At 35.5% G+C, this 72089-nt stretch overlaps 1 protein-coding gene, 1 non-coding gene and 1 pseudogene across 2 annotated transcripts; 1 reads left to right on the top strand and 2 right to left on the bottom strand.

The window, feature by feature from the left end:
* The first annotated feature begins 38349 nt into the window (after positions 1–38349).
* On the top strand, positions 38350–40278 carry LOC131171219 (uncharacterized). Its single transcript, XM_058130689.1, has 4 exons — positions 38350–38365; positions 38772–39021; positions 39393–39541; positions 39776–40278. Exons 1-4 carry the CDS (start codon positions 38350–38352, stop codon positions 40276–40278), a joined length of 918 nt encoding a protein of 305 aa, XP_057986672.1.
* Positions 40279–61645: 21367 nt separating this feature from the next.
* LOC131171674 (small nucleolar RNA snoR114) lies at positions 61646–61736 on the bottom strand. Its single transcript, XR_009142332.1, has one exon. It is a non-coding gene; the product is annotated as a small nucleolar RNA snoR114 (small nucleolar RNA).
* Positions 61737–63036: 1300 nt separating this feature from the next.
* LOC131171436 (uncharacterized) lies at positions 63037–69279 on the bottom strand (annotated as a pseudogene).
* Positions 69280–72089: the final 2810 nt, after the last annotated feature.

Genomic DNA, 72089 nt, shown 5'->3' with positions numbered 1-72089 from the left:
TAAAAAAATAGAGCTAATGGCTAATGAGTAACTGATATGATACCCATCAGCTGCAGTTTATATTAGCTCTACTTTTAGAGCTGTTTCTAATAGCTTATTAGATTTTACTTTTTATTTTGACCATATTATTCTTTTCATTTAACTCAAAAATTAATATTATTAATACTTTTATCTTTTTATTTCTAATTTTAATATCTTAATTAGCGCATTACAACTTTGTTATAATATTTTTTATTAATAACATAAAATATTTATTTATTATAAAAAAAATACATTTTTTACATCTAAAAACTTAAAATTAATTATAAGTTTTTTCTTTATCAACAACAATAATTATTTTATTATTTTATAACTATATTTTTTAAAGTTATATAATTAATTTTTTTAAAAAATTAATTATTTTCTTATTTTAATAATAAAATAAATGATATAATATAATAAATCATTAATCATATATTTATTTTAATAATCTAACAAATTATATAATATATTAAATTAATAATTATATATTTAATTTAATAACAAAATAAATAATATAATATAGTAAATTTATAATTTTTTATTTATTTTAATAATAAAATAAATTATATAATATATACCTTTATTAGTTATTTTATATATCAACAGCAATAGTTAAATATAGTTTTACCAAACACTTAATATAAATCAGCTATCATCAGCTACTAGCTATCAGCTAACAGTTATCAGCTATATCTAATAGTTAAACTAAACAGGCCCTAAATTGAAAATTAGTAACCCATATTTTTAAATTTCCTTTAAGAAATAAAAAAGAAAATTTAAAAAAAATCAAATTGTGAGTGAGGCGTTAAAAAGACACTTAGATCTAAATGTTGTTAACATCATTAGCATTAATCTTATTGTTTCTCCACAATACTCTCATACACTTTGCTTTTGTGTTTACAGTTCTATTGTTTAGAGAATTGAAGTCGTGTTTTATTAGTTTGCTGGATGTGTATGAGGACATATCTAACAAACATGCTGTTTGTGGATATGAATTTATTAACAGGATTTGGCAAGTCGATATCATGTAGGTATTTTTGAGGACACAAATTTTTTTCTTTTTGGGGTTCTCTTTTAGGAGTGCTTGTATAGAAGCACATTGTGTCAATAAGATGCCCAAAGATCTATCCCCAAGAAGTAGTGAAGGTCCCCTAAATCTTTCACTTTGAAGTTGTCTTGTAAAGATTTGATTAGAGAAGTAAGGAAAGATAACTAATTCCCCATAAGCAGTATGTCATCGACATAATCCACGCACAGTGCCTAAATACCATCTTTGTTATAATGAAAGATGGAGGTGTTTGCCTTAGAATATTATAAACCATGTTGTAAAAGAACTTGTATAAGTCTTTTATGCCATTGGTACAGTGCTTGGCGAAGCCATAGAGGGACCTTTTGAGACGATAGACATGAATAGGCTTGTCATAATTTACATACCCTGTTGGTTGTTCCATGAAAACCACATCATCAAGATCTCCATTGAGGAAGTCATTAGATACAACAAGTTGATTGATGTCTAAGTTATTTGGGAAAACTAAGGATAGGACTATTTTGCTAGTTGTGGGCTTTACCACTGGTGAGAATTTCTCAAAGAAATATATTTTAGGCCTTTAATGAAAAACCTTTGAAATTAGTTGGGGCTTTATGCCTATCAATGGTTATGTCAGCCTTCTACCTTATTCAAAATATCCATTTACAACCAATCACATTGGTGGGGGACAAGCACCCACGTACCATTTTGAATAAGAGCATTAAACTCTTCTGTTATAACATCTCTCCACTGCTTATCAACTACCACTTTAGAGTAGTAGGTGGATGTGGAAGGGGAAGCTGTAATGGCATTATAAGTCTTTGGTTTTAGACTTTTAGTTTAGGAATAAGTTATCATTGGGTGTGTTTTGGTGGAACGAGTAGGCGGTGCTAATTAAGGTAGGTTAGAGTTTTTAAGGAGAGAGAGGTATGATGGGTTAGTAAGATGACAGATCAATAATAATGCATATACCTTATTGGTTTGGATTAGGATGATAATGGGTAAGCAAGTAATGGATACTATGAATATTGGGGCCAGATGGGATTTGGTTATTAAAAGGGATTAAGATAAGGTGTATGTGGATTGGATATAGAAGTGAAGTGTTGTATAAGACTGGTTGGGGAAGGTACACATGGTGGTGCACCAAGTGTACCTGCTTAGGTCAATGATATTGATGTGGGAAAGATAGGTTACATGGGAATTACAAGTGGTGCTAGAGTATTGGTTATTGATTAGACAGTTAGTGGTGCAATCAAATTATTGCCTTGCCAAACAAATCGAAGTTCTTGCTTATAAAAAAAAAAATTGGACAAATAGAATATTAGTTGGCATGAGGTAACAGTGTGTGACTTACTACTGTAATGTGTCGATGCTTGTGCTCAGTGCAACCATTCTATTCAAGGATATGGGGACAAGACACCCTTTGGGTAATGCCATTGTCTCATAAATAATTTGTGAGGGCCTGAAAAATTCACCATCCCAATCTGCTTGGAAATTTTTAATTAATAGATCAAATTATTCCATTATAAGATGGCAAAATTTAATAAAGATATTAAGCACTTATGATTTTTTCTTAAGAAAGAAAGTCCATATATATTTGCTAAAATGATCCAAAAATAACACATTGAAAGAAAAACCATCAACTGAGGGGACTGGAGAGGGTCCCCAGACATCTGAACAAATAAGTTCCAAAGGTTAGTGAACTCTACAATGAGATTCGGGAAAATGTAACTTATGCATTTTTCCTAAATGACAAGCATGACATGGAAATTTAGAAACAAAACTACATGATAAATTATCTACCAATTATTTTTCCAACTACACGATGATTGTTGTGGCTAAGCCTGGTATGCCATATTTGGATAGATATATTGTTTGCTTTAAGAGAAACACTCTTAGAGAGTTGAAGAAGAAGATGATACAGTCCACCATTACTTAGGCCTTGAAATAAGAGTTGCCTCATTGGAATATACTTTGCAAGGAAAGAGCTAGAGAAAAATTCCATAGATACATTATTAGGATTAGTAAAGGCATGAACTAAAAGAAGATCATAATGAACATAATGAGATCACAAAATATCTTTCAAATGAAAAGAAAAATTATTAACCTGAATAAAAGATGAGCTAATATGAGTGATGGGAACTAAAGGAAATATTGATCCATCCATGAGTGTGCTCATGAGTCAAGCCCGCAAGTACTTAATTCCTCCAGCCCATATCTTGATGAGGAGCCAATTGCACCATTACCACACTAAGGTCCAATTACAAGGTCCATGGCAAAAAGCTTCAAGACATGGTGTCCAAACACATTAACAAGCTCAACATGATGAAAGAATTCAATTTAGAAGAGGGAGCACTCAAGAACACCAATTTCATGGTGGTTGGTATGCTAACTAAATCATTGGTGCACCACAGTTCAACCACTTGAGACCAAGGTCTAGGCTACCCATTCATACATCATTTCATACTCCATATACTCCAAATGTGTGTCTTAATATGCCCCAAAGTTGTCCCATTGCTGCCCAATTGCTAGAGAAGAGTTTATCCGTCTACATGCCAAATAAGGAAAAATTATTAACTCCATTTTTGGGATACACCAACAACCGAAACCTGACACCTATTTTGTACACTTTTTAAGGCTGAATTACATCAATCAAGGCCTTTTCAATCTGATTATATATGATTGTGCCCATACTATTTATGTTTGAACTTATTTTCCATTTTTGCTTAAGAAAAGTGTAATATCCAAGCATGGGAAAACACATTGGTTATTATCATGCTTGCTAGACTACTTATTTTAAAGGAGATTTCTCCTTCATTTTGAGTAGATTTGGAAGATCAAAAATAAAATTTTCTGTCATTGGAGAACTTTGCAAATATTCTTGCAATCTTAGTTCTTCTTAGAACTTAATCCAACTCTTGGTAAATTCAGCCTAGTTTATTAAGTTGCATTGCATGTTCAAGGTTGTCCTTGCATCTTGGAATTTCAATCTTGTTCTTGGTTGTTCCCCTTGCTTGCTTTTAGTTTTTCTTAGCCTCCATTAAAGGGTTGAAGCTAGTTGGGTTTGGTTTCTTATTTTAGAGACGGTTGGGACAAACCTCCTCTTGGTGTGTCTTGGTTTATCCTAGAGGAATCACAACATTTGGTATTAGAGCTTTGGTGCTCTCCAAAATATGTCTATTGTGTCTCTTGTAGTGTGTCTTTTGTGTTTAAAATTTCTGTTCTACTTGCTTCGTCTTTCGGCTTGAAGATCCTTCTTCAAAGCTTGTGTTTGTCCTTGTGTTGTTATTGAATCTATCTTGTATTGTTTTTGTGCTTCCATTTTGCATTTTCCTTCTTTCAAACATGTGTCTTTTCCTTTAGAAAACCTTGTTTGTGAAGTGTTGTGGTTGTTGTGTGGTTCATTCTGTTTTGGTACAAGTTGTTATTCTTGTGAAAAAGAAAAGTTTGTGTTCGGTGTTGAGATAAAAAAAAAAAAAAAAAAAAAAAAGAGCATATTCAGAAGTAAAAGAAAAAAAAAAGAATCAAAAAGGAAAGAAAAAGAAAGAAAAGAAGTAAAGGAATTTGCTTGAACATTGTTGAATTTAAACTTCTTGTTTTAAAGGCTGTACTAAAACACCTAGCACTAAAGCTAACCAGAAAATTCTCAAATTTTAGAGAGACGTTTTGCATACCAAATTAGGCCTAGATATCAAGTTTGGTACCCAAATTCCACTGTTTGCTTAGTGAACCCAGTTTTGCATCTATTAGGCTAATTTGGAGTCCAAAACTCCAAACTGATCTCTGGAGCTTCTAAACCCATATTTCTTTATTAAAATGGTGTTATTTGGTTGCCTTTAACACAATTTTAGAGATTTCCTTCATTTGCATGTACTTGCCTCTTATTTGGTGTCTTCCAATTTTTGGCCTCTAAAGTCACATACACCTTTATTAATACTCATTTTGCTCTTATTTTGTGCTTGAACATGTGTTAAAACTTGATTAAACTTGCTACCTTTGTGAAGAGTTAACCCAGTTCTAACAAAAACTTTGAGGGCAAGAATTGAGTGGAAAAAGGCTAGAGTGATAAGCACATTAACAGGGCAAAAGCCATTGATTGAGTGAAATGCTTTGAGTGGTCTTAAAATTAAGTGTCAAGTGAGAAAATTGGTGAGGAGAATTCTATTTTATACTAACCTTTTGTGCAAATATTAAATATGTCTCAAGAAGTAGAAGGTGAGAGGAGTGAAAGAGGGGTTGAGAATCCTTTTTGCTAATAAGCTTTGGGTTAGCATTTAGGAAGGGTTTCAATGACTTTAGCCTTATTAGCAAACAAAATTGAGAGGCTTGAATAGAATAGTAGGAATGGAGGAGTTAGAAGAGTGAATGGGAATGAAAGTCATAGGCCAAATGTGGTTAGATCGAATAGGGGTCCTAGAGTAGCACCTACACCCCCTATGGAGGACTGGGATGATGATCATAAGGAAGACCAAGATGTTGATGATGAGCAGCAATCTATGCCTATGATGACACATATAGGCCGAAGGGTATGAGAGGTGGAGGAAGTAGAGGAGTTAGATGAGTTAGGAGAGATATGATGGAGGATGCAAGAGGGAGAGCTAGGATAGATAATAATGTCAGTGGCATTAAAATGAAAATTCCTCCATTTTAAGGGAAGGTTGATCTGGATGCTTACTTGGAGTAGGAGAGAAAAGTAGAGCTGGTGTTTGATTGCCACAATTATAGTGAGGAGAAGAAGGTGAAGTTAGCTATTGTGAAATTTGCAAATTATGCCATTACTTGGTGGGATCAACTAATAGTCAAGTGGAGAAGAAATGGCATAAGGGGAGTAGAAAATTGGGAGGAAATGAAACAAATGATGAAGGACAAATTTATACCTCAACACTACTATAGGGAATTGTATCAAATATTGCAAGGGTTGGTGCAAGGAAATAAGAGTATGGAAGAGTACTTTAAAGAGATGGAAATGGCTATGTTGAGAGTCAATGTTGAGAAGGATAGGGAAGCCACTATGGCTCGATTCTTGTAGGGATTGAATGTGGATATTGCTGACATAATGGAGTTGCAACACTATGTTGAGTTAGATGACATGCTAAACATGGCTATAAAGATTGAGAAACAATTGACGAAAAAGAAAGCAATGAAGTTTAGAGTGGGGATGAATGCAGCAACCACTTCTCCACGAAAGTCAAATTGGAGTAAGGGAGTTACCAAGGATGAGAAGGTGGTTTCTAAGGAAAAAAAGTGGAGACTAAGGTGAGTGAGAAGCCACAAGTTGTTGATAGGGGTAAAGGGCCTAGCACTTCTAGTGGGAGAACTAGAGACATTAGGTGCTTTAGGTGTTCAGGAAATGGTCATTATGAATCATAATGCCCTAACAAAAGGGTCATGATAATGAGGCTAAATGGGGACATTGAGTTCAAAGATGATGATGTAAGTGATGATGATGTGAGTGAGAGTATGCCACATTTGGAGGAGGATAGTGTTGTAGAGCATGCCATGGGTGGCAATGTACTTTTGGTGAGGTGTGCTTTGAATGCTCAAGTGAAAGAGGATGGCGGTGATGAACTCTAAAGAGAGAAAAACTTTCATATTAGGTGCTTGGTGAACGAGAAAGCATGTAGTGTGATCATAGATAGTGGAAGTTCTGTGAATGTGGTAAGCACCTTGGTTGTGGAAAAGCTCAGATTGCCTACTACAAGGTATCCTAAGTCATACAATGTAACACCCTCCCGGTAGCAATTCCGTACATTCTACTGTTCCGGTGACCAGTGTCAATCCGGACAGCTAGAATGTCCGGAAAAATATTTAAAATTAAGTGAGGGACCATAATCAATTCAAATATTAATAAGAAAAATTTAATAAAAATTTTAGAAATAAAATACAACCAAATTAAACGAGCCGGTGCCCTAGCGAGAGGTAACCAGAGGGAAGTTGCGGTTCTCGCAACGAGGAGCTCTAGACCCGGGGGAAAAATTATAAAATAATTTTTGGGACTCCAGAGAAGGGTCATTGAGGTTCCTATGGCATTAGAATGCCAAGAAAATATTTAGGAAAATTTTTCAATCGGTACAGACAATTTTGACCTGTTAAGCCAAACGAAGGGCATTTTGGTCATTTCGCCTTCAGAGGAGATTTTTGGCCGACTTGTCCAGTTAAATAAACAATTATTATGACATAAAATATGAATTAATATTGATAAAAAATTAATTGAAAGTGAGTAGAGAAGAAGAGAAAAGAAAATACAATAAAATGCCAATTATGACATATTATGAGGTCATTTAAAATTGTCCACCAATCACAATTAAGTAACCATCAAATTAACTAATAAAAAGAGTCAAAAGAGATCAAAGAATTAAAAAGCAAACAGCAGCCCTTCTTCTCCTTCAAAAACGTTTTTCACCTCCTCCCTCACTCCTCCATTAACAAACTTTCTAAAGCTTCAATTTCCATGCTTTCCTCATCCCAAAACCATAAGTCCCTTCACTAAAAACTTGTCTCTACCTCTTGGGAAGTGTTTGGCAGCCTAGAAAGGGAAAGAAAGTGAAGATTAACTTGGGAAAATTCTGCCCTATTCAAGGTTAGTGCATTAGATACTTAAAACTCTTTATTTTTTTTGATTTGTAACTTGAATTGAGTAAGAATTGTAACTAAAATAAACAAGAATTATGTGTATACATACTATGAATTTTCGGTAGCCCTTGTGAAGGAATTATTTTGATTGTTTTCATGGACTTAGAGTGAACTAGAGCTTATGTTTAAAGTGTATACATATACATATACAAAGAATGAAAGAGTTGAATAAGGAATTTGTGAAAACTCATATGGGAATTAGGGTTTTGAGAAGTGAAAAATTGACTTGGCTTAGGAAATTGTTAGAGAACATTTTACTGGTCAATTAGTGACCATTTTAGGTAAGTTGACCACAATTTGGACTGAAAAATAGTATGGCAAAGTGAATGTGTAGGCTGCCCTAGGACAGCAGCAGGGTGACTGAAATTTCAGTCCACTTGGATTGCCATAACTTGGGCTGTGTTGGTCCAATTGGTGTTTGGCCAATTGGACATGAAACTAGGCTTATAATGGCACATTTTTGCTGAAGAAACCATGCCCAAAAGACCAAAGCAAGAGGACCAAAAGTTGGCCCCAATCCGAACACCCTGCAACTGATTCTGCAGAATGACCAAATGAATAGTAACTGTTCATTTGGCCATAACTCACTGTAGATTTGGTCAATTGACCTGAAATTTTTACAGAAACAAGTTAAGACATAGACAAACAACTTTCATGAAGAAACCTACCCCAAATTATGGCCAGAACCAATTCAAAAATGCAATCATAGTCACTATTCATGTTACTGTAGATATGGTCAATTCTGCAGATTGGCAATCCGGCCAGCTGTGGTTTTTGAGCCATATCTGGAGCTACAAAACTCCAAATGGAGTGATTCAAAAACGGAAATTCAACTAGACAAAATAAGGAACAACTTTCATGTTTTTCATTTCTTCAAATTCCCACTGCAACAGTGCTTAATGGAACAACAAACTTATGCTACAAAAACTGAAATTTTCTGCCCTCTTGGGTTTAAGTTAGAAATAGTAATGGTGACCAATTCTAACAAGTTTTAAACATGAAATGTGGTATGTTGGGAGTGCCAAAGTCAATGTACATATTTTCTATCCAAAAGTCAACATTTTTGTTGACCAATGAGGTGAATAGTAACACCAAAACATGAAATTCACAAATTGCAGAATTTAAAAGTTTCAAATGCCCTAGTATACCTAACAAGATTGGTTTGGATAGTTTGGCATGCCAATAGGGTTCGATTAGCAAGATCGCACATGGCAATATGCCATTCCGTGATTTTATGGCTTTTAGCCATTCGACCTTGCATTGAGACTTAGCCTTGTGCTCGATATTGTTTACACTTGTTAGTCGCTCATGCACACCGAGAGATGCATATGTGACCGATGGTGTGACGGCCCGAGGTACTTGATACCCAAAGGCGCTTACTGTTATCCATCCGCTTGTCTAGTGTAGGTTACTTTGGGCAACCAAAAGAATAAAAGTGGACAAAGTAAATGATATAAAAATAACAAACAAAAATAACATATACATTCATTACAAATTTATTTCTTGCTATTTCCTTTATTTTATTATTGCACCACTAAGCATTATTGCTTAGCGCTGCTTTTGCCACGCGCAGTTCCGAGATACAGATCGTGAGCCCGTGAGACCGCTGACCGGGTGAGTCCATCCCGCAGCTTCGCATGTCCGTGTCACCTCAACTTCGCAGTTGCATTGGTAGGACACTAGGCGTCATTTTGATATTTTGTAGCTAATTTTTACTTCCTCATATGTATTTGAACTTATGTAATGTATTTTGATGTTCATGTAAATAACGAAAGTTATGGTTATGAATGCAAAATTTGAGCATTTATTTATTGTTGTATATGAGCATTATGAGAAATGGATGTTTGAGAAATGAAAAGGTTGTTGAGAACCGAAATTGAAAATTGTTGAGATTTTGGATATTGGAGTTTGAGATGATTGAATACAAATATTGGAAGTGTTTTTAACAGTTCAAGAACTGCTTTCTCCATTTTTAGCCAAGATCACCGGATTTTCTTTAAAATTTTCGGAACCTCAAATAAATGAAAATTTCGATAAATGGCTTAAATAAATTATATTTCACAAATTATATTCAAAAGCATGATAAAAATTAAATAAGGCATATTAGAGTGTGCCGGTACACCGTGTGACATTGCTTACTCGAGTATACTGTACACGGGTAAGGGGTGTCACATTTAGTGGTATCAGAGCACGGTTTAGGCGTTTCTGGGCCTAGATTGAGTCCATACCATGCATTGCATTTGTAAGAGTCGAGGTGACACTAATGCAGATCTGTTTGTCTTTCTTATTTTGAATAGGATATGGACCCTTCATCTCAAAGAGCAGTGAAGAGGAAGTGGAGAGTCATGCTCCACCTGCAGCAGCTGAGACTGGGGGCATGGGAGAACCTGCTCCGCCAGCTCAAGCCGAGCCTGCTCAGCCTCCACAGGCCATGTTCCAACAAATGGCCGACTTCTTTAGACAAATGGCGGGAGTAATGCCAGCACCACCACCACCACCAGCTCCACAGCAGAAATCACACCTGGAAAGGATAAGAAAGTTTGGAGCAGTGGACTTTTTCAAATGCTAAGTAAGAGAGAAGATGACTCTGTTGCAGCCGAGAATTGGTTGAACAGAACGGGCAGAGTCTTAAAACAACTCCACTGCACCTCAGAGCAAAATCTAGAAGCTGCAGTATCCTTGTTGCAAGACGATGCCTACGAATGGTGGGACACTGTGTCCAATGAAGTGCAGCCAGAAGCTGTAACTTGGGACTTCTTTCTCTCCGAGTTCAAGAAGAAATATGAGGGTACTGTATACCTGGAAGAGAGAAGAAGAGAGTTCATTAACCTGAGGCAGAGACAGCTATCAGTGGCCGAGTATGAGAAGGAATTTGTCCGATTAAGCCGCTATGGAAGGGAGATAGTCCCTAATGAAGTTGAAAGGTGTAAGAGATTTGAAGAGGGACTAAATGATAACATCAAGATCCAGCTCACTGCCTTGGGAATCACAGAATTTAGCAAGTTAGTGGAAGCTACAATAAGGGTTGAAAAAGTGAGAATCGGAGCGCACTGAAGGGATGACAGCAGAAGAGGGGCCTGTGTCGCCTAGTTCGCCCCGTGATCCGGGAAGAGGTTCAAAGGTCCACCGCACGCAGTTCAGGTCACCCACATGGTCGTGGTCGCCTCAGGGGCCCAGTTACGCTTCACCCCTAGGAGAGGTCACCCACACCATCAGTGGGCAGCTCTCCAGGGATGGGGTTCAGGGGACCAGCCCCAACATCTTCTGCATGTCCACACTGTCTGAAATGGCACAAGGGGGAATGTTGGAGAGTAACTGGTGCCTGCTTAAGATGTGGGTCGACAGAGCATCAGCTGAGGAACTGCCCACGTAGAACTACTACAGCTGCTCCAACACAAGCGCATGCACCGCCCCGCACTACGCAGAGGTAGAAAACTGGTAAGTCCGACGCAGTGGGACCATCACGCAGGCTCAGATCCGAGCCAGAGAGGCCGATAATAGACCACCGCTGTAAATTATGCCCCGAGAGCTCGGGAGGAGCAAGATGCCCTGACGTCATCAGGGGTACGTTCTCCCTCTACAATACTCCTGTGCATGCATTGGTGGATCCAGGATCCACTCATTCCTACATTTGCATCAACTTACCCGTAGAAAGGGGGATACTAATAGGGGAGAGTGACCAAGACATTCTGGTCACTAATCCATTGGGTCACAGTGTAGTGGTGAACAAAGTATACAAGGGTTGCCCGTTAAGGATTCAGGGGTATGAATTCTTGGCAGACCTGATTGAGTTGCCCTTCCACGAGTTTGACGTGATTTTGGGAATGGAATGGTTGTCACGTCATCAGGCAATAGTTGATTGCAAATTGAAGAGAATTTCTCTGAAAACTCCTGAGGGTAATGAGATTACAATTGTAGGTGAAAGGACAGATTTCTTGTCCAATGTCATCTCAGCCACAGTTGCAAGAAGAATGATGAGAAAAGGCTGTGAAGCCTACCTAGCACATGTGGTGGATACTAGGCAGGCTAAGCCAAACCTGAATAATATACCCACAGTGAGAGACTTCCCAGAGGTATTTCTTGAAAAATTGCCTGGTTTGCCACCAGAAAGGGAAGTTGAATTTGCTATTGAGACACTGCCGGGTACAGCACCTATTTCCATTGCTCCTTATAGGATGGCACCCACTGAATTGAGGGAGTTGAAAACTCAGTTGCAAGAGTTGCTTGATAAGGGGTTCATACGCCCCAGTGTGTCACCATGGGGAGCTCTAGTGCTGTTTGTGAAAAAGAAGGATGGGACTTTGAGGCTATGCATTGATTACCGGCAGTTGAATAAAGTGACAGTGAAGAACAAATATCTGTTGCCTAGAATTGATGATCTGTTTGATCAGCTAAAGGGAGCAGGAGTATTTTCTAAGATTGATCTCAGATCAGGGTATCATCAGTTGAGGGTGAAGGATGTAGATGTGCCCAAGACTGCATTCAGGAACGACATGGGCATTATGAGTTTCTAGTGATGCCCTTTGGCTTAACAAATGCACCAGCGGCATTCATGGACCTTATGAACCGTATCTTTCATCCATACCTAGATCGGTTCGTAGTGGTCTTTATTGATGATATTCTGGTGTATTCCAAGACCAGGGAAGAACATGATGAGCATTTGAGGATTGTTCTGCAAACCCTGAGAGAAAAGGAACTGTATGCTAAGTTGTCCAAGTGTGACTTCTGGTTAAATGAGATTGCATTTCTTGGACACATAGTGTCAGCCGATGGGATTAGGGTGGATCCCAAGAAAATAGAAGCAGTGATGGAATGGAAGCCTCCCAGAATACAAGCGAGGTTAGAAGCTTCTTGGGGCTAGCTGGTATTACGTAAGATTTGTGAAGGATTTTCTTTAATAGCTGCTCCAATGACCAAGTTGTTACACAAGAATGTCGATAATCTGGAATGACAAGTGTCGACCAGCTTTGAGAAGTTGAAGGCTATGTTGACAGAGGCACCAGCAGCACACAACAAGTGTCGTGAAAGGACTTCGTGGTCTATAGTGATGCTTCTCATAATGGGTTAGGGTGTGTTTTGATGCAAGAGGGGAAGGTGGTCGCTATGCTTCCGCATACCTAAGGCCACATGAACGTAACTACCCTACCCATGATCTAGAGCTTGCAAAGAATTATCTTCGTGACCGAGGATATGGAGGCATTACTTGTATGGTGAAAAGTGCTACATTTACACGCACACAAAAGCCTAAAATACTTGCAACCCGTATGAGCTCAACCTTAGACAGAGGCGATGGATTGAGTTCTGAAGGACTATGACTGTAATTGACTACCATCCGGGGAAGGCAAATGTAGTTGCTGATGCTTTGAGCAGAAAATCCATGACAGCCTTGAGATCATTGAATGCCCGTCTATCTTTGATTCGAGATGGAGCTATTTTGGCTGAGTTGCAAGTGAGGCCAAACCTGCTACAACAGATTTTAGATGGGCAAAAGGCAGATGAAAAGTTAATGGCTATTATGAGCAAGATCTCAGAGGGAAAAGCAACTGATTATGGGGTGAAAGCAGATGGGTGCCTGTACTACAAAGGAAGACTGTGTGTACCAGATGATGGGGAATTGAAGACCAGTATTCTAAAAGAGGCACACACCAGTGTATATGCTATGCACCCAGGAAGTACAAAGATGTATCATGATCTGAAGCTTCAGTATTGGTGGCCTGGTATGAAGAGGGACATAGCTGACTATGTGACTAAATGCTTGACATGTCAGCAAGTCAAGGCAGAACATCAAGTTCCATCAGGTTTGCTACAGCCTATACGCATACCTGAATGGAAATGGGATCGGGTCACCATGGATTTTGTAAGTGGTCTACCTCTCACCCAGAAGAAACATGATGCAGCATGGGTGATAGTTGATAGATTGACAAAGTCAGCACACTTTCTGCCAGTTAGGACTGACTACTCACTAGAGAGGTTAGCAGAATTATATATCAGTGAGATAGTTAGACTGCATGGAATTCCACTTTCCATCATATCTGATCGAGACCCAAGGTTTACATCGAGATTCTAGAAGAAGTTGCATGAGTCCTTGGGTACACAACTCCATTTCAGCACAGCTTTCCATCCTCAGACGGATGGGCAATCAGAAAGAGTAATCCAGGTAAACAATTGAAACCAATGAAATTGATACAAATATTGAATTAAAATGATAACAATAACGTGAAATATATGTCAGGTCCTTGAGGATATGCTGAGGAGTTGTGTCATTGAGTTTGAGGGAAGTTGGGACAGATACCTCCCACTGGCAGAATTTGCATATAACAATAGCTACCAGGCTAGCATTCAAATGGCCCCATATGAAGCACTGTATGGAAGAAAATGTAGAACTCCAGTGTGCTGGACTGAATTGGGCGAAGATAACCGGTAGGGCTGCACTGTGAAACAGACTGAGGACAAAGTAAAATTGATCAAAGCTAATCTGAAGGTTGCCTCGGACAGACAGAAATCCTATGCCGACTTGAAGAGAAAAGAAATAGAATACACAGTTGGCGACAAAGTGTTCCTCAAGGTGTCACCGTGGAAGAAAGTATTGAGATTTGGAAGGAAAGGTAAGTTAAGCCCTAGGTTCATTGGCCCATATGAAGTCATTGAACGTGTGGGTCCAGTGGCCTATAGGCTACCTTTACCACCAGAGCTGGACAAGATCCACAATGTATTCCACGTGTCTATGCTTAGAAGATACCGCTCAGATCCTTCACATGTCATCTCCAGGGAAGAAATTGAAATACAACCGGATTTGACATATGAAGAAGAACCTCTACGGATCCTAGCTCGGGAAGTGAAAGAGTTGAGGAACAAGCAGATTCAACTGGTGAAAGTGCTTTGGAGGCACCACAACACCGAGGAGGCAACTTGGGAAAGTGAAGAGACGATGAGGCAACAGTTCCCTCAACTGTTTGATCAGGTAAATTTCGAGGATGAAATTTAAATTAGAGGGGAAGAGTTGTAACACCCTCCCAGTAGCAATTCCGTACATTCTACTATTCCGGTGACCAGTGTCAATCCGGACAGCTAGAATGTCCGGAAAAATATTTAAACTTAAGTGAGGGACCATAATCAATTCAAATATTAATAAGAAAATTTTAATAAAAATTTTAGAAATAAAATACAACCAAATTAAACGAGCCAGTGCCCTAGCGAGGGGTAACCAGAGGGAAGTTGCGGTTCTCGCAACGAGGAGCCCTAGACCCGGGGAAAAAATTATAAAATAATTTTTGGGACTCCAGAGAAGGGTCATTGAGGTTCCTATGGCATTAGAATGCCAAGAAAATATTTAGGAAAATTTTTCAATCGGTACAGACAATTTTGACCCGTTAAGCCAAACGAAGGGCATTTTGGTCATTTCGCCTTCAGAGGTGATTTTTGGCCGACTTGTCCAGTTAAGTAAATAATTATTATGACATAAAATATGAATTAATATTGATAAAAAATTAATTGAAAGTGAGTAGAGAAGAAGAGAAAAGAAAATACAATAAAATGCCAATTATGAAATATTATGAGGTCATTTAAAATTGTCCACCAATCACAATTAAGTAACCATCAAATTAACTAATAAAAAGAGTCAAAAGAGACCAAAGAATTAAAAAGCAAACAGCAGCCCTTCTTCTCCTTCAAAAACATTTTTCACCTCCTCTGTCACACCTTACCCCTCTGTAAGGCATAACATGATCCCGTAGAATACCTAATAAACTACCGAACTTCACCTACCGATAACTCATTAAGTACCCTACATGGGATTTTAAAACAATTTTCTTATCTTTGACAAGTGTGAGCATTTCTAATAAGTATTTAAAACATTTAGTTGAAATTAAAACTAATTAATATTTTTGGCCATTTTAGTTTTCCGCAAATCTTATAAAAATTTTGACAGAGTTTCCTCTGTATTTTGAGAAAACCGTTCTTCGAATACCTGTAAAAAGCACTTCTAAAAGTTTTTCTCAACTAATACTTCGGTTTCAAAATCAAACTTAATCAATTTCTCAAAATTCACAAGTTCAATAGTTCTCAAAATACTGTCAATCAATATCATTCATATTTCATTAAAAATAAAATAATTTATACACAACCTTACAAATTTATATCAAAAGAAACACAAACTAAACCTTATTACAAACTTCATACAAATTTGTGTACAAGCTGCTCAAGACCCATTTTTACATGTCCATACATTTATGTGCAATATATACATCAAAAGAAATATTTACAGTTAGGGTATAAATTATACCCGAAGGCTTCAAGCTGATGACTTCACACACCTCAAGCCACGATCTGCTCCTCTAGTCTCTCAGATTGCGACAAAGAATAAAAGCTATCGCTGAGTACTAGGACTCAGTGGTGCACAATATACTAAAATAATCTTTATGCAAAACTTAAAGCACATTCATTCAAAAATTTGGCTAAACATGAAAATTAAATACAATCATGCATTGTAAGATTTTACATGTAAACCAAGTTCATTTCAAAGTATCAAAACACATTTCATAAAACCCACAGCTAGATCATGCCATTCGAAACAAATAGAATCTCAATAGCCAGAGGCTAAAGAGAAATCACATGAATCTCAATAGCCAGAGGCTAAAGAGAAATCATATCACAAGGCTAGCTAGCTCAAATATATGGATATCCATTCACATCCTCTTCTACTGTCACACCTCAACACTTCTCCAGAGAAGGAATCAAAATTCAAAACTAATTACCCCCACTAGTCGTGCTAGTGAGGTGTTTAAATATGTGGTCATGACACTGTGGTTTCAAAACTTATCTTAACAATTTGCTAAACATTGTCTTTTCAAATATACATAATAACTTTCAACAATTTAGATCAAACATCATAAAATGCCATAATCCAATATTTCATATTATTCAAAACGATATGCAAAAGATGATTATAAAAGTATATGTTGTGCACAAACCTCAAACGAGTCGCCTGTTGGCCTTGACTCGACTCCTCGGGTTCTGTCCCGGTATTCTTTTCCACTGAAACACGAAATTTTCCAATGTTTCAGTACTAAAACTTAAAATAAATCCAAAATAAACTTAACTTCACATTTACCTAGCTCTAACGTGTTAAATTTGACGTTCTCGAAATTTTGTGTTTCGGGTTACTATTCACTGCACTATTCAAGTCAAATTATTGACTTTCTAAGGCTTAATGGGTATGGGAACTCCAACTTCACCCACATACCACATTTTGGTCACCAAACTTGTTGGTTTTGGTCATTTGTTTAAAGCTTAGGTCATTTTGGCAAAATTGCCAATTTTCGGTTTTGGTTCTCCGAAGTTGCATTATTCCATTGGTCAATCTACTGTTGGAATTTGACAAAACTTTCTTCATAGAAAATGTTCCTTATTGTCTTAAGTGTATTCTTATTTTTTGATCACCTCAATCAGAGTTTTGTAGCTCAAGTTATGGCCAAAATAAGTTTACTGTTCACGTGTACTGTTCATACTCGCTGACAGATTTTTGGTCCAATTTTGGTCAATAATTTGATCAAGTTAAGTTCATAATTTAGTCTCACTTTCTTCATATGAAATGTTGTACTATGTCTTAGGTTTCCATCGGTTCAAGAATCGCCTAAATCCGAGTTTTCTAGAGGGAGTTATAGCCATCCAAACATTGCTGCTCAATGAAAATTCTGCAGAGTCGCAGGTTTGGTAGCCTAACTTTGCTCAATAATCTGAATGGGTTAATGGAATAATTTGGGGTGATGTTCTTCATGAAAGTTTTAGATCTATATGCCCTCTAACCCCTGGCCAAATTTCAGGTCAATTTGACCTGTCTAACTCGAGTTATGACCAAATGAACAGTTACTGTTCATTTGGTCAGTTTAGTGCAGTGGCAGCCTGCTATCAACTCACTTTGGTCAATTGTTTCACCAAGTTTTGGTCAGTTTTTGGCCATGGTTCCTTGATGAAAATTGTGCTCTTTTATGTCTATTTTCATCTCCAAATGGTGGCATATCAATTGGACTTGTAAAATTTGAGTTTTGGTCCTTCAAAGTGGCAGCATGACCATTGACCTACGAATTTGGTTTAATTTCCTACCATTCCCACACAACTTATTTGGTCATTATTGACCATTTTTCAGTCCACAATTGGTCAAAGATATCATTTATCCATTTCTCCAAAATTTTGCCCCAAAACCCTAACATTCAAACCCTAGCTCTTCCATCTCATGCATTAAATCACAACTAGTGCACTTAACCTTAACCATTCACTAATCAAAGCTTTTAAACTTATTCTAATGCATCAAATTCATGTAAATCATACTCCTCTCAAGCTGCCCAAATTTCAGTTTGGTCCTTCTCCCATGTTTTTATTTCATTTCATAACTTCTAAGCTCATGTCAACCATTGCATATGCATTTAAAGAAGTAATATAATGAGTTAACACACTAACCTTTCTTAAATCTTCAAAACCCTAACTTTTGTTCTTCTTTCTTTCTTTCTTTCTTGCTCAATCCTCTTCTCAAGTTGCCTAAATAAGCTTTAACTATGGTGGCTAATTTTTATATGGTGAAATTTTATGATATACAAGCTCAAAATTGAGCTTTAATGGAGTTTGTGGAGATGGAGAGTTAAGAAAAAGAGAGAGATGAGAGAGGAGATGAAGGTTGACGGAAATGAAGAAGAAAAAAAAACCAATTTCTTTTCTTTTTATTTTGCTTATGGAAGACCACAAAGTCCAAATTTAATAATTCATTTAATTAATTCTTTTATGACATCACCTTTGACTTTTCTAACTTCTTTCTTTTCTTTTCTTTTTTTTTCTATTTATTTTTTTCTATTAGTTCTTTAATTTAATTCTTGATTCTGAAATTTTCTTTTCTCCGATTTTATTTGACAGTTAGGTCAGGAGTCAGCTCTCGGGGTCAATTGACTCTCGGTTCGTTTAACCTCTTATGTTCTGTTTTTCTTATTTATAGTTAACTAATTAAACATTACTAATTATTTGTGTTTATGGTTTCTCAAATTGTCTTAAGTGTGGCCTTAATCCCATTAATTGTCCAGACCGACACCGGAACAGTGAAATATACCAGGCTATACCAATAGGGGTGTTACAATTCTCCCCCCCTTAAATAAATTTCGTCTCAAATTTTACAGTATCAATCTCAACAGCATTGTGGATGTTGTCTCCTCATGTCCTCCTCTCTCCCAAGTAGCTTCTTGGCCCGAATGATGGTTCCACAAAGACTTTTACCAACGGTATTCCGCTTATTCCGTAGCTGCTTCACCTCATAAGCCAGAATCTTTATGGGTTCTTCTTCATATGTGAGGTCTGGATTCACTTCAATTTCTTCTACTGGTAGTACATGAGATGGGTCTGATCGATACCTCCTTAACATAGACACATGGAAGACATTATGTATCTTCTCCAACTCTGGAGGTAGTGCCAACCGATATGTCAAAGGACCCACTCTTTCCAGAACCTCATATGGCCCGATAAAACGAGGACTTAGTTTCCCCTTTCGGCCGAATCTCATAATCCTCTTCCAAGGAGAAACCTTGAGGAAAACTTTCTCACCCACTGCATACTCAATATCCCTTCTTTTCAGATCAATGTAGGACTTCTGACGGTCTCATGCAGTCTTAAGTCGATCTCGGATCACCCTGATTTTCTCTTCAGTCTGTTGAACAATTTCGGGTCCAATCATTTTTCTTTCACCCACGTCATCCCAACACAACGGGGTTCTACATTTCCTACCATACAAAGCTTCATATGGAGGCATCCCAATGCTTGATTGGTAGCTGTTGTTGTAAGCAAACTCAATCAAAGGCAAGTGTGTATCCCAACTACCCTCGAACTCAATCACACAAGCCCGTAGCATGTCCTCCAAGATCTGAATTACCCTCTGCATCGCCATGCATGCGTGGGTGGAATGCGATCGAAGTTCAATCTAGTTCCTAGGGCTCTCTGAAGACTACCCCAGAATCTAGAAGTGAACCTAGGATCTCTGTCTGACACGATGGATACTGGCACTCCATGTAGTCTCTCAATCTCATCGATGTATAACTTGTCCAATCTTTCTAAACTGTAGTCCATCCGAACTGGCAGAAAATGAGCAGATTTAGTCACCACAACAATGACCCAAATCGCATCATGACTCTTACGTGTCCTCGGAAGTCCCATCACAAAATCCATCGTTATTCTTTCCCATTTCCATTCGCATCGGTAGTGGATGTAACAACCCAGTGGGTACTTGATGCTCTGCCTTTACTTGCTGACAAGTTAGGCATTTAGATACAAACTCTGCCACGTTTCTCTTCATACCCATCCACCAGTAATGCTCCTTTGGCCCTCTATACATTTTTGTGCCACCAGGGTGTATGGCAAAAGGAGATTCATGTGCTTCCTTCAAAATGATCTTCCTCAATTCAACATCATTAGGAACACACATTCTGCCCTGGTGTAGCAATAAACCATCATCTCTGATTGAGAATTCTGGTTTCTTGCCCTGCCAGACTTCTTCCAACGACCGATACTTCGATCATTACGAGCGACCATTCTAATCTGATCAATCAACACTGGCTGTACATGCCATGCAACTGCTGTCTGCCCATCATCACTAATCTCTAAGCTTGCATGCAATGATCTTAACTCATGTACCAAAGACAAAGGAGTAACCCGTAGACTTGCCATAGTCTTGCGACTTAAGGCATCAGCCACAACATTAGCTTTCCCTGGCTGATAGTCTATCAGACAATCATAGTCTTTTATCAACTCTAACCATCTCCTCTGTCTCAAATTCAGCTCTTTCTGGGTGCCCAAATACTTTAAACTCTTATGATCTGTGTAGATGTAGCACTTCTCCCCATACAAATAATGTCTCCAGATCTTAAGAGCAAACACAATGGCTGCAAGCTCCAAATCATGTGTCGGATAATTCCTCTCATGCGGTTTTAGCTGGCGTGATGCATAGGCAATGACATTTTGATCTTGCATCAACACACAACCTAACCCGTTGTGAGAAGCATCGCTGTAAACTGTATATTCTTTACCCGGTGTGGGTAAAGTTAGGACTGGAGCTTCAGTCAAACATCTCTTCAATTCATCAAAACTCTGCTGGCATTTATCCGTCCACTGAAATTTTACATCTTTTCTAAGCAGCTTGGTCAATGGAGATGCCAACATGGAAAATCCCTTCACAAATCTACGGTAGTATCGGCTAAACCTAAAGCTGCGAATCTGCGTGACATTTCTGGGTGGCCTCCAATTAAGGACAGCTTCAATCTTACTTGGATCTACCTTGATGCCCTCTTCTGATACTACATGCCTCAAGAAAGATATTTCCTTCAGCCAAAATTCACACTTTGACAATTTGGCATATAGCTGTTTCTCCCTCAAAGTCTGCAGTACAATCCGCAGATATCTATCATGCTCTTCTACATTCCTCGAATAGACCAATATATCATCTATGAATACCACAACAAACTGGTCGAGGTATGGTCTGAAAATAGTGTTCATCAGATCCATAAAAGCAGCCGAAGCATTAGTTAACCCAAATGGCATAACTAGGAACTCATAATGGCCATAGCGGGTTCTGAAGGCAGTTTTAGGAACACTTTGCTCTTGTACCTTCAGCTGATAATAACTTGATCTCAGGTCAATTTTGGAGAACACAGCTGCACCCCTCAACTGATCAAACAAGTCATCAATGCGGGGTAATGGATATCTCTTCTTTATTGTCACCTTATTCAACTGCCGATAATCAATACACAAGCGGAGAGTGCCATCTTTCTACTTTACAAACAACACTGGCGCTCCCCAAGGTGACACACTAGGGCGGATAAAGCCCTTGTCAAGCAGTTCTTGCAACTGCACTTTCAACTCTTTTAATTCTGCAGGTGCCATTCTATATGGCGTTATGGAGATTGGGTCCACACCAGGCATAACATCAATCTCAAACTGCACCTCTCTTTCTGGAGGTAATCCTGGCAATTCATCAGGAAATACATCCGGAAAATCACATACAGTAGGGATGTCCTTTAGTGCTGGACTCCCCACTCGGGTGTCTATCACATGTGCCAAGTATGTTTCACACCCCTTTCTGATCATTCTTCTGGCTAGTGCAGCCGAAATGATGTTTGATGGCAGTAAATGCCTCTCCCTGTGTATTACCACATCACCGTACAGAGGGAGACCAAAAGTGACTGTCTTCAGTCTACAGTCAATCATAGCATGATGCCTGGCTAACCAATCCATGCCCAAGATAATATCATACTCTCTGAAGGGCATCTCAATCAAGTCTGACAGGAAAACATGTCCTTGGATAACCAAAGGACATTCTCTATAAATTCTATTAACCCGGACCTCTTGTCCTAAAGGACTAGTTACTAGCACTTCAAAACCCATTTGCACACATGGAACAGCAAGTGAACTGACTATGCTAGCACTAACATATGAATGGGTTGAACCCGGATCAAACAATACAAATACATCTTGACCAGAGATAGAGAATGTACCAGCTACCACATCAGAAGTCTCAGCCTCTTCACGCTGTCTCATTGCGTAGATTCTGGTTGAAGCACTTCCTTGTCCTGACTGACCAATTGTGCCCTGACTGCCTGAAGCAGTGCCTCTACCTCTGCCTCTTCCTCTACCAACAGACTGTGAACCTCTGGGAGCAGGACTCTGAATAGATCCCTCGGCAGTAGTAGGAGTTGGACCATATCTCGGAGCACTAGTACAGTCTCTTGCTAAATGACCCTTGCCTCCGCAGTTAAAACAGGCTCCAGTGGCCCAATAACACTCCCCCCCCATGAATCTTGCCACAAGTCTCACAGGGGCGGGCAGACTGTGAACCCCTGCTTGACTGCTGGCCAGACCTAGGGGGTCTCTGTCCGGAAAATCTGCCTCTACTAAATCTTCCACCCCGACCCCTGCTGGGTCCACTAAACTTCTTTCTCTTTCCAGAGGTAGCACCAGAACTCTGTTCAACTGATTTTTCCCCCTTGTCTTTTTCTGATTTCTCTTGTGAACCCTTCCTCACTGCCCCTTCTGATTCTATCCTTTCTAATTCCAAGGCTTGTGAGATCAATTCAAGAAAATTGATGTCTCAAACCCACAACTTGCATTCTCGGACTCGCCTTAGCCGGACTCAAACCTCTTGCATCTATCTCTGGGTTGGAGACTAAGCTTCCAAAGATAGTGGCTTAGCCTTGAGAAATCTCTCTCATACTGCTACTGATTCGGTTCCCTTGTTTCAAACTCAAAAATTCTTGCAGCTTCGATCAACATATGCATCCAGGATGTATTTCTCTGAACTCGTGATGAAATCATCCTGTGTCAAGATCGTGGTTCACCAAGCCGTGGGGATGGCCTTCCACCAATCATACGCATCCCCTTGTAGTAGCGAAACAGAATATTCAAACTTTAGTTCATCTGGGCAGTGCAATTTTTTAAACACTCTGTCCATTCTTTCAAGCCATTGCTTTGCCTCTAAAGGGTCCATCAGACTTTAAATTCAGAGCCCCATACTTTAGCAATTTATCAAACTGTCTGGCCGGAGGCAATGGTTGTGCCATCGTGGTTGGGGTGGAGCTTGAGCAGCATACCTACCATTTGTTGAAACATCGCAGCCATCTGCTGTGCGAACTATGCAGGGAACTGCGGCATTTGTGGGGCTGGTGCTGCTGACCCACTAACATTCGGTAAAGCTGGGGCTTCTCCTTGTGCCTCAGCTTCAACAAACTGCTCGACTGAGCGATCCCCTTCTTCCATTTCAGTCTGAAGTTAGGGTATCTCCTGAACAAGTAACACATGGAGATTTCCCTCCGTTAGTTCATATTCATGATGTAATGCACTGTATGTAACAATTATGGACATTGAGCAGTTGTACTTAACAAGAAAGACACAAATTTATATGTTAAAACATACTTCAAAAATTTGCTCTGATACCACTAAAACATGTCACACCTTACCCCTCTGTAAGGCATAACATGATCCCATAGAATACCTAATGAACTACCGAACTTCACCTACCGATAACTCATTAAGTACCCTACAAGGGATTTTAAAACAATTTTCTTATCTTTGACAAGTGGTGAGCATTTCTAATAAGTATTTAAAACATTTAGTTGAAATTAAAACTAATTAATATTTTTGGCCATTTTAGTTTTTCGCAAATCTTATAAAAATTTTGATAGAGTTTCCTCTGTATTTTGAGAAAACCGTTCTTCGAATACCTGTAAAAAGCACTTCTAAAAGTTTTTCTCAACTAATACTTCGGTTTCACAATCAAACTCAATCAATTTCTCAAAATTCAAAAGTTCAATAGTTCTCAAAATATTGTCAATCAATATCATTCATATTTCATTAAAAACAAAATAATTTATACACAACCTTACAAATTTATATCAAAAGAAACACAAACTAAACCTTATTACAAACTTCATACAAATTTGTGTATAAGCTGCTCAAGACCCATTTTTACATGTCCATACATTTATGTGCAATATATACATCAAAAGAAATATTTACAGTTAGGGTATAAATTATACCCGAAGGCTTCAAACTGATGACTTCACACACCTCAAGAAATCTGCTGCTCCTCTAGTCTCTGTATCATGATAAAGAATAAAGCTATCACGAGTACTAGGACTCAGTGGTGCACAATATACTAAAATAATCTTTATGCAAAACTTAAAGCACATTCATTCAAAAATTTGGCTAAACATGAAAATTAAATAAAATCATGCATTGTAAGATTTTACATGTAAACCAAGTTCATTTCAAAGTATCAAAACACATTTCATAAAACCCACAGCTAGATCATGCCATTCGAAACAAATAGAATCTCAATAGCCAGAGGCTAAAGAGAAATCATATCACAAGGCTAGCTAGCTCAAATATATGGATATCCATTCACATCCTCTTCTACTAGCACACCTCAACACTTCTCCAGAGAAGGAATCAAAATTCGAAACTAATTACCCCCACTAGTCGTGCTAGTGAGGTGTTTAAATATGTGGTCATGACACTGTGGTTTCAAAACTTATCTTAACAATTTGCTAAACATTGTCTTTTCAAATATACATAATAACTTTCAACAATTTAGATCAAACATCATAAAATGCCATAATCCAATATTTCATATTATTCAAAACGATATGCAAAAGATGATTATAAAAGTATATGTTGTGCACAAACCTCAAACGAGTCGCCTGTTGGCCTTGACTCGACTCCTCGGGTTCTGTCCCGGTATTCTTTTCCACTGAAACACGAAACTTTCCAATGTTTCAGTACTAAAACTTAAAATAAATCCAAAATAAACTTAACTTCACATTTACCTAGCTCTAACGTGTTAAATTCGACGTTCTCGAAATTTTGTATTTCGGGTTACTATTCACTACACTATTCAAGTCAAATTATTGACTTTCTAAGGCTTAATGAGTATGGGAACTCCAACTTCACCCACATACCACATTTTGGTCACCAAACTTGTTGGTTTTGGTCATTTGTTTAAAGCTTAGGTCATTTTGGCAAAATTGCCAATTTTCGGTTTTGGTTCTCCGAAGTTGCACTGTTCCATTGGTCAATCTACTGTTAGAATTTGAAAAAACTTTCTTCATAGAAAATGTTTCTTATTGTCTTAAGTCTATTCTTATTTTTGGATCACCTCAATCGGAGTTTTGTAGCTCAAGTTATGGCTAAAATAAGTTTATCGCTCACGTGCATCGTTCATACCGAGATTTTGGTGTCCGATGATTTTTGGTCCAACTTTGGTCAATAATTTGATCAATTTAAGTTCATAATTTAGTCTCACTTTCTTCATATGAAATGTTGTACTATGTCTTAGGTTTTCATCGGTTCAAGAATCGCCTAAATCCGAGTTTTCTAGAGGGAGTTATAGCCATCCAAACATTGCTGCTCAATGAAAATTCTACAGAGTCGCAGGTTTGGTAGCCTAAATTTGCTCAATAATCTGAATGGGTTAATGGAATAATTTGGCGTGATGTTCTTCATGAAAGTTTTAGATCTATATGCCCTCTAACCCCTGGCCACATTTCAGGTCAATTTGACCTGTCTAACTCGAGTTATGACCAAATGAACAGTTATTGTTCATTTGGTCAGTTTAGTGCAGTGGCAGCCTGCTATCAACTCACTTTGGTCAATTGTTTCACCAAGTTTTGGTCAGTTTTTGGCCATGGTTCCTTAATGAAAATTGTGCTCTTTTATGTCTATTTTCATCTCCAATTGGTGGCATATCAATTGGACTTGTAAAATTTGAGTTTTGGTCCTTCAAAGTGGCAACATGACCATTGACCAACGAATTTGGTTTAATTTCCTACCATTCCCACACAACTTATTTGGTCATTATTGACCTTTTTCAGTCCACAATTGGTCAAAGATATCATTTATGCATTTCTCCAAAATTTTGCCTCAAAACCCTAACATTCAAACCCTAGCTCTTCCATCTCATGCATTAAATCACAACTAGTGCACTTAACCTTAACCATTCACTAATCAAAGCTTTTAAACTTATTCTAATGCATCAAATTCATGTAAATCATACTCCTCTCAAGCTGCCCAAAATTCAGTTTGGTCCTTCTCCCATGTTTTTATTTCATTTCATAACTTCTAAGCTCATGTCAACCATTGCATATGCATTTAAAGAAGTAATATAATGAGTTAACACACTAACCTTTCTTAAATCTTCAAAACCCTAACTTTTGTTCTTCTTTCTTTCTTTCTTTCTTGCTCAATCCTCTTCTCAAGTTGCCTAAATAAGCTTTAACTATGGTGGCTAATTTTTATATGGTGAAATTTTATGATATACAAGCTCAAAATTGAGCTTTAATGGAGTTTGTGGAGATGGAGAGTTAAGAAAAAGAGAGAGATGAGAGAGGAGATGAAGGTTGATGGAAATGAAGAAGAAAAAAAAACCAATTTCTTTTCTTTTTATTTTGCTTATGGAAGACCACAAAGTCCAAATTTAATAATTCATTTAATTAATTCTTTTATGACATCACCTTTGACTTTTCTAACTTCTTTCTTTTCTTTTCTTTTCTTTTTCTATTTATTTTTTTCTATTAGTTCTTTAATTTAATTCTCGATTCTGAAATTTTCTTTTCTCCGATTTTATTTGTGCTTAGGTCGAGTCAACTCTGGTCAATTGACCAAATCACCCTCACGGTTCATCCCGCTTGCAAATAATCCAATATTTCTTCCGGCTCTCTGACCTAATTATTTGACTGACTTAACAGCTCTTTTTCGTGATTTTCTCTTTTCCATTGTGTTCATAAGGGTCCTAAGGACCGCAGTGTCACTTTTTACGGTTCGAAATTTGAGTTTAAAATGACTTCGCAGTCGTTCCCGAGGAGGTCACTCATCGCTGTGACTCTCGGTTCGTTTAACCTCCTATGTTCTGTTTTTCTTATTTATAGTTAACTAATTAAACATTACTAATTATTTGTGTTTATGGTTTCTCAAATTGTCTTAAGTGTGGCCCTAATCCCATTAATTGTCCGGACCGACACCGGTCACCGAAACAGTGAAATATACCAGGCTATACCAATAGGGGTGTTACAATTCTCCCCCCCTTAAATAAATTTCGTCTCGAAATTTTACTCGTATCAATCTCTGAGCACTGTGGATGTTGTCTCCTCATGTCCTCCTCTCGCTCCCAAGTAGCTTCTTGGCCGAATGATGGTTCCACAAAGACTTTTACCAACGGTATCCGCTTATTCCGTAGCTACTTCACCTCATAAGCGTAATCTTTATGGGTTCTTCTTCATATGTGAGGTGGATTCACTTCAATTTCTTCTCGGTAGTACATGAGATGGGTGATCGATACCTCATTAACATAGACACATGGAAGACATTATGTATCTGCTCCAACTCTGGAGGTAGTGCCAACTGATATGCCAAAGGACCCACTCTTTCCAGAACCTCATATGGCCCGATAAAACGAGGACTTAGTTTCCCCTTTCGACCGAATCTCATAATCCTCTTCCAAGGATAAACCTTCAGGAAAACTTTCTCACCCATTGCATACTCAATATCCCTTCTTTTCAGATCAATGTAGGACTTCTGACGGTCTGATGCAGTCTTAAGTCGATCTCGGATCACCCTGATTTTCTCTTCAGTCTGTTGAACAATTTCGGGTCCAATCATTTTTCTTTCACCCACGTCATCCCAACACAACGGGGTTCTACATTTCCTACCATACAAAGCTTCATATGGAGGCATCCCAATGCTTGATTGGTAGCTGTTGTTGTAAGCAAACTCAATCAAAGGCAAGTGTGTATCCCAACTACCCTCGAACTCAATCACACAAGCCCGTAGCATGTCCTCCAAGATCTGAATTACCCTCTCAGACTGGCCATCTGTCTGTGGGTGGAATGCAGTACTGAAGTTCAATCTAGTTCCTAGGGCTCTCTGAAGACTACCCCAGAATCTAGAAGTGAACCTAGGATCTCTGTCTGACACGATGGATACTGGCACTCCATGTAGTCTCACAATCTCATCGATGTATAACTTGGCCAATCTTTCTAAACTGTAGTCCATCCGAACTGGCAGAAAATGAGCAGATTTAGTCAGTCTGTCAACAATGACCCAAACTGCATCATGACTCTTCTGTGTCCTCGGAAGTCCCATCACAAAATCCATCGTTATTCTTTCCCATTTCCATTCTGGTACTGGTAGTGGATGTAACAACCCAGTGGGTACTTGATGCTCTGCCTTTACTTGCTGACAAGTTAGGCATTTGGATACAAACTCTGCCACGTTTCTCTTCATACCCATCCACCAGTAATGCTCCTTTAGCCCTCTATACATTTTTGTGCCACCAGGGTGCATGGCAAAAGGAGATTCATGTGCTTCTTTCAAAATGATCTTCCTCAATTTAACATCATTAGGAACACACATTCTGCCCTGGTGTAGCAATAAACCATCATCTCTGATTGAGAATTCTGGTTTCTTGCCCTGCCGGACTTCTTCCAACAGCTTCTGATACTTCTGATCATTCTGAGCAGCCATTCTAATCTGATCAATCAACACTGGCTGTACATGCCATGCAACTGCTGTCTGCCCATCATCACTAATCTCTAAGCTGGCATGCAATGATCTTAACTCATGTACCAAAGACAAAGGAGTAACCCGTAGACTTGCCATAGTCTTGCGACTTAAGGCATCAGCCACAACATTAGCTTTACCTGGCTGATAGTCTATCAGACAATCATAGTCTTTTATCAACTCTAACCATCTCCTCTGTCTCAAATTCAGCTCTTTTTGGGTGCCCAAATACTTTAAACTCTTATGATCTGTGTAGATGTAGCACTTCTCCCCATACAAATAATGTCTCCAGATCTTAAGAGCAAACACAATGGCTGCAAGCTCCAAATCATGTGTCGGATAATTCCTCTCATGCGGTTTTAGCTGGCGTGATGCATAGGCAATGACATTTCGATCTTGCATCAACACACAACCTAACCCGTTGTGAGAAGCATCGCTGTAAACTGTATATTCTTTACCCGGTGTGGGTAAAGTTAGGACTGGAGCTTCAGTCAAACATCTCTTCAATTCATCAAAACTCTGCTGGCATTTATCCGTCCACTGAAATTTTACATCTTTTCTAAGCAGCTTGGTCAATGGAGATGCCAACATGGAAAATCCCTTCACAAATCTACGGTAGTATCCAGCTAAACCCAGAAAACTACGAATCTCTGTGACATTTCTGGGTGGCCTCCAATTAAGGACAGCTTCAATCTTACTTGGATCTACCTTGATGCCCTCTTCTGATACTACATGCCTCAAGAAAGATATTTCCTTCAGCCAAAATTCACACTTCGACAATTTGGCATATAGCTGTTTCTCCCTCAAAGTCTGCAGTACAATCCGCAGATATCTATCATGCTCTTCTGCATTCCTCGAATAGACCAATATATCATCTATGAATACCACAACAAACTGGTCGAGGTATGGTCTGAAAATAGTGTTCATCAGATCCATAAAAGCAGCCGGAGCATTAGTTAACCCAAATGGCATAACTAGGAACTCATAATGGCCATAGCGGGTTCTGAAGGCAGTTTTAGGAACACTTTGCTCTTGTACCTTCAGCTGATAATAACCTGATCTCAGGTTAATTTTGGAGAATACAGCTGCACCCCTCAACTGATCAAACAAGTCATCAATGCGGGGTAATGGATATCTATTCTTTATTATCACCTTATTCAACTGCCGATAATCAATACACAAGCGGAGAGTGCCATCTTTCTTCTTTACAAACAACACTGGCGCTCCCCAAGGTGACACACTAGGGCGGATAAAGCCCTTGTCAAGCAGTTCTTGCAACTGCACTTTCAACTCTTTTAATTCTGCAGGTGCCATTCTATATGGCGTTATGGAGATTGGGTCCACACCAGGCATAACATCAATCTCAAACTGCACCTCTCTTTCTGGAGGTAATCCTGGCAATTCATCAGGAAATACATCCGGAAAATCACATACAGTAGGGATGTCCTTTAGTGCTGGACTCCCCACTTGGGTGTCTATCACATGTGCCAAGTATGTTTCACACCCCTTTCTGATCATTCTTCTGGCTAGTGCAGCCGAAATGATGTTTGATGGCAGTAAATGCCTCTCCCCGTGTATTACCACATCACCGTACAGAGGGAGACCAAAAGTGACTGTCTTCAATCTACAGTCAATCATAGCATGATGCCTGGCTAACCAATCCATGCCCAAGATAATATCATACTCTCTGAAGGGCATCTCAATCAAGTCTGACAGGAAAACATGTCCTTGGATCACCAAAGGACAGTCTCTATAAATTCTGTTGACCCGGACCTCTTGTCCTAAAGGACTAGTTACTAGCACTTCAAAACCCATTTGCACACATGGAACAGCAAGTGAACTGACTATGCTAGCACTAACATATGAATGGGTTGAACCCGGATCAAACAATACAAATACATCTTGACCAGAGATAGAGAATGTACCAGCTACCACATCAGAAGTCTCAGCCTCTTCACGCTGTCTCATTGCGTAGATTCTGGTTGAAGCACTTCCTTGTCCTGACTGACCAATTGTGCCCTGACTGCCTGAAGCAGTGCCTCTACCTCTGCCTCTTCCTCTTCCAACAGACTGTGAACCTCTGGGAGCAGGACTCTGAATAGATCCCTCGGTAGTAGTAGGAGTTGGACCATATCTCGGAGCACTAGTACAGTCTCTTGCTAAATGACCCTTGCCTCCGCTAAAACAGCTCCAGTGGCCCAATAACACTCCCATGAATCTTGCCAAGTCTCAAGTCTCGAAAGGCATCATGTGAACCCTCGCTGATCGGCTGACCTAGGGGTCTCTGTCCGAAAATCTACCTCTAATAAATCTTTCCACCCCGACCCCTGCTGGGTCCACTAAACTTCTTTCTCTTTCCAGAGGTAACACCAGAACTCTGTTCAACCGATTTTTCCCCTTGTCTTTTCTCGATTTCTCTTGTGAACCCTTCCTCACCGCCCCTTCTAATTCTATCCTTTCTAATTCCAAGGCTTGTGAGATCAATTCAAAGAAAATTCGATGTCCAAACCCACAACTTGCATTCTCGGACTGCCTTAGCCCTGACTCAAACCTCTTGCATCTATCTCTGGGTTGGAGACTAAGCTTCCAAAGATAGTGGCTTAGCCTTGAGAAATCTCTCTCATACTGCCTCTGATTCGGTTCCCTTGTTTCAAACTCAAAAATTCTTGCGCTTCGATCAACATATGCATCCGGGATGTATTTGTCTCAACTCTCGATGAAATCATCCTGTGTCAAGATCGTGGTTCAATAAGCCGTGGGGATGGACTTCCACCAAGCAAACGCATCCCCTTGTAGTAGCGATACGTAATATTCAAACTTTAGTTCATCCGGGCAGGCAATTTTTAAACACTGGCCCATTCTTTCAAGCCATTGCTTTGCCTCTAAAGGGTCCACTGTACTTTAAATTCGCACCCCATACTTTAGCAATTTATCAAACTGTCTGGCCGAGGCAATGGTTGTGCCATCGTGGTTGGGGTGGAGCTTGAGCAGGCATACCTCACCATTTGTTGAAACATCGCAGCCATCTCAGGCGAATTGTGCAGGAAACTGCGGCATTTGTGGGGCTGGTGCTGCTGACCCACTGACATTCGGTAAAGCTGGGGCTTCTCCTTGTGCCTCAGCTTCAACAAACTGCTCGACTGAGCGATCCCCTTCTTCCATTTCAGTCTGAAGTTAGGGTATCTCCTGAACAAGTAACACATGGAGATTTCCCTCCGTTAGTTCATATTCATGATGTAATGCACTGTATGTAACAATTATGGACATTGAGCAGTTGTACTTAACAAGAAAGACACAAATTTATATGTTAAAACATACTTCAAAAATTTGCTCTGATACCACTAAAACATGTCACACCTTACCTCTCAGCAAGGCATAACATGATCCCGTAGAATACCTAATGAACTACCGAACTTCACCTACCGATAACTCATTAAGTACCCTACAAGGGATTTTAAAACAATTTTCTTATCTTTGACAAGTGGTGAGCATTTCTAATAAGTATTTAAAACATTTAGTTGAAATTAAAACTAATTAATATTTTTGGCCATTTTAGTTTTCCGCAAATCTTATAAAAATTTTGACAGAGTTTCCTCTGTATTTTGAGAAAACCGTTCTTCGAATACCTGTAAAAAGCACTTCTAAAAGTTTTTCTCAACTAATACTTCGGTTTCACAATCAAACTCAATCAATTTCTCAAAATTCACAAGTTCAATAGTTCTCAAAATACTGTCAATCAATATCATTCATATTTCATTAAAAACAAAATAATTTATACACAACCTTACAAATTTATATCAAAAGAAACACAAACTAAACCTTATTACAAACTTCATACAAATTTGTGTACAAGCTGCTCAAGACCCATTTTTACATGTCCATACATTTATGTGCAATATATACATCAAAAGAAATATTTACAGTTAGGGTATAAATTATACCCGAAGGCTTCAAGCTGATGACTTCACACACCTCAGCAGCTCAGTCTGCTGCTCCTCTAGTCTCAGATTCACACAAGAATAAAGCTATCACGAGTACTAGGACTCTGGTGCACAATATACTAAAATAATCTTTATGCAAAACTTAAAGCACATTCATTCAAAAATTTGGCTAAACATGAAAATTAAATACAATCATGCATTGTAAGATTTTACATGTAAACCAAGTTCATTTCAAAGTATCAAAACACATTTCATAAAACCCACAGCTAGATCATGCCATTCGAAACAAATAGAATCTCAATAGCCAGAGGCTAAAGAGAAATCACATGAATCTCAATAGCCAGAGGCTAAAGAGAAATCATATCACAAGGCTAGCTAGCTCAAATATATGGATATCCATTCACATCCTCTTCTACTGGCACACCTCAACACTTCTCCAGAGAAGGAATCAAAATTCGAAACTAATTACCCCCACTAGTCGTGCTAGTGAGGTGTTCAAATATGTGGTCATGACACTGTGGTTTCAAAACTTATCTTAACAATTTGCTAAACATTGTCTTTTCAAATATACATAATAACTTTCAACAATTTAGATCAAACATCATAAAATGCCATAATCCAATATTTCATATTATTCAAAACGATATGCAAAAGATGATTATAAAAGTATATGTTGTGCACAAACCTCAAACGAGTCGCCTGTTGGCCTTGACTCGACTCCTCGGGTTCTGTCCCGGTATTCTTTTCCACTGAAACACGAAATTTTCCAATGTTTCAGTACTAAAACTTAAAATAAATCCAAAATAAACTTAACTTCACATTTACCTAGCTCTAACGTGTTAAATTCGACATTCTCGAAATTTTGTGTTTCGGGTTACTATTCACTGCACTATTCAAGTCAAATTATTGACTTTCTAAGGCTTAATGGGTATGGGAACTCCAACTTCACCCACATACCACATTTTGGTCACCAAACTTGTTGGTTTTGGTCATTTGTTTAAAGCTTAGGTCATTTTGGCAAAATTGCCAATTTTCGGTTTTGGTTCTCCGAAGTTGCACTGTTCCATTGGTCGATCTACTGTTGGAATTTGACAAAACTTTCTTCATAGAAAATGTTCCTTATTGTCTTAAGTGTATTCTTATTTTTGGATCACCTCAATCGGAGTTTTGTAGCTCAAGTTATGGCCAAAATAAGTTTATCGCTCACGGTAATGCTCATACTGAGATTTTGGTGCTGACAGATTTTTGGTCCAACTTTGGTCAATAATTTGATTAAGTTAAGTTCATAATTTAGTCTCACTTTCTTCATATGAAATGTTGTACTATGTCTTAGGTTTCCATTGGTTCAAGAATCGCCTAAATCCGAGTTTTCTAGAGGGAGTTATAGCCATCCAAACATTGCTACTCAATGAAAATTCTGCAGAGTCGCAGGTTTGGTAGCCTAAATTTGCTCAATAATCTGAATTGGTTAATGGCATAATTTGGGGTGATGTTCTTCATGAAAGTTTTAGATCTATATGCCCTCTAACCCCTGGCAAAATTTCAGGTCAATTTGACCTGTCTAACTCGAGTTATGACCAAATGAACAGTTACTGTTCATTTGGTCGATTTAGTGCGTGGCACTGCTATCAACTCACTTTGGTCAATTGTTTCACCAAGTTTTGGTCAGTTTTTGGCCATGGTTCCTTAATGAAAATTGTGCTCTTTTATGTCTATTTTCATCTCCAATTGGTGGCATATCAATTGGACTTGTAAAATTTGAGTTTTGGTCCTTCAAAGTGGCAGCATGACCATTGACCTACGAATTTGGTTTAATTTCCTACCATTCCCACACAACTTATTTGGTCATTATTGACCATTTTTCAGTCCACAATTGGTCAAAGATATCATTTATGCATTTCTCCAAAATTTTGCCTCAAAACCCTAACATTCAAACCCTAGCTCTTCCATCTCATGCATTAAATCACAACTAGTGCACTTAACCTTAACCATTCACTAATCAAAGCTTTTAAACTTATTCTAATGCATCAAATTCATGTAAATCATACTCCTCTCAAGCTGCCCAAAATTCAGTTTGGTCCTTCTCCCATGTTTTTATTTCATTTCATAACTTCTAAGCTCATGTCAACCATTGCATATGCATTTAAAGAAGTAATATAATGAGTTAACACACTAACCTTTCTTAAATCTTCAAAACCCTAACTTTTGTTCTTCTTTCTTTCTTTCTTTCTTGCTCAATCCTCTTCTCAAGTTGCCTAAATAAGCTTTAAGTATGGTGGCTAATTTTTATATGGTGAAATTTTATGATATAAAAGCTCAAAATTGAGCTTTAATGGAGTTTGTGGAGATGGCGAGTTAAGAAAAAGAGAGAGATGAGAGAGGAGATGAAGGTTGACGGAAATGAAGAAGAAAAAAAAACCAATTTCTTTTCTTTTTATTTTGCTTATGGAAGACCACAAAGTCTAAATTTAATAATTCATTTAATTAATTCTTTTATGACATCACCTTTGACTTTTCTAACTTCTTTCTTTTCTTTTCTTTTTTTTTCTATTTATTTTTTTCTATTAGTTCTTTAATTTAATTCTCGATTCCGAAATTTTCTTTTCTCCGATTTTATTTGACAGTTAGGTCAGGAGTCAGCTCTCGGGGTCAATTGACCAAATCGCCTCGCTTGATTCATCCGGTTGCAAATAATCCAATATTTCTTCCGGCTCCCTGACCTAATTATTTGACTGACTTAACAGCTCTTTTTTGTGATTTTCTCTTTTCCATTATGTTCATAAGGGTCCTAAGGACCGCAGCGTCACTTTTTACGGTTCGAAATTTGAGTTTAAAATGACTTCGCAGTCGTTCCCGAGGAGGTCACTCATCGCTGTGACTCTCGGTTCGTTTAACCTCTTATGTTCTGTTTTTCTTATTTATAGTTAACTAATTAAACATTACTAATTATTTGTGTTTATGGTTTCTCAAATTGTCTTAAGTGTGGCCCTAATCCCATTAATTGTCCGGACCGACACCGGTCACCGGAACAGTGAAATATACCAGGCTATACCAATAGGGGTGTTACATCCTCCCTCACTCCTCCATTAACAAACTTTCTAAAGCTTCAATTTCCATGCTTTCCTCACCCCAAAACCCTAAGTCCCTTCACTAAAAACTTGCCTCTACCTCTTGGGAAGTGTTTGGCAACCTAGAAAGGGAAAGAAAGTGAAGATTAACTTGGGAAAATTCTGCCCTATTCAAGGTTAGTGCATTAGATACTTAAAACTCTTTATTTTTTTTGATTTGTAACTTGAATTGAGTAAGAATTGTAACTAAAATGAACAAGAATTATGTGTATACATACTATGAATTTTCGGCAGCCCTTGTGAAGGAATTATTTTGATTGTTTTGATGGACTTAGAGTGAACTAAAGCTTATGTTTAAAGTGTATACATATACATATATAACGAATGAAAGAGTTGAATAAGGAATTTGTGAAAACTCATATGGGAATTAGGGTTTTGAGAAGTGAAAAATTGACTTGGCTTAGGAAATTGTTAGAGAACATTTTAATGGTCAATTAGTGACCATTTTAGGTAAGTTGACCACAATTTGGACTGAAAAATAGTATGGCAAAGTGAATGTGTAGGCTGCCCTAGGACAAGAGCAGGTGATGAAATTTCAGTCCACTTGGACTGCCATAACTTGGGCTGTGTTGGTCCAATTGGTGTTTGGCCAATTGGACATGAAACTAGGCTTATAATGGCACATTTTTGCTGAAGAAACCATGCCCAAAAGACCAAAGCAAGAGGACCAAAAGTTGGCCCCAATCCGGACACCCTGCAACTGATTCTGCAGAATGACCAAATGAACAGTAACTGTTCATTTGGCCATAACTCACTGTAGATTTGGTCAATTGACCTGGAATGTTTACAGCAACAAGTTAAGACATAGAAAAACAACTTTCATGAAGAAACCTACCCCAAATTATGGCCAGAACCAATTCAAAAATGCAATCACAGTCACTGTTCATGTTACTGTAGATATGGTCAATTCTGCAGATTGGTAATCCGGCCAGCTGTGGTTTTTGAGCCATATCTGGAGCTACAAAACTCCAAATGGAGTGATTCAAAAAAGGAAATTCAACTAGACAAAATAAGGAACAACTTTCATGTTTGTCATTTCTTCAAATTCCCACTGCAACAGTGCTTAATGGAACAGCAAACTTATGCTACAAAAACTGAAATTTTCTGCCCTCTTGGTTTTAAGTTAGAAATAGTAATGGTGACCAATTCTAACAAGTTTTAAACATGAAATGTGGTATGTTGGGAGTGCCAAAGTCAATGTACATATTTTCTATCCAAAAGTCAACATTTTTGTTGACCAATGAGGTGAATAGTAACACCAAAACATGAAATTCACAAATTCCAGAATTTAAAAGTTTCAAATGCCCTAGTATACCTAACAAGATTGGTTTGGATAGTTTGGCATGCCAATAGGGTTCAGTTAGCAGTACTGCACATGGCAATATGCCATTCCGTGATTTTATGGCTTTTAGCCATTCTGACCTTGCATTGAGACTTGGCCTTGTGCCTGATATTGTTTACAGCTTGTTAGTCGCTCATGCACACCTACAGATGCATATGTGACCGATGGTGTGACGGCCCGAGGTACTTGATACCCAGTGCCAGTTTACCCGTTATCCAGTCCAGTCGTCTAGTGTAGGTTACTTGGGGCAACCAAATGAATAAAAGTGGACAAAGTAAATGATATACAAATACCAAACAAATATAACATATACATTCATTACATATTTATTTCTTGTTATTTCCTTTATTTTATTATTGCACCACTAAGCATTATTGCTTAGCGCGTTGCTTTTGCCACGCGTAGGTTCTGGAGATATAGATCGTGGGCCCAGTAGACCGATCGGGTGAGTCCATCCTGCAGCTCGCACAAAGTGTCCGTGTCACCTCAACTTCGCAGTTGCATTGGTAGGACACTAGGCATCATTTTGATATTTTGTAGCTAATTTTTACTTCCTCATATGTATTTGAACTTATGTAATGTATTTTGATGTTCATGTAAATAATGAAAGTTATGGTTATGAATGCAAAATTTGAGCATTTATTTATTGTTGTATATGAGCATTATGAGAAATGGATGTTTGAGAAATGAAAAGGTTGTTGAGAACCGAAATTGAAAATTGTTGAGATTTTGGATATTGGAGTTTGAGATGATTGAATACAAATATTGGAAGTGTTTTTAACAGGTTCCGAAGAACTGTTTTCTCCATTTTTAGCCGGTACTCTGCCGGATTTTCTTTAAAATTTTCGGAATCTCAAATAAATGAAAATTTCGATAAATGGCTTAAATAAATTATATTTCACAAATTATATTCGAAAGCATGATAAAAATTAAATAAGGCATATTAGAGTGTGCCAGTACACCGTGTGACATTGCTTACTCGGGTATACTGTACACGGGTAAGGGGTATCACATACAAACTTCAATGGCTGCATGAGTGTGGTGAAATCAAGGTGAATCGACAAGTTCTAATTTCTTTCTCTATTGGCAAGTATAAGGATGAGGTACTTTGTAATGTTATACCTTTGCATGTGGGTCATGTTTTGCTTAGAAAGCCATGGCAATATGATAGGAAGGTGGTACACGATGGTTTCAAGAATAGGTACTCCTTTGAGCATAAAGGCCGAAAGGTGACACTTGCATGCAAGCTTTTGAAAACTAAATGAGGATCAAACAATCCATGGATGAGAGAATTCAAAGTGAGGCCAAGCAAAAAGAAAGAGAGAGAGAAAAGAAAGAGAGGAAAAAGAAAGAGAGAAGAATGAGAGGGAAAAGGAGAGGAGAGAAAATCAAAGAGGAGTGAAAGCAAAAGGAAAGGGCTCGGAGCAAAAGGAGAGTTGTGAGAAAAGTAGAGAGAAGAAAATCAGTTTGTTAGCAAGAGAAAAAAAATGTGAGGCATGCCTATTTCTCTAGTAGACCGATTCTCATGCTAGTGTGTAAGGGAGCTTAAATTAATTTTTTTGACATTGACCCTCCCGTGCCTAATTGTGCTATGTCTTTATTATAAGAATTTGAGGATGTTTTCCCTGAAGAGCTTCCTAGTGGTCTGCCTCCCATTAGAGGCATTGAACATCAAATTGATTTTATGCCTAGAGAAGAGATCCCAAACCGACTAGCCTATAGGACTAATCCTAAAGAATCAAAGGAGCTGCAAAAGCAAGTTGAAGAGCTTCTTGCAAAGGGATACGTGAGGGAGAGCATGAGTCCATGTGTCATCCTAGTGCTTTTGGTGCCAAAGAAGGATGGGACTATGCAGATGTATGTGGATTGCAGAGTTGTATTATTGTAAATCACAGACATTCCATACCTAGATTTAATGACATGCTTGATGAATTACATGGTGCATGCATATTTTCTAAGATTGACTTGAAAAGTGGTTACCATCAAATATGCATGAAATTAGGTGATGAATGGAAATTTGCTTTTAAAACTCAATATGGATTATATGAATGGTTAGTCATGCCCTTTGGCTAATCAAATGCACCTAGTATATTTATGAGGTTGATGAATCATGTATTGCGTCCTTTTCTTAGTAAATTTATTATTGTATATTTTGATGACATCCTTATATATAGCAAAAATTTGGATAAGCATTTGATTCATTTGAGGTTTGTTTTTGATGTGCTTAGAAAGGAACAATTGTATGCCAATCTTAAGAAATGCACATTTTGCATGGATAAGGTGATCTTTCTAGGATTTGTGGTTAGTGGCAAGGGTATTGAAGTAGATGAGGATATGGTAAAAGCCATTAGAGAGTGGCCTACTCCAAAATCTGTGAGTGAGGTTAGGAGGTTCCATGGGTTGGCTAGCTTCTATAAGTAGTCTGTGAGAGAACTTAGTACCATTACCTCACCATTGAATGAGGTAGTGGAGAGGAATGTAGGTTTTAAGTGGGAAAGGGAATAAGAGCATGCATTTAACTTGCTTAAAGAAAAATTGTGTTCTACTCCTTTACTTGCTTTGCCTGATTTCTCTAAAACTTTTAAAATTGAATGTAATGCCTCTGGGATAGGTATTGGTGCTGTTTTAATGCAAGAAAGATGTCCCATAGCCTACTTTAGTGAAAAGTTGAGTGGAGCTGCTTTGAACTACTCCACCTATGACAAAGAGATGTATGCATTGGTGAGGGCTTTGGAAACATGGCAACACTACCTATGGCTGAAAGAGTTTGTTATTTATAGTGATCATGAATCATTGAAGTACTTGAAGAGCCAAAACAAACTCAGCAAGAGGCATGATAAGTGGAGCGAATTCATTGAGTCATTTCCATATGTGATTCAATACAAGCAAGGAAGAAACAATGTGGTGGCCGATGCTCTTTCTAGGAGGTATACTCTTTTTTCCATACTTGATGCTAAGTTGTTGGGTTTTGAATATGTGAAAGAATTGTATGTGGAACATGCTGATTTTGCCAAGATATATGAATTATGTGAGCATGCTGCATTTGATAGATTTTATAGGCAAGATGGTTTCTTGTTTAGAAAAATGAGTTGTGTGTATCAAATTGCTCCATAAGAGAATTCCTTGTTAGAGAATCACATGGGAGTGGTTTAATGGGTCATTTTGGGTTAGCTAAGACTTTAGACATCTTGAAAAAACATTTCTTTTAGCCACACATGAGGAGAGATATAGAAAGAATATGTTCTAGAAGCATAACTTATAAGAAGGCTAAGTCTAAAGTTTTGCCCCAAGGATTGTATATGCCTTTAAATATGCCTAGTGAACCTTGGGTAGGTATATCTATGGACTTCATTTCAAGTTTACCTAGGTCCAAGAAAGGGCATGATTTTGTTTTTGTTGTTGTTGACCATTTCTCAAAAATGGCACATTTCATACCATTTCACAAATCTGATGATGATATGTTGCAAATCCATTCTTCAAAGAAATTGTTAGATTGCATGGTATTCCTAGAACTATTATTAGTGATAGGGATAAGTGATTTTTTAGTTCTTTTTGGAAGGTGTTGTGGGGAATCTAGATACAAAATTATGTTTCTCTACTACTGGTCATCCCCAATCTGATGGGTAAACTGAAGTTGTCAATAGGATAGTAGGAACACTTTGGCGTGCCATGATTAAACAAAATTTCAAGTATTGGGAAGATTATATACCATTCAGTGAGTTTGCATACAATAGGGCCATGCATTCTTCCACTGGTTTTTCTCCTTTTGAGATTGTTTATGGCTTTAACCGACTAACTCCTTTGGACTTGCTGCCTTTGCTTACTAATGAGCTTGCTAGTTTAGATGGAAAAAAGAAAGTAGAATTGGTGAAGAAGATTCATGAGCAAGCATAGCAAAGACTTGAAAGAGTGAATGAGAAGAGAAAAACCACATTCAACAAAGGGCAAAAACATATGGACTTCCAACCTGGGGACCTTATTTAGGTGCACCTTAGGAAAGAAAGGTTTCTTACTAAAAGGAAATCCAAGATTCAACTAAGGAGTGATGGACCCTTTAAAGTGCTTAAGAGGATCAATAATAATGCATACAGAATTGATCTTCTAGGTGAGTATAATGTGAGTGCCACTTTTAATGTTACTGACCTTTCTCCTTTCTATGCAGATGATGACAATTCAAGGATGAATTCTTTCGAATAGGGAGAGGATGATGAGGAGTTGGTTGCACCATTACCGCACCAAGTCCAATTACAAAGTTCATGACAAAGAAGCTTCAAAGCATGGTGTCCAAACACGTTAGCAAGCTCAACATGATGGGAGAATTCGATTCAAAAGAGGAAGCACTCAAGAACACCAATTTCATGGTGGTTGGTATGCTAGCTGAACCATTGGTGCACCATGAAGAGGAATCGGTTCAACCACTTAGGACCGAGGTCTAGGCTGCCCATTTATACAACATTTCATACTCCACATGCTCCAAATGTGTGTCTTAATCTGCCCTAAAGCTGTGCCATTGTTGCGTAATTACTGAAGAAGAGTTTGTCAATCTACAAGCCAAATAAGGAAAAAGCATCAACTCCATTTTTGGTACACTAGCAACCCAAACCTGACACCTATTTTATACACTTTTCAAGGCTGAATTATGTCAATTAAAGCCTTTTTAACCTGATTATATTTGATTATACCCATACTATTTATGTTTGAACTTATTTTTTATTTTTTCTTAAGAAAAGTGTAATATCCAAGCATGGGAAAAACACATTGGTCATTGTCATACTTGCTGGACTACCTTTTTTAAAAGGAGATTTCTCCTTCATTTTGAGTAGATTTGGAGGATCAGAAATACAATTTTCCCTCATTGGAGAGCTTTGCAAATATTCTTACAATATTAGTTCTTCTTAAAACTTAATCCAACTCTTAGCAAATTCAGCCTAGTTTGTTAAGTTTCATTGCATGTTCATGGTTGTCCTTCCATCTTGGAATTTCGGTGTTGTTCTTGGCTATTCCCCTTTATTGCTTTTGGTTCTTCTTGGCCTCCATTAAATGGTTGAAACTGGTTGGGTTTGGTTTATTGTTTTGGAGACGGTTGGGACAAATGTCCCCTTAGTGTGTCTTGGTTTATCGCAGAGGAATCACAGCTTATATCCAAAGGCTTTATTGTACAAGCTACCATAAGAGAATTAAGTATCCTCATAAATATAGGCAACGTGAAGAAAGTGGAGAGATGGTTTCCTTCCCACCACATTGCATGCATATAATAGGAAGATTAGTGCATATCTTCCATTAGGATTTTAAGGGCAGTTGAGACGCAATTTAGTAGGGAGAAGATATCAAGTTTTCGGCTAGTCTTATTACCGAAAATGTTTGGTAGAAAAACTAAGGAAGAAGGTCCAATCTTGTTGCAAACTTGATGCAATCATGGTGCATTTCTTGTTGATTTATTTCTTAATATTTTATGTGAAAAATCTATGCAATCCAAGTACATCTAGACTGTGAAATATATATTTGATTTGTGAGTAACATCTAATTGAATAGACTAGTGATACAAGATTTGTTATGGATTTTCATATGCATGATCCAATATGATTAGTGCCGTATTGATTTTTCTTACATTGTTATAAAAGCCATGTTCTTGTTTTCCTAGTCTAAATATGTTAATTAACATGTTAAACACATGTTCGGGTGACTAGAATTAAATCTAATATCTAGTTTTGCATATTTGAATTTATTGAAATATGTTCAATATGCCTACTTTAAATTTTTTTATCTCTTTGTGTGTTTATTTTGTTATCCATGAATTTTATACCATTATAAAGTAGACATTACAAGTTTTTCATAATTATATTATTTGTATTGTTTGGATAAAAGATGAGAGAGTTATGGTTTTTCAAAATTATCAGAAAGTCACTCGAAATCTAATATCAGGAAAGATTGAAGAAAACCCATTTTAGTACGTTTTCAATCGTGGTGAGAGTGTGTATCCCAAAAGCCTTGGATAGAGCCCTTATATTTTGGAAAATGCCCAATCCAAACAAATTAGAAATATCATGAAATATTTTTTTATTTAAAAAATAGAAAAATAGATTTTTTTTTTTTTTTGCAAAAATAGTTTTCTAAGGGAAAAATTCCTACAAGGTTCTAATAATATTTTTAAAATGTTGATGATGAAAATTTTATTTTTGGGACAATTTTATTTCATTATTATTTTTGGATTTTTTTATAATTATTTTAATTTATTTCTTTAATTTTATTTTAATTATCTTAAAATCATTTTAAAAAGTCCAAAATTATTTAGATATTATTCTAAATTATTTTTTCAATCACTTGAATTATTTTTGTGATTATTTTTATTAATATTTTTTTTGGAAAAAAATAAATATTTTATTTGGATCTTAAATTCTTTCCATATGTGTACAGAAATAGTTCATCTTGTTAGAACCCTTATAGGATCTTTATTGCTCAGCAAAGGGTTAGAGTAAATGGGATGATTAGAGAGCTAATCACTCTAGAAATGGATCCTAATGATACTTTCAATAATTTGTAGTATCTTCTTAATCAAATTATTACGGTGAATGTGAAGATGCAATCATTTATTTGGGCAGAAGATCTCTTATAGGAGAGTGAAAAATATAGGGCACTAAGGATGACATTACCTGCTTCTAACCTAAAAAGAATATTAGATTCCATTTGGAAATAGGTAGATAAAAACACTATTGAATTTTATAGATATCTAGTGATGGGATTCATTAAGGAATTCCCAAAGCCGGATGGTTAGGAAGACAACATGTCTTTCACTTGATTTATTTGTATGAGATAGAAAATGACAATCCATGGCTAAGATAATGTTAAAAAAAGTCAACTGCGAGCTACAACATGAGATGTACAAAGAACTTATGGGTTTTTTACTAGTTACAAGAGTCTTCATTAGAAATTAGAGAGATATAAGGTTTCTTTAATTTCTATATTTTTTTTCTTCTACTTTACATTTAGTCTTAGTTAGTTCTATATTGAGATTTATTTATTGAACAATTTTATTTATCATTATGATAATAAATGTTGTCAATTTATTTTCATATTTTTTTGTTATTATTGTTCAATTTCCAGTTTTCCTTTTTCATCTATTTATTTTTATTTTCTATGGAAATTAAATATAGATTAAAGGAAAATATATAATTTTTTTTAGATTCTTAAATTAAGAGTAATTAAAGAATAAAAGCTTAATAAATTTATTAAAGAATAAATTTATTAGGTTCTTAAATTAAAACTAATTTAAGAATATTACCTTATATAATTAATTATGTTATTTTTATCATACATTAGGATCTTAGATGATGATTGGGAACATAGTGAACTTTCAATTCTAAACCTAATGTAGGTTAATTATTAGCATAATTAATTAGTGTTAAGATAGTTTTGTATATATGTTATTAGGCATTAATAAATGTGCATAATATGTCCATAAACAAAATTAGTGATAAGATATCATTAGCTACTAAAAATAATATGGCCAAGCTTAACATTGGAAATAAGTTCAACAGCAACAACTGTGAAATCTAGAATATAAAAATCCAGTAGGTGCTAAAGGAACAAGTGGCTATTGAAAACCTTAACCTATTCATGGAAATACCTAGAAATGGCAATGCAGGCCAACATAGGAGGGACCATGAGGTGTATGATGCTTAGAAGAAGAAGAATTCTATTGTTCACATCACGTTGCCAAGCAATATGGATTTGGATATTATATGAGAATTCAAAAAAATATGACATAGCAAAAGACATGTGGTCTATGCTTAAGGAAAAGTTTGGAGGCATTACAGTCACCAAACTTTGGGCTCTTACCATTAAGTTCGCCACTTATAAGAAGTGTCTTAATCATTGACATGCAAAAGTGTCTTAAAGTCATGAGTAATATGGTGGATGAGCTAATGGATGCTAGTCATATTTTAATTGATGAGCAACAATTCCAGGTTATAATACACTTCTTGCCAAACACCTGAAAATGCTATGCTCTACCTTAAGTTAGAGGAGAAGCGTCTCTATTTAGGCAAACTACGTACAAATGTGTACATCATTGCTTCTAGTGCTCAGGGAAGTAAGCGGCTCAAGTGCAATAACCAAGGTGGGAACTAGTAAGGAACTGGTATTCGTGAACTTACTAGAAACCAAACATTGGGAAAGGAAGAGATTCTTTTCCAAGTTTTATGATTTTGGATTTTTTCCTTAGTTTATTATTTTGAACATTATTAGCAATTCCATTACGATACGTTTTTCTTTATTTACATCTTCTAATAAGTTTATGAAAGTTGCAAATGTAAGACATACTAGACTTGGCCATGTAGGTCAACAACTTATGTATATATTGACCAAAAGGCCTTACTAGGTAGCATTAATAAGGTCAAATTTTCTACTTGTAAATATTGCCTAATAGAAAAAATATCTAGAAAACCATTTAAAAAGGGAAAAAGAGCTTAATCTTCATTTCAATCAATTCATTCTAAAATTTGTGGTTCAATGAATGTAAGGGCTAGGCATGGTTCATCACAGCCAAGGAATCCAAAACCACGTCAAAGTTTAGTGGATATATATTGCGTTTTTCACACTAACACATGTCGAGAAGCACCTTGCTACATCTATATTTAGAATAAAATTTAAAATACCTCCGTGGGTGAAATTAATTAGACAGTAATGATCACTGCATCTTTAATTATCTAATTAATTATTGTTCTTAATTATTAATCATAAAATGAAAATTCTGCTTCGCTATCTTTTTTGCAATGGCTCTCTTTTTATAAAAATAAAAAGAAGAAAATTGGTAATTATATTTTATTTTACATATTTCATTAGTATATTTTTTAAAAAATTCAAAATTTTGAAAAATAAAAAAATATATAAAACAATAATATAAAAGAAAATAGTGTAGAAATAAAGTTAAAACAAATATCAGCCCGTTTGTAATATCTTAATAACTATGTTTTATTAACTACTATTAATCGTATACATTTAATGAAATGACATCTCACAAGGGATTGAAGAGAAAAATAATTATTAAAATACTTCTAATGTCTTCCAAAATTCATACCTAAAATCTTATTTTAAAAAAAATAAATTAAATAATATTATTTTTTTATTCTATAACATTTTATTTTTTATTGAATAATAAAATATTTTAATTTATAAAATTTTAATTTGAAAATTTTAAATTTTAAAATGCGACTTTTTTTTTTCATTCCTTAAATAAATATTAAAAGGTGCAAGCATCCAAGATATTATTTTATTTAAAAGTGAAAGAGCAAAAATATTTTTATCTATTTTTTTAATCGAATTAATATAATACCATTGAAGTGCATAAAAAAATTTGTTTATTGGACATGCTAATCAATCTTTTCATTTATGAACAATATTTTTGTGATTTCTCTTTGAATGAATTTTTTTTAATGAGAAAATAAAATATTTTTCAGAAATATTTTATTAATATCCACTTTCTTTAATAATAAAATGTATAGAATATATTAAAACTTCAACACAATAAATTATTTCAAATTCAAATTTATAATTAAGATTACACAAAATTAGAAAAAAAATTAGAAATAAATTTAATTAATAATAAATAGAAACGTAAATTAATAAATAATTTTTATTATGAATTAATAATATTATAAATTAGTAAATAATAAATAATAGAAAAATATAATATAATAAAAATAATAGTAATATTTACTAATAACAACACTACAAGAAAATATCGAAACAGAAACCGAATTTAGAAACGGATTTTATGTCAGTTTGTAATTTGAAACGGCTTTTGAAACGGAATTGGGAAGAATGGGTTAAATATATCAGAAACTGATTAGAAACCAATTAGAAACCGAATTTTGAAACGGAAATATATTGGTTTCTAAATTTTGTGGCACAATTTGGGGGCAAATTTAGCATCGGTTTAGAAACCGATTATAAACCGATATCTGAAACCGAATAATTTTCCGTTTCTAATTAGTAACCGATTTGTTCAGTTTCAAAAGTTGAGGTAAGATAATTAGATTTAATGTTCATATTAGAAACCAATTTTTTCGGTGTCTAATCCCATGACTTATATCATTTTATATTAGAAACTGATTCTGTCAGTTTCTAATCCCATGATTTAGAAACCGATTATCTCGGTTTCAAATCAGTTTCAAAATTCTATATAGGATAATTAGTTTTCATGTTCGTGTTAGAAACTGATTCTTCGGTTTCTAATTCCATGATTTAGAAACTAATTAGTTCGGTTTCAAAACTTAAGAGATATAAATAAATTTCATGTTTATATTAGAAACCGATTCCGTCGGTTTCCAATCCCATAATTTAGAAACCGATTGATTCGGTTTCAAAAGTCAATGTTTTCATGATCATATTAGAAACCGATTCTGTCGGTTTCTAATCTCATTATTTAGAAACCGATTGGTCGGTTTCAAAATTCAAGGTTGGCTCATTAGATTTCAAGTACATATCTCATGATTTAGAAACCGACTTATTCAGTTTCAAAATTAAAAGTAAGATGATTATATTTCATGTTTATATTAGAAACCGAATCCGTCGGTTTCTAATCCCATGATTTAAAAACCGAAGGGTTCTGGGCCAAAATTCAAAGTAGACTAAATAGGTTTCTCCATATAAATATATAACTTAAAATTTATTAATTATTTTAATATTTATTTTTAATAATAATAAAAATAATTTATTAAAAATAATAATATTAAATAAAATTTATAATTTTCAATTTTCTATAAAAAAAAAATAACCTAGTGCCTTTTGTTTTTCGCTAAAGTTAAAATTCCCTCTCTTTTTTTTTTTTTCCCAATTATTCTTCCTCTTTCCCAATCTCGCCAATCCCTTGCTCCTCTCCCTCTTTCTTATGTCTGCCCATTACCACAGTTTGCCCCGCTTTGATTTCAATTGGGAATTTATAAGTCACCATTTAGACTACATCTTTGATTTTTACAGTTATCGTGTTCGCCGTCTTTCTCTAAAAACCCTAGCTACTCCTGCCCAATTTTATTTCCCTTGCTCTCTTTTACACAACCCTCTCGATTCTAAATCCTCCTTTCGACAACCCGCAATCAACCAGAGGTCTGTTTTCTTTATCATGTTCAATAATCTGAACTCAATGGAACAACTTTCTTTATAATTTTATCTTTGTAGCCACTGATAGTGATCAATCGATTTACAGATTATTGGACTGCAAGCTGTTGGGAGAGACAAAATGTAACACCCCTAAGTTCGGTAGTGCGTTCTACTGCTCCGGTGACCAGTGCTGTCCGGACGGCTAGGAAGCCTAGAACTACACTTCAATATGAATGAGGAGACATAAAATAATGAAATACAAGAAGAGAAAATACAAGAAAAACAAAGGAAAAATAATAGCAAAGAAATGTGACTAAGTTAAGCGAGCCGAGAACCCTAGCGATGGGTGACCGCACCGGGAAGTCATGGCGTGGACCGTTGACTAGCCCTGGACTGCGGGGAACCCTGGAAAACATTTTTGGAACATAAATAGACTCTTGTTGAAGAATAAATATCATTAGAAATATCAAAGAAAAATTAAATAATTAGTACAAAGAAAAGTGAGAAATCGAAAATGCATAAAACCCTGAATACTAAAAATCGTGAATGCCACCTAACAGTGGGCATTATGGTCATTTGACATCCCAAGTGTCTTTTGACCTAAATGTCCATTAAAAATAAATAGTATTACACTTAGAAAATAAAATGAAAAATTAAATTGGTGGTACCTAAAATAAATAGTGGAAATTATGGGTTAAATGTGGAATAAATGAATAATTACTTTATTATATGATTAAGTGACTAAGTGGACCACTAAGGGGATTAATTAAATACATAGTGGGACATGTGTACACTTAAAATGCAGCTGAATAAGTCATCTTCCTCATTTGCATTCAAATTGCCGAATTGAAGAGTGAAGGAAACTCCATAGCCATTTTTCATGCAAGCTTTCTTAAGTCTCCATTTTCAACTCCAACCTCTTAGTGTTCTTCATTAAACTTTGTCTACACATCACAAGGAAGATATTGATACTAATTTTGAGAAGTTTGATGAAGGTTTAGCAAGTTACAATTAAAGGTAAGTTTGCATTTTTGAGAATTTCTTTGTTAAAGTTTATGTTCATGTTATGGGTGTTAGTTTGGTGAAAGAAAATTTTGAGTTTGAAGGGTTATTGTTGTTTTCATTTTGGACAGCCATGAGTCACGTTTTTGATGAGATATTTGTGCATATAATTGATGAGAAATGGTGTTGATCATGATGAATTAGTAACCTAGTGAATTATTTCATGTTTATGTGGTGATTTATGCACTTGGATAGGAAATTGTAAAATGGACGGCACTTTGATGTTGAAGAATGGTTTGTGGCAGCTTGGTGACACTTGAGTAATGGTATATATTGAAGGAAATGTATGCAGAATATTAACCTAGAAGGATTGATGATATGTATGTAGATTGATCTTGTAAAGTGTGTGTAAAATTTGTAATGGTTAGGTGTGTTTGTAATAGTACTTAGAAATTGTAATTGTGAATGATATTGGTGTGTTGAGGCTGATTGGAATCTGCCCAAAATAATGTTAATGTAAAGTAGAAAGTGCTTTTGGTAATGTACCAAAACTGATTTGGTAGGGTATGGAAGTAAACTTTGCAAGGTAAATATGTGTTTTGAATGGGGTGTGAAAAGCATATTGAGGGCAGTACACATTTTAGCCTATAACCTTAAATGTGTAACCTCAATTGGTATAAGACCAATTTGAGGTGAAACTAGGCACAAAATGTGCCAACTTTCATTGAGAAACCATGCCAAAATTCTGCTTGCAAGGTGACCTAAAAAAATGACCAATTCGGATTAGGTGCAATTAGGACCTGAAAAATGACCAATTGGGCAGCAGTGAGTGTTTAGGCCATAACTCACTCAAACCAGGTCCAATTGACCTGAAATTTTAACCAAGAATAGTTAAGATCCATACCTACAAGTCTTATGAAGACACCAAAGCCCAGAAATGACCATAAGCAAGTCAAACAACTTGCACAAGTTCGGGTCCAAAACTGGCTGAACCAGAGTTGACCAAATTGACCAATTATGGAGCTAATTGGTACCATTTGACCAGCAATAGTATTATGACCATACCTTGGTCTACTTAACTCGGATTGACCTGAAATTTTTCCCCGCGTGCTATATGACCTAGATCTACAAGTTTGTAGTTTTGACCAAACCCAAAAACCGAGGAACTAGGCCGTCCGGCTAGGTCAAACCAAGATCCCTAATCCAACAATTTGCATTAAAGTGCACTAAGCAAGGAAATGACTTTGGTAAAATATACCAAACCTAAAACCCTATCTTATGTTACATATTAACGACACTAAAACCTTATTTACGTAATACGCAACGTGGGTCGGTATATTAGGTGATTAAGTGAATAATTGAGTTCAGCATTATTTACCAAACACCATCGATAGAGACAGTTTAAATTAGATCAAACACTTCAAATTGTGTTTCAGCTACTAAAGACTCAGAAAAGGGAAGGAAACACCGAGTCCAGATCAGGGGACAACATCGAGGTTTGTGCACAACAACTGCTTTCTTTTGAATTATTTTCAATGGAAATAAATATTGACTATTTGCATATCATTGTTTTAAATTGTGGAAATGTGTTTGGTGGACACTTATTGATTGAAAAACATTGTGAATGGTTTGAAATCGTGAAAATTGTTTGAATGGTATTTGATGGATACTTATTGATTGAAAAGCAATCAGAAATGGTTTTTGTGGAAATTGAAGTGAATTACTTAATTGTGTTGCCATTTTGTGAATGAAATTATAACTTTGGAAATTTATTGATTCTTACGGATCATTTGAATAAAATGTTTGGAATTGTTTTGACTCACAATTGGCATGACATCGATAATATGTTCCTCCTCCATTAATGGGGTGAGTGTGATTATTCCTCCTCTTTGACTTATTAGTCCGGGTGAGTATGATTATGTTCCTCCTCTTTGACTTCCCACCGAGGTGAGTATGGATGAGTTCTCATTATATAGCTAGCTTCCTCCTCATTGATTTCGATTATTGGGGTGAGCATGTCTTGTCGTGGTGTACAACACGGCATATATGGAAAAATTGTGTCATGGCCTAAATTGTGTTATAGATTGGCAACACCGTATTCTTCAGCTTATTTGATCGAATTGTGTTATTATGTATTGTGAGATTGTGAAATTGATTTAAACTCTTATTGACATATACCGCCTATTGAATTCAACCATGATCCGACTTATTGAAAATTATTGTGATATTAATAAATGGAGTTTAAATTCTTGTTGACATTTATTGTCTTGAATTTAACTATGGTTTTAAGTATCCACTATTGATATGATTTATGAATTGTGATTTAAAATTTGTATTTGGTTAATGTTGTGCACCATCGAGACATTGTCTCAAATGATAGCTTTATTGCCGCCGCAGTAGAGAGACAGGCAAAGCAGTTAGGTCGCTAGTATCGCCAATGAGAGATTTTTGGGTATAGTGAGTATACCACATGTGGCATTTTGTATCAGAATGTATATTCACCGTATGTATATTTTGTTCTTGGTTTTGAGCAATTTGTAAATTTAAGTTGTACAAGAAAGTTGTAAAATAATTATGAGTTATTTGGCTTGTAAAATTGTGTTATATCTTTGTATCTTAGTCTTTGAAAATCACTGGATTTGACTTGAGAAATGTGTTGTGTTGATAAAAATGTTGGAGTTGAGATTTGAAAATATATTGGAGTGCTTTTTATGTTTTCTGAAGAACTGTTTTGTCCAAAATACAAATGGCACCTTGCCAAAATTTTTACAGATATTCAAAATAAATCAAATGAGTTAGTTGTTTCACATCACTTCACCAAAGTCTTTCACAACTGTAAATACTGCTCACCACTGTAAAAGAAGTAAGAAATGTTTTTAAAATCCCTTGAAGTGTATTTAATGGATTATCGAGACTGAGTTGGTAATTCATTAGGTATACTACGGATCATGTTATGCCTTACAGAGGGGTAGGTGTGACATGTTTTAGTGGTATCGAGCAAAGTTTTTAAATTCTTTTTTCACCGCCATTTGAATATTCTTTCTTCACAAGATAACCGCCAATATCATTGTTTGATACATACAAGACATTACATTATAAATATGCACTAACGGGAGGAAATCTCCTTGTGTTATTGGTTTAGAGATCTAAAATCCTCGCATTGACTATGGAAGAGGGTGATCGCTCAATGATCAATCTATTGAGGTCGAGGTGCAAGGGGATGCCCCATGCCTACATAATGTCGTGGTTTAGTAGCACCACCGCAGCATCGCAGCTTCGCTCGCCGCCACAGACTACGCAATGTTCCAACAAATGGATGGTAATGTGCCTACTCAAGTCCCAATACGACACGGTGGTACAACCACGCCTCGCTAGACAATATGACAAATTGATGAAGTATGGGGCTACAGAGTTTAAGGGGACAGAGATCCTCTAGAAGTTTAACAATGGTTAGAGAGAATGGATAGGGTATTCAAGAAACTGCATTGCAGAGGAGCTCAGATTTGAGTACTCAAGATCTTTGCATGTGGGGATGCTTATGATTGGTGGAAAACCATTCCCCACACCGATAGAACCTGCAAGGTTAACATGGAATGACTTCCTCGTGAATTCAGCAAAAATATGTCCCCGATGCTTATGTAGACCGTGTCGCAAGAATTCCTAAGTCCAAACAGGGGGCATCGCTGGTCGAGTATGAAAGGGAATTCTCCCGCCTAAGCCATTATGCAAGAAGTCTACTTTCTACCAAATAGGAGAGATGTAAGAGGTTTGAAACCGCTTGAAGCCTAGTATCGATTACAAGTGGTCTGATTCAACATAACAACTTCTTCCGAACTTATTTCTCAAGCACTAGAATTAGAAAGAATTGAATCAAGCGGCTCTTGAGAAAAAGAAATCGAGAAGGCGTAAAAGAGGGAAAGTCACAGTAACAGAGTTCTAGTGGTCCTACCGAAAGAGGAAAACTTTGGGGATACGACAGAGATAGTAAGAAGTCCCAGAGAGATAGATCTTTTGGACGTAAAACCACCTCGATCCGATCACCAACTCAACAGAAACCCGTAAATGCGCTGGCCGATCGACTTTGTGAAACTTGTGGTAAACCACATAGTGGGGTATGTTATAGAGCCGTAGGAGCATGCTTTAATTGTGGAGAGACTGGTCATTTTGCTAAGGATTGTGTAAATCCGTGTCGCTCGATCATTTACTACACCAAAGGGATCAACCCAAGTTTCTACCCCAAAGAGTTCACCATCGCTTAGTAGAGGCAAAGGTAGAGGTAGGGGTAGTACACCTAGAAGTCGACTCATCGTGAATCACCAAAACAGGTGATGCTTCAACGAGTATACGCTATAATACGTAAAAGAGACTGAGACTTTGACATCATTATCGGTACTTTCTCAATTAGCAACCGAGATATATATATGTATTGTTTGACCTCGAATTTTCATATTTTTACATTAGTGTTAGAACTATAGGTTCTGTTGTTATTCGCTTACAGAGGAATAAATTTTGACGATTAGTGATTAACCCTTAAGATAAGGATTGTGATAATAAGTGAAATTAGTTTTGAAAGAGTTTATCTAAAAGTATTTTCTAACACACCATAAATTATAAAGCTAATTAGTGAGCCTACTTAATGTAAGGCAAGAGGACGTAAAAGTAAGATGCAAGAATGGAATTGCTCTTGATAAGGGCAAGGAGGTTATGTTAGAAATTGCTAATGGATATTGTAATCGTAATAAGATTCGAATATCGCTGAATTCAAAAAGAATAAAAGATAACAAAGTTTGATCTATTGGGATGTATCATAGTAACTATGCAATGTTCTTGATGTTTATACCGTAGTCGCAGACAAAGACTAACTTGAGATTATTGTGTAGAGCTACGACTAACCGATAGTACACCTAGATGAGAATAGTTGCCAACGATCTGCTTTGGCATAGTTATGCTGTGACGTAATTTAATTGTTAGAAATAAGTTTGAAAATCCTACTTAGGATCTAAAACTCAAAAGTTAAAATATCGAAAGGTTATAGTTCAGTACAAAAGGAAGTAAGTTATAGAACATTGACAGATAAAAAGAGTTATGGAAGTAGAGACTTGAACAGTTTGATTCCTATGTAACAAAGAAATATTACGAATGTGTGGAAGACTATGACTAGAATGGTCAGAGGACCAATGACTGATGAATGATTCTAACATGACCTCAAGGGTCATTCAAGAAGGAACGTGAACCAAATATTATACAACACAATAGTAAGAGGAGATTGGTGTTATCCAAACAAAGTAAACATTGTATTAGATTGTTAAAAGTCTTATACAAATTTGAGAAAAAGAAGATTATACGATCATATAGAAAGGAGAAATAAACGTATGACTATTGTAAGATAGCTACTGGGTAAAAATTTCATGGACGAAATTTATTTAAGGGGGGGAGAATTGTAACACCCCTAAGTTCGGTAGTGCGCTCATCGCCCGGTGACTAAGTCGTCTGGACGGCTAGGAAGCCTAGAACTACACTTCAATATGAATGAGGAGACATAAAATAATGAAATACAAGAAGAGAAAATACAAGAAAAACAAAGGAAAAATAATAGCAAAGAAATGTGACTAAGTTAAGCGAGCCGAGAACCCTAGCGATGGGTGACCGCACCGGGAAGTCATGGCGTGGACCGTTGACTAGCCCTCGGATCATGGAACCCCGAAAACATTTTTGGGACATAAATAGACCCTTGTTGAAGAATAAATATCATTAGAAATATCAAAGAAAAATTAAATAATTAGTACAAAGAAAAGTGAGAAATCGAAAACAGACAAAACCCAGAATACCGAAAAATCATGATTGCCACCCGAACAGGGGCATTATGGTCATTTGACATCACTAAGTGTCTTTTGACCTAAATGTCCATTAAAAATAAATAGTATTACACTTAGAAAATAAAATGAAAATTAAATTGGTGGTACCTAAAATAAATAGTGGAAATTATGGGTTAAATGTGGAATAAATGAATAATTACTTTATTATATGATTAAGTGACTAAGTGGACCACTAAGGGGATTAATTAAATACATAGTGGGACATGTGTACACTTAAAATGCAGCTGAATAAGTCATCTTCCTCATTTGCATTCAAATTGCCGAATTGAAGAGTGAAGGAAACTCCATAGCCATTTTTCATGCAAGCTTTCTTAAGTCTCCATTTTCAACTCCAACCTCTTAGTGTTCTTCATTAAACTTTGTCTACACATCACAAGGAAGATATTGATACTAATTTTGAGAAGTTTGATGAAGGTTTAGCAAGTTACAATTAAAGGTAAGTTTGCATTTTTGAGAATTTCTTTGTTAAAGTTTATGTTCATGTTATGGGTGTTAGTTTGGTGAAAGAAAATTTTGAGTTTGAAGGGTTATTGTTGTTTTCATTTTGGACAGCCATGAGTCACATTTTTGATGAGATATTTGTGCATATAATTGATGAGAAATGGTGTTGATCATGATGAATTAATAACCTAGTGAATTATTTCATGTTTATGTGGTGATTTATGCACTTGGATGGGAAATTGTAAAATGGACGGCACTTTGATGTTGAAGAATGGTTTGTGGCAGCTTGGGGACACTTGAGTAATGGTATATATTGAAGGAAATGTATGCAGAATATTAACCTAGAAGGATTGATGATATGTATGTAGATTGATCTTGTAAAGTGTGTGTAAAATTTGTAATGGTTAGGTGTGTTTGTAATAGTACTTAGAAATTGTAATTGTGAATGATATTGGTGTGTTGAGGCTGATTGAATCTGCCCAAAATAATGTTAATGTAAAGTAGAAAGTGCTTTTGGTAATGTACCAAAACTGATTTGGTAGGGTATGGAAGTAAACTTTGCAAGGTAAATATGTGTTTTGAATGGGGTGTGAAAAGCATATTGAGGGCAGTACACATTTTAGCCTATAACCTTAAATGTGTAACCTCAATTGGTATAAGACCAATTTGAGGTGAAACTAGGCACAAAATGTGCCAACTTTCATTGAGAAACCATGCCAAAATTCTGCTTGCAAGGTGACCTAAAAATGACCAATTCGGATTAGGTGCAATTAGGACCTGAAAATGACCAATTGGGCAGCAGTGAGTGTTTAGGCCATAACTCACTCAAACCAGGTCCAATTGACCTGAAATTTTAACCAAGAATAGTTAAGATCCATACCTACAAGTCTTATGAAGACACCAAAGCCCAGAAATGACCATAAGCAAGTCAAATAACTTGCACAAGTTCGGGTCCAAAACTGGCTGAACCAGAGGTGACCAAATTGACCAAAAATTGACCTAATTGGTACCATTTGACCAGCAATAGTATAATGACCATAACTTGGTCTACTTAACTCGGATTGACCTGAAATTTTGCCCCGCGTGCAATAAGACCTAGATCTACAAGTTTGTAGTTTTGACCGAAACCCGAAAACCGAGGGAACTAGGCCGTCCGGCTAGGTCAAACCAAAGATCCCTAATCCAACAATGTGCATTAAAGTGCACTAAGCAAGGAAATGACTTTGGTAAAACATACCAAACCTAAAACCCTATCGAATGTGACATATTAACGACACTAAAACCTAATTTACCTAAAACGCAACGAGGGTCGGTATATTAGGTGATTAAGTGAATAATTGAGTTGTGCATTATTTACCAAACACCATCGATAGAGACAGCTTTAAATTAGCATCAAACACTTCAAATTGTGTTTCGCTACCAAAGACTCGTGAAAAGGGAAGGAAACACTCGAGTCCATCAGGGGACAACATCGAGGTTTGTGCACAACAACTGCTTTCTTTTGAATTATTTTCAATGGAAATAAATATTGACTATTTGCATATCATTGTTTTAAATTGTGGAAATGTGTTTGGTGGACACTTATTGATTGAAAAACATTGTGAATGGTTTGAAATCGTGAAAAATTGTTTGAATGGTATTTGATGGATACTTATTGATTGAAAAGCATCAGAAATGGTTTTTGTGGAAATTGAAGTGAATTACTTAATTGTGTTGCCATTTTGTGAATGAAATTATAACTTTGGAAATTTATTGATTCTTACGATCATTTGAATAAAATGTTTGGAATTGTTTTGACTCACAATTGGCATGACATCGATAATATGTTCCTCCTCCATTAATGGGGTGAGTGTGATTATTCCTCCTCTTTGACTTATTAGTCCGGGGTGAGTATGATTATGTTCCTCCCTCTTTGACTTCCCACGAGGTGAGTATGGATGAGTTCTCATTATATAGCTAGCTTCCTCCTCATTGATTTCGATTATTGGGGTGAGCATGTCTTGTCGTGGTGTACAACACGGCATATATGGAAAAATTGTGTCATGGCCTAAATTGTGTTATAGATTGGCAACACAGTATTCTTCAGATATTTGATCGAATTGTGTTATTATGTATTGTGAGATTGTGAAATTGATTTAAACTCTTATTGACATATATCGTCCGCTCGTCATTGAATTCAACCATGATCTGACTTATTGAAAATTATTGTGATATTAACAAATGGCGTTTAAATTCTTGTTGACATTTATTGTCTTGAATTTAACTATGGTTTTAAGTATCCACTATTGATATGATTTATGAATTGTGATTTAAAATTTGTATTTGGTTAATGTTGTGCACCACTGAGACTTTGTCTCAAATGATAGCTTTATTATTGCCGCAGTAGAGAGACATGTGGCAAAAGAGTTAGGTCGCTAGTATCGCCAATGAGAGATTTTTGGGTATAGTGAGTATACCACATGTGGCATTTTGTATTGTAATGTATATTCACTGTATGTATATTTTGTTCTTGGTTTTGAGCAGTTGTAAATTTAAGTTGTACAGTAAAGTTGTAAAATAATTATGAGTTATTTGGCTTGTAAAAATTGTGTTATATCTTTGTATCTTAGTCTTTGAAAATCACTGTGGATTTGACTTGAGAAATGTGTTGTGTTGATAAAAATGTTGGAGTTGAGATTTGAAAATATATTTGAGTGCTTTTTATGTTTCTTCAAGAACTGCTTTGTCCAAAATACAAATGGCACCTTGCCAAAATTTTTACAGATATTCCAAATAAATCAAATGAGTTAGTTGTTTCACTTCACCACCAAAGTCTTTCACACTGTAAATAGTGCTCACCATCGTAAAAGAAGTAAGAAAAGTTTTTAAAATCCCTTGTAGTGTATTTAATGGATTATCAGTAGACGGAGTTGGTAATTCATTAGGTATACTACGGGATCATGTTATGCCTTACAGAGGGGTAGGGTGTGACACAAAAAGAGGGCGAGAGTTGTAGGGTTCGATGGCCGGTGGCTCTGATGCGGCGGAAGCAACTACCTTATCCTGTGCTCAATGCAGAAGCCCAGTGCATCTTCAAGATGTAATTTGTCGTGTTCATCTATTTAATTTGGATTATTTGTTCTGAATATATTTCAATAAACGTAATTTTAACTTATGGCCATGGTGGTGCTTTGATATTGAAATCGAACTGGTATAACTCAACCATAATAGTAACTTTTATGCAATTGACATACATATTTTAATTTCGTGTTTCCTTCATCGAGATTGAGATTTTGTGCTTGGTTCTAATTGACTCATACTTTTTCAATTGATTTGAAACTTCATTGAGTGAACTTGTATGCTTCCAATTCTCTTATCCTCGATTTCCCATTCTTTACAACATTTTATTATTTGCAGTGCCCAAAGTGCATGGAATTAAAGCTTCCTCAAGAAGGTGCCGCTTTAGGTATGTAATTAATGCACATCCAAAGTCTTAATATTTGGGTGAATAACAATATTTGGGGACCATTGTTATCTATTTCCTTTTTTTTTTTCGCTTTTATAATTTTTATTATGGTTTTTGTGTAACTGATCGTAATTTGGTCTAATGCTTCTTAATAACAAAGAAAGTGAGTTTGGACTTTCTTCCTATCCATTGGTTTGAGAATGTATAGATCTTTGGTTTGACGTAAGTCCTGCCTTTAGTTATTGGTTCGTAATTCTTTATCTAAAATAATTGAAAAAGAATTGAGGTTTTGATTCTTGTTTTTTCAGATCCGCTCTTGTGCATTGAGAAAAGAAATTCAGGAGACATTGGCAAAGATTGATCTAGGAAGTGTCTCTCAATAATTGATAATATGTTGCCTTTCTTTTGTGTTAGTTCATGTCATACGCAAAGAAGTTTAAGGTGTTTGATCAAAGCTCCAATGTTGTATTTGTACAGTTCCCTTCAATATTAGAGAGAGAGATCATTTATGATTAAGAGGAGTATTTGTCTTTCACGCTATTGGTATTGGTCTAAGATTTGAGTAGTTTGATGATATAATTTGGCTTTTTGTTGTTCTTTTATGAAGATCTTATTTTCCGCTGAGCTGCAGCTTAAATTCGCCCAATGTTGTATATGTCCATGTCCCGGTAGTTTAAATTCGCCCAATGTTGTATATGTCCATGTCCGTATCTTTTGTTATGATCGAGGAGTTTGTGATGTCCTTTGGTATTTCTCGCAATTGTTGGTCCGAGATTCAATTGCCGAACTTTATTTTTATTTTTGTGTTTAGTTGGTTCATAGTATGAAACATTGTTCTTTACAAATGGTAAGGGTTATTTTCCATCCGGTATTGAGTATATGGTTGACCAAGGGATTCTTGGATCTTAATTTGTAACTTGTGATTTTATGCATCATTGATAGATGTAGATTCAGTAATCGGTCACAAATTTTCGTGATTCTGCTTGACTGGTCTCAAATTTTGAGGATTTTGTCAAGAAGGGAGTGTTAGGGAGACATCAAAGAAAGAGTGATTTGGAGCCCCTTTTTTTTTAGTCTTCTTCTTCTTCTTCCTCCTTTTTTTTGTGTATATAGTTAGCTAGCGTAAATCTCTATTTTTAAGGCAAATGGAATTGAATCTAAGTTGGTATGTGCATTTGTTTTGTGTGGTCAAGTGTTTTAATGTGAGCAGATTGTGGACTAAGAGTCCGGGAGATACTAAGATCTTGGTGTTCCTTTTCTTTTTGGCTTCAATGTTTTTGAGTAATTAAACTTGTGGAGGGAATGTGATAAAATTTATGATTTTGCTCTAAAAATATATGCAAGTGTTAAAAATAACGAGAAATCGAATATGAATTTAACTGTGTTTTTCTGGTCTTATCCTTGTTTGAGAAATATTTGGTGAAAAAAATTCTTCTTTATTTTATGTTTTAGTTTTTTTCCCCTTCTACCTTATTTTAGTGTAAGACAACAAGATGTGATAACAAATGACTATGGAGTGTTCATGTTCTTCCAATGACTTATTGTTTCAAGAATGTGACAGATTTGATCAATAACTTTTGCTTTAATTTTTGGTTCAAAATGGTCAATTAACTTTATTTGTACTCACTTTACCCTATGGAAGGATTGATTGGGCTAAGATAGTCTATATAAAAATTGTGTGTTAGTTTATGCCTATGGAGCTATTTAGATTGTGATAACTGGTTGCAATAATCTATAATTTTGTCAATCTTCAAGATTTATGTGCACTATTATGCATAAGGGGAGTGATTATTTGCTTCGCATAAATCGCTTTACAATTTTGTGTTTTGTATTAGTGGAACCTTAGAAAAATTCCTACATTAGCTTTTACTGTGGTTGTAGGATTGTTTCTCGTTAGATTCCTAGATTTTAGTTTTTCGGTTTTCTCAATTTGATTGTTTTTGCCTTCCCGATTTTTTGTTTCTTTAAATCAAAGTTGTTTATAGTAGTCGCAATATCTGTTCCTAGATGGATCTTGTGTTTACAGTTGCCTTTGGACATGAAGACACTGCAAGTTCATGCCACAGAGAGAATGACGAATATAGTGCATAATTATCTACTTGTGAGGATTATTCAATTTTTTCCCTTCGGTTTTGGTGGCTTCCTGATTTAAATCTTTAGTCTGTTTTAATTGGTTACTAACATGATACAGATTTAGAAACCGAAGTTATTCGGTATCTAATTTTAGAACTAAAATATCCGCTTTCAAATTGGTTTAATTAGAAACTGACGCCATATTCGGTTTTTAATTTATTTAGAAACCTACGAATTGTAAACCAACTATTTCGGTTTCAAATAGGTTTCTAATTGAAATTAAAAACCGATTTTCAATGTTTTGAAGCCGAATTTTCTGTTGCTAATTTTCTTTTTTCTTGTATTATATAATGGAGACAAGTCAGAATATCTCAGATAAAATTCATTATGTAGAATTAGTTTAGTTCATCAAGGATTTTTTTTATATATAAAATAAGAAATGAAATTAAAATAGGAAGCAAATTTTAATATTATAAAATTTAAAATTATATAATTTTATTTTTCAAAAAGTGAGAACAAAACGTTTCATTCTTATAATGTAAAAGTTGAGCTCAGATGCGCTTTGAGATCGTCCGGTGAATCAGTCGACAAGTGAGGGACCCACCCTTCACCCCGATGCACAACTTTCATCATGGCTCAAAGCATGCCCCAGCCGGGAATCGAACCCGGTCTGTCCCAGGGTACTATTCTACCACTCGACCACGCGCGTTTAGTTACTTATGCATTAATCCATGGTTATTTTATTAAATTCTCTCTTTTTTAATTTTTTTTTGCATAATTTAATTTTTAAACAAAAGAAAAAAAAAAAAAAAATATATATATATATATATATATATATATATATATATATATATATATATATATATATTTTATTAGATGGCAATAAAACATATTTTAAAGTAAAGAAAACGTATTTTTTATGAAAAGAAAAAAAAAATTAACTCGTAATTTTCACCACTTTCTACCATAATAGTTAAGGCATTCATAATGGAGGATGCACAGAGGACGGGACACATCTTTTAACAAAACCGCATTTAAAATGCGCATTTAATGGAACCCATACTCTTATCTACACTAACACCACTTTAATCACTTCTCCAGTGACTGTAGAAATTGCTATGCATATATAGCTTTATCTCTATCAAATACAAAAAAAATATTTATATAATTTTTTAAGTAAAATAAAGGATGATTTTACCGAATACTAGTATTTTTTTTTAAAAAAAATTAAAATTATTTAATCATTTTCTTAATTTTTATGTAAAATATAAATACAATAAATAAAAATGAACGAAAATAATATTTTCTTTCTAGTTAATTTGATATTTGTATACCTCTAAAATGTTTCTCCATAACTCTAATTTTTTAGCAATCCAAAATTGTATATTCGCTATTAAAAATATAGTACATTCTTGTTTGGTTCAACTTTTTAAACTACGCAAACTAATTTACAAAAGTTAGCAGTTGAAAACCTAACAAAAAATACAATTTTCTTTTTCTTTTTTTTTTTTAAAGAGCTAAAGGTGTTAAAACTGTATAAAGTCAGAAATTCTAACTTTTTGGACCCATCACAAATGCAAATGTGCATGGCCGCTACGGCCTACGATCCACACATACCAAAAACCATATAAATCTATGCATGATAAGCCAATCACAATGTTCATAAAGTCTTGACATTTTTCAGGCATTTTACTACCAGGCACATCTGTAAAAACAAGAATTCTTATCCAAACCTAGTTCATTTTAAACCCAAGATACCACATGTATCGTGGAAACCATATGTAAAATAAGTACGTCTTTTAGTTTATGATAGATCAGGTTTAGGTAAATTTATATCCTATAAAAACTGCACAAGACAAAGGACCGTATGATGAACAGTATGGTACACTAAAGGGTAGCAAATAGCAATGCAAGATGGGAAATTCCGAGACAACTCTATTGGAGGTGAAGAGTAGCATTCAAATTTCTACAATGCGGTATTTGTATTTACTGCACAAATTCTTCTATTTGACAAGTTGAACATCCTAAAAACATTCAGATGGAAAAGCAAGAAACAACCAGTGCATTTATGTTAAAAAAAAAAACACTTCAAGCAAAAGGAGAAGAAAATAAAATATAAGTCTACCAAGATCTATGAAGATGTTAGCATCTAAAACTTGCGCACATTTCCTGTGGTACTACTACATCCCTACTGCTCTCCCTTGGAAAAGAGGAGGAAAATCAACTTCATCCTTCAGACGATATGAATTCTGTGCAATCCTAAAATCCAAAATAATAGGTTAGTCAGGCAGATTCCAAAATGAGAAAGTAATTGCAACATTAAAATGGAAAACTGTTTCCTTCATTAAATATGAAACATTCCAGATGCTAGTACAGTCTATTACCTTTCTTGCTCATTTTCTAAAACTGGTTCAGACCCTCTGCTTCCGTTTCTACTGGGATTGAAGCAGAGCCCCATGTACATGAAATGCCAGAATAAAGGGGGTGATCCTTTCTGGCATGGACTCTTCATGCCGTTGAAGGCCCTCAGACCCAGAATCAATTCTTTCAGATAGGCGAGAGAAGCCATTGGCATTGAAAGAACCCCACACGGATGACTGAGATATCCGAATCTCTGATGGTACAGGCTTTCCATTCCCAGATATGGGTATTCTGCCTCTGAAAGCTCATGGCCAGATTTAGAAGAATTTCTCTCTTGTGAAGTTGCAGCTAACCCATTATCATGAGTGTGCTTATGCAGCTCACCATTTCCTCCTGCAGTCTGGTTCTTCCTCTTCCTGAAGGCAGCCTATCCCAATTTGAATGATAACTCTGCAAAAATTTTAGAAAAGTATGAAACCTAGGGGAAAAGAAGTGCATGTCAAATTTTGAAACTTGACAAAAAAATGCCAAAAAGCAACAATCTTTCAAATTATACCATGCTGGGAATGTATGTTCCTGTTCCTCGTCGTTTTCTCTTTTCTTCAGAATTTAAAGCAGCACTCAGTGGTGCTGGAGGGTTCAAAGAGTATCTTTGTTGTCTCGAAACACCATTTTTGTTCATTTGAGATTGAACATTCTGTTTCAATTGTAAGGATTGACAGACAGTTTCCCAAGGATTTTTATTATCAGACTGAGGTAACATGGGAGGAAAGAGTAGTATGGGAGCAGATACAGCATAGAAATGGCAATATTGACCAAAAACCACACTCCTAAAGTGGTTTTCATAATCTCCATTGAGGTCCAATAAGGATTTGAAAGATTGAGAGTTCCCAGAAATGCTAGCAAAGTCTCTTTCCCCAATAGTAGGAGTTAGGTTGTCTGCTGAGGTGTTATTGACAAGAATTGCAATTGCTGAACCCAAAGCAGCTTTACCCTCGTGATTAGCACATGAACAGGTTGAATTGTTAACCACAAAATGGTTCTCTTTGGATTCTGACCTTAATGTGCAGCCAATTGCACCATCAGTCATTTTTCCATAGGATATCTTATTTTCAAAATTTCCATTTTCTCCACATGATGTCTCACAAAGTTGATCGCTACTGTAATCAACAGTTGATTTCAGAAGCATACTACCTTCAGAGCTTTTATCAGAAAATGATGATGAGGATGAATTATCAGAATTTCCACTGCCAGATACTACACAAGACTTTTGAACATGACTCCAATAATTGCGCCCATGTCCGTCCAAAGTATTTTCAAAGAACTTGTTGAGCTCATTGATCATTTTCTCACTTGGTAATGAAAGAATCCGGCCAAGAATGCGAGCTCCATATTTGAAAGCACCCTGTATTCGATGGAAGCTAGCTGCAGAAAAACCATGGCATCATCATTGAAATGAGATAGCATATATATGGTAAAAAAAAAAAGGTGACATTTATTATGTACTCTTGAAGCAACTTTGGAAATCCAATAAGCAAATACATTGGAATTTAACTTTTTCTATACTGTCTTCCCTTTGGGTAAAAAGATAATAAGCATGTAATGTTAGGAGCTAATAATGAAAAGAATCTGGAATCAGAAGCAAAACAAGAAGAATGATTATGTAAAACTGTAGAACCCTAGGTTCTTGCACTTCAGTAAACCTAAGTTATAACCAACAAAACCAAATACGCCATAAAGCTGAATCCCTAAATTAGAGAACAAAAATATAAAATTGCTAAAAATCCAAAAGAAAAATATGGCTTGCAAGTTGGTCCTTTCCAGCAAAGGACTGGATCACAATTAGGACTCAATGTTTTATTGTAGTTGTTTAGATCTTCATAATGAAAGCACCAGCAGCAGATGAAATCACAGCCTATAAAGCAATACTGCTTTAAGCATTGGTATGGCACATTGATGAATGGAGGTGTCAAAATTGTAATTCTAGTAGTCTTGGTTTAACATAGCAAGAAGAAGAGGAAAAAAAAAAGGGAAAGATTACTTTCAAAACTAGTGACTTTTGAAAGTCAAAAATATTTTCAATACAAGGAACAGGAAATCCATTTCTGAGTTCCAAGGGCATGAGTTAATAAAACCCCCTTTTCGACCAGAATATTATTTTAATAATATTATTATAAAAAAAGAAAAAGCTCAAAACCTCTGTTTACACTGCGGCCCAAGTTGTTATTTTCTTTCAGAGAATCAACTACATTTAGATGCTTCAGGGGAAAAGGCCGTGAATTGATCTCAGGACTCCTTGATGGTATTGAGAACATATCCACACATTTTCTAAGAAATTCATCACTAAGCAACAATTCATCCTTCCCATTTTCAGGTGGCTCAGCTGCACAGAGAGAGAGAGAGAGAGAGAGAGAGAGAGGAGAGATCAATAAAAAATGCAACTATAAAGCCAGCTAACATCAAAACCACAAAGAATCTCTTACCGACAATGTTGGGAAGAGAAGATTTGCAAACTGGCCCATTTATACTAATACAATAATTATCCCAATCGAACTTGCTGAAGTAATCCAGGAATTTGTACAGAACCTACACCAATATGAAAACACATTTAGTGGCTCATGGGTGCATTTGCGCAGACAAAGCAATATTAAATTCATAGAACATAACATGCACACAAGGCACTATGAAACTCCTGGATGCATTAGTGCACAATACTTACTGCCAAAGGCCCACTTAAGGAAGTGTGAAATACGTGGAGGATATACAAAACTAGTGTTTCCAAAGCATATGTTGAAATTAAACCATGATGGGCACCAAGAATACGACTCTCATAATAACACCAAGCTTTTATCAGAATGATGCTGCGTTTAAAGAGGTGATTTCTGCCAACAATCTGATCAACCTGTAACATAAGTTGCATCAGAACTACCAAATTCCAGAAACAAAAATTTAATCAAATTTATATCCACAGAGAGATCTGAGATACAACAAAGCCATGGTGCTAGAAGGTATAAACTCAATTTGCAATTAAGGAAACTATATATATATGCTCAAAAATACTCCGCCTTTAGATCAGTGACACGTGGACTCCAACAAGCTGAAGAGTCTGTCTACAGTGGCAAATAATCCATATACAAAAGATAATGTATATGGGTAAGCACTTGTCGAAGACTATATAGCCCTACCAAACCAGAAGATACATGATGAACCACCCGGTAATGGCAGCCGATCAGGAGGGGAGCTGACCCTTCGGGACCACGATCAAGGGGAAACATGCTCCTCTATAGACGAAAAGCCATTAAATGCTAACAAGACACGCGCATTAATGAGCCAGGTAACAATAGTACGGTGAGCACAATAAATATCTCCTAGTCTGACAGTGTAACTGCCATTGCAAGAATGGCAGGGTATCTTCTATACAGAATGAGAGACAATCCTATATAGCAAGCCGTTAAAGCTGAGCACCATAGTCCTATCCTATACCTTTAACCACTCTTGGCGCTCCCCAATTGGGCAAACTGTCAATATAAAAGACATCACCCCCTACAGGTAAAACATTTGAACTCTCACACTCTTAACACACACATTCTATTTGCAGCCTATCCTTTTCTTACATGTCCACTAACTTAAGCATCAGAGAGCCAATGGGGAATACACCCCATTGGCCTTTTGACGATTTATTGCCTTTCAGAAGAAGTTATAACCTGAACCCGTTTAGACCCCAATCGTATACATCTTCATACCGCTCCAACAGCTCACCCCATACTCGTGTATCCATCCCTATACTCTTAAATGTGTCATTCATCCGTGATATCCTTGGTATCGCCAATTATATATATATATATCATCCAGAATAATTCAGGTAAAAAAAAATCAGAAAACATACCTGTTCAAGATAACAGAGAGTAGAAAGCCCTCCTAACTGATTAAAGGATATATCTACCACAATATTTTGTACAATGCATTTTATGTTTAACCTGCCAGAAAAAGCCCAGAATCAGCTAGAAAGAAAAGGAAACAGAGAGTAATGAACCTCAGCATCAGAGTAACAATAACCTCAGCATCAATGCAATGGACATCCTTCACTTCATATGGAGCATCCTTACTCCGCTCTTCTCGTCTCAGAACAGCATGAACATCAGTGACCAATGCATCCTCAACAGCTGGACTGCAAATGGCAGTCAAATCAATATCTCCATCTGGAAGATATGTCTTCAGTGGGACTGACCCATATGGGAAAACCTGTAAAGAATGAGAAGGACAACAATACTTTTAACTTTTAAGCAATTCATCAGTAAATCAAGCCGTAACCCCTCAGTATGGCTTGCTCCCTTATAGAATTTTAGAAACAATCGCACATATGATTACAATGGAACACACAAATGCTATTCCTGTCTTAATGTAACAAATCTTTCAGAAAATATCAATGTCAAGATTTTCATTCCATGAGTGCAGGGTCTATAATTCATTAATTTATGATAATGATGATTAATTTTCACAACCATTAACAAATTAGGGAATATGTCAACAAATAATTTTAAATAAAATTAAGTCCCTATGATTTATGTTATAAACCACTGATAACAAAATCAAGACTGTAACGAATGCTTAATAAGGCCTAAAGTGGTAAGTTGTTTATGATATCGGCAACACCATATTAACGGACACCTGTACTGAAATCAGATAAAACAGCACCACTAAATGGACAGCTAACCTTATGCATAAAAAATGGTCTGCCCCAGCAATGACAATCAATTTAAGCAGTTAAATTAGTTTAATTGTCGCATTCCTTAACCAACTATTTTGCTCAGATTCTGCTGAAGTTTCTTATTTCTATATCTTGACTAAGTTCTTTTCTCATAAGCAGCAGTTTGGCAACCCCATTAAAATGCTGCAATCCTTTTTTAGTGATGACCGGTCTTTTAGGAACATGTCTTCGATTATTCATACTTTATTGATAATCATTCACTCATCAACCGCATAAATGCACAAAAAGCTTCTCATCTCTATAAACATTCGTCCTATAAAAACATTTTCACTTCTTTTTCTTCTTCTTTCCATGGGATTGCAACGAAAGCATAATTAACTGTCCAGAAATAAGACTACAAAGAAAATATCACATCTGTGAACCACAATGTAACAACAAAGAAACAACCTAAAAGCATTAATAAACGAAATTCAGAGCAAATTAAAGAAATTAACTTTAAAAAAAAAAAAATAAAAGGGCATTACGAAAACCTCATATCCAAGGGAAGATTTAATGAGAGCCTGCACATACTCCATGACCTCCTTTCTCTTACAATCGGCTTCAACAGTTGGACGAATCCTATTAACTATCTTCCTTGCAGCTTCCTCCGCTCTCTCCCAGTTCTCCTCCGGAATTTGAACCTCTCTTTTCAACACGACACCCACATCACCCATCACCATGACATTGAAAGGAACCGCAAATTACAATGAGAGAATAAGGAAGCCGGCCGGTAGATGAGACGAGGAAACGCGTCGTTAAATGGAGAGAGAAAGAAGGTGGGTTCTTTGCAGCACGGACTATTCGGTTGGGATCATCATGTGAATGAGAAAAACTTTGTTTCTTATGTAGTTTCTTATTGCTCTTTGCTTCTCAGATTTTGTTGTTATGCGAAGGAAACCAAAGGAGGAGGAGGAGAAGGACAATGAGAAAGGGGAACGAGAAGGGACAAGGGAGGGAATGTTTTCCTTCCAAAAACCTCCCGAAAGACCCTTTCCTTCGTTCTTTCTTTCCTCTGTCTCTGACTTTTCTCTTGTTTTCTGTTTGTTTTTTTCCAATGGCGAGACGCGACGGATTGGAAGTGCAACAGAAAATTATTATTATTATTATTATTATTGTTATTGTTATTATTATTATTATTATGAAAAATATACTATTTGGGCCTGAATTTTACTGAATACTACATTTAATTTTTATATTTTTATAAATTAATTATTTAATTTTTCACTTATACTTTTATTAAAATAAAATATTTTTTTATTTAATATTATCATTAATTTAAATAAAAAATAAATATATTTTTTATTTAATTAAAAGAAATTTATTATTTTATTTTTAAATTTTGATTAATATTATAAATTAATTTTTATATTTTAAAAATTAATTAATTTAATATTATATTTAATAATTATTAAAAAATATAAAAATTAAATTATTTAATTTTTAAAATATAAAAATTAAATTTTAATACTGATAAAATTTAAAAATTAAATAATTAAGTTTCTTTAATTGAATAATAATATATTTGTAAATTCAATTAAAATAACAGCAATATTTAAAAGAATATCTTTAAATTTCCTTATTTTTATTATCGCTATTATTAACAGGATAAGGTTGTATGACATCATCGGCCTAGTTCGCAGTCTTGAAGAGCCAGAGCTTCAAGCGGAACAGCACTACATGGACATTTGATCTGTCGTCCCTACCATGCAACGCTGTCGTTTTTTGAGTCTCTACTTTTCTAATATTTCTCATTTTTGTTTTCTTTAAAATAATAATTTACAAAGTTTTATTATGAATGCAAAAAAAAATAAATAAAAATATTTTATAAGTTACTAAAAAAACTCAAACTGCACGGAAAAAAAATAAAATAAATAAGTAAATATAAATTATTTTGATAAAAAGAAAATAAGAATCTCTAAGAGGAAGGTTAATGTATGTTTTTCTTTTTAATTATTGAGGGCTTATTAATTTTATATTTATCAATGACTTAAGATTTTAAATGATATTCTACTTATGCTTTATTTGTTTCGCTAGAAATAATTTTTATATTTATATATGAAAATTATTGTTATAAAAAATATTTTTTAAAATTTTTTATAAAAATAATTTTTATTATTTAATTATAATGTTAAATTGATAGTATATGTTTATATTATGTATGTATAAATATTTTTATGTTTTAATAAAATTATTAAAATTTAAAAAATAAAAAATAATTTCTTTTTTTAAAAAGATGAAGTCATTTTTCTTAAAAATTATTTAATTTTCTCTTTAATTAGAAAAATATTTTTTATTAATTTATTTTTTAGTATTTTAAATATTAAAAAATAAAAAAAATTATTTTATATGAAACAAACAATGTCTTAATTATAAATTTGTAAGTAATAATAGTATTGACTTAAAAATAAAATTATTTTTTAAAAATGTTAACATATTAATTTAATATAATCATGTATATATATAATTAATTAAGTCAAATCTATTAAACTTTTTTTGTAAGAGTGCGTAATTAAGAAAAATTAAGAGGCTAAAAAATGCTAAAAAATGCACTAAAATTACCCTTTGTTTAGAGCCTCTAAAGCTTTCAAGTAATTCTTATTCGGAAAATAACTTATATATAAAAAAATAATTTTTATAAAAATTATTTTTAATAACTTATTTTTCTTAAAAATATTTTTTTATTATTTAATTATTACATTAAATCAATAGTATGTATTTGTCATATATATATATATATATATATATATATATATATATATATATATATATATATATATATAAGTATTTTTTATATTTAATAAGATTATTAAAATTTATAAAGTGACTTAATTTTTTTAATTAAAAAAATATTTTTTATTAATTTATTTTTTAAGTATTTCAAATATTAGAAAATATGAAAAATATTTATAGAAAAATATTTTATACAAAATAAATAGAGCCTAAAATTCACATTTTTGTATGATTGTTGATGGAAATAATTTATGATTCAACTTAACATTTAAAAAAAATAGTTAAAAAAATAGAAATAAATTAGTGCTTTACTAACCTGGAAAGTACTTCCAAATTTTAAATTACTATAGAAGACCAAAAAAATTAGGAAAAAAATTATTAGGCACAATAAAATTTCCTTATTATTGTTATCACTATTATTAACAGGATAAGGTCGTATAACCGCATCAGCCTATTTCGCGGTCTTGAAGAGGCAGAGCTTCGAGCGGAACAACGCTACACGGACGTTTGATCTGTCGTCCCTACCATGCAATGCTGTCGTTTTTTGAGTCTCCACTTTTCTCATATTTCTCATTTTCGTTTTCTTTAAAATAATAATTTACAAAGTTTTTGTTATGAAATCTAAAAAAAATAAATAAAAATATTTTATAAAATATAAATATTTTAAATCATATATATATATGGGACATGTGAGAAAAAAAAAAAAAAACTCAAACTGCATGGGAAACAAAAAAAATAAAATAAAATGTAAATATAAATTAATGTAATAAAAAGAAAATAAAAATCTCTAAGAGGAGGTCAGTGTATTTTTTTTTTATTATTGAGGCTTAAAATTAATAATTTCTTAATAATTTTATAATTACCAATGACTTAAGATTTTAAATGATATTTTATGTATATTTCATTTGTTTAATGAAAAATAATTTATATTAAAAAAATATTATTATGAAAAATATTTTTTAAAAAATACTTTTTATAAAAATATATTTGATTATTTGATTGTATTATTAAATTAATGGTATGTGTTTATGTTATATATGTATAAATATTTTTCTATTTAAATAAAGTTATCAAAACTTGAAAAATAAAAAATAATTTTCTATTTTAAAAAAAAGAAGTCTTTTATATTAAATAACATAATTATATCTTTAAT

This window comes from Hevea brasiliensis, chromosome 12 (genome assembly GCF_030052815.1).
Source record: "Hevea brasiliensis isolate MT/VB/25A 57/8 chromosome 12, ASM3005281v1, whole genome shotgun sequence".
NCBI lineage: Eukaryota > Viridiplantae > Streptophyta > Magnoliopsida > Malpighiales > Euphorbiaceae > Hevea > Hevea brasiliensis.
The sequence above is the reverse complement of the archived record's forward strand: the minus strand, read 5'-3'. Positions and strand labels throughout refer to the sequence as shown.

Excerpts from the sequence above, each read along its gene's own strand:
- LOC131171219 (XM_058130689.1), top strand. Across the intron at positions 39,022-39,392 it reads AAGGATGGGACTATGCAGAT|AAAGGAACAATTGTATGCCA; the intron begins GTATGTGGATTG and ends TGATGTGCTTAG. Across the intron at positions 39,542-39,775 it reads GCCTACTCCAAAATCTGTGA|GTATTGGTGCTGTTTTAATG; the intron begins GTGAGGTTAGGA and ends CCTCTGGGATAG.